General features: G+C 38.9%; 1 protein-coding gene across 1 annotated transcript; it reads left to right on the top strand.

The window, feature by feature from the left end:
* The first annotated feature begins 40,325 nt into the window (after positions 1-40,325).
* Positions 40,326-41,339, top strand: NEUROD6 (neuronal differentiation 6). The gene has a single exon (XM_037517477.2). The coding sequence runs from the start codon at positions 40,326-40,328 to the stop codon at positions 41,337-41,339; it is 1,014 nt and encodes a 337-aa protein (XP_037373374.1).
* The last annotated feature ends 30,750 nt before the right edge of the window (positions 41,340-72,089 follow it).

Here is a 72,089-nt window from a genome sequence, read left to right as displayed (position 1 = left end):
AAAAAGATAATGTGCCCTGAGGGAGCTCAGGAATGGAAGTGATAGATGTACAAAGAAAAACAAAATGACTCTAACCCCATGGAATAAACTCAATAGTAAAAATATCAGCAGAGTAATTGTTACGTCAATGGCAATGTCAGGGAAGATATCAAAGCACAAGAGACTTTGGTCTGGTTTTCAACAATCAGGTGTATAAATGCACAGGTGTGGTGGTGATGATGCAGGGGCTGGTGAGTGGACTGGTTGGAAAATTAGACTAACCAAGCAGCTAACATCAAAATAAACACTAGTCTATGGCTTCAGTGAGGACTGAAGAGAATAAAGACAAGAAGGTGGATTTAGGAAATATTTTCACCTAGTAGTGGAAACAGTGAAACCTCTGTTCTGTCCCTTCTAGAATCTGTCCTGCAAATCTTGCTGAGAGCTGAGATGAAAGAGAAGATCAAAGATGACCAACTTCCCCTGTGAGGTCCAGAGGACATGACTTACCTCCCTCTCTGAGGGTTTGGGGGACTCAGGATGAAGTGGCCAGCCCCCCTCCACATTACTCTTGGACTCCTTTCTGTTTACAGTATTGTATGAGGAAACACCGGTTGTGGCGTAAATGTTCATGCTCCAGGTACATATTTCTCTTCAATTATGAGAAGCTCATTACCAGATGTCACCTTGATCTTAAATTCCTTATATTCAACCCTCAAAATTTCCTTACTTTGCTCAGGAGTCTTATTTTGAAGTTGTTAAGTTTATAACTCACCTTTAAACTAACAACAAGTTTCCCAGTTTTATATCTGAAGCTCAAAAGCAGAGAGAATTCCCTTAGGGTAAGATGACAACAGCCACCTGTATACGGCATCTAGACAACAGTTCATAGACAAAATTATCTTTATTTGATGACTTACAAATGCAAGTATTTTATTGCTCTCTTCTATTCCCTAAAGTTGGCAAGATCATGCAACTTTTGGAAGGGGAGGAAGGCATTTAGGCAAAAGAGAAAACAATAAATATATCATTCATTATTTATTACTTTCTTCTCTTGGAGAAATAAAAATGTCATGTAAGAAAGCTGGCAGGTTTGTATTCCTTGAGTATTTCAAATATTTATGAAAGTAAAAATCCTATAATATAAAGATGTTGAGTGTGTATATATTCTCAATAAGAACTCCACATGACTTCAAAGTGAAGGGTAACATTAATGGAAAAATGTAGTTTAGAGCTGAAGAACTTGGAGAGGTGTCAATTATTTGGCAGGAAGGAAATTCATAGTAAGAGGAAGGCAGAGAAACACGAGTTGTTTTTTTTTTTTACTTAATCAACAATCACTTGGAATGGACATGATCCCCACTATACACAGGGTAAAAACTGAGGTTCAGAAAGTTAAATGCCTCACCCAGCATCTCTCAGTATATTACAGAGTCAAGAATTATACTCAAGTCTTCTATACTCCAAGTACAAACTCTCTTTTTTTTTATTTATTTTTTTATTTTTATATTCCCCATACAATTGCAACCCCCTGATTTTGACCCCTGTCCCTCCTTTCCCCCCCTCCCAAAGTGGGTCTCTGGTTCATAGTTTTTTGTTGATTTTTTTCTTTCTTACAGTTATTTTTTTTCCTGGTCCCATATTTAGGTTTTCTAGATTCCTGTAATGAGTGAGACCATCTAGTATTTTTCTTTTTCTTTCTGGCTTATTTCGCTGAGCATGATCCCTTCCAGCGCCATCCATGTTGCTGCAAATTGCATGTGTTTATCTTTTTTGAATGCTGAGTAATATTCCATGGTGTATATGTACCACATCTTCTTGATCCAGTCATCTATTTTTGGGCATTTGGGTTGTTTCCAAAGCTTAGCTATCGTAAATTGTGCTGCTATAAACATAGGGGTGCAGGTGCTCTTTGGAATTAATGTTTCTGTGTCCTTTGGGTAAATACCTAGGAGTGGAATTGCTGGATCATATGGAAGCTCTATCTTTAGTAGGTTGAGGAATCTCCACACAGCTTTCCATAGTGGTTGGACCAGTTTGCACTCCCACCAGCAGTGCAAACATTTGTTGCTAGTAGTTTTTTTAATATGCAAGCACAAACTCTTAACAGCTAGACAGGATGCCTTCCAAAAATAGCTTAGCTCATTTAGGGGTTCCTGTGCACATGAACAGGATGCAATGCCCTGCTCTGAGTTTAAAGCCTCCACATTTCTCTAAATGGAATACCTAAGGAGGGGGATATTATAAAATAATGTACTGTGCCTCAGAGCTACGGCATTCCTTCACAACTTTAGATTCCTACAACCAGTCTCAGTCACATTAGATGGGATAGGTGAAAAGGCTTCAGGCTAACAGAAACTTAGAATGAAGCAAAGAGAAATGCCATTTTTCAAGTTCCAAAGATCTGCATGAGCACACTGCATGCAGCGCTGCAATATGTATCTTCATAAATAGTGTACAATCCTGTCAGAAATGCTTTTTTTTTAAGATTTCAGTTTTAAAAGACAATTAGCTACAAAGAACATGGTCATAGGAAATTAGTTGTCATTGCTTGATGCTGCCTTATGGAGTGGAAACTTTGTAAATTTTAATTCAATGACCCCAGTGATTCTAAGAAAATAGAGAACAGTAATTCTACCTGATGTTGGGAAGCAACTAGACAAGTGTAGGAGTGTATCTGAGTTTGTAAGAAACAGAAAACGACAATCACAGCATGTGCAAATGTTTGTTTTATATGTATAAGGAAAAATAGCTGGCGATGAAGATTCTAGGACATGGCAAGGCTTGACACGGGGAAATCACAAAATAAATCTATTGTGTCCCCTTCCTGAGCTCATTCACTTCCCAGGCTCCCTACTCCACCCCCATGATGTTGTCACTCATGATTTTCTACTCAGGTGTCCATGAAGCCTGAGACAAAATTCTTTAAAGAACCTAACTCAACATAGGACATTTCAGACTGTTAGAGGCCACTTGGGATCCATTTTGTCTCCTCAGAAACAGCTGTCTTCTTTCATTTCATGATGGTGAAAACAACACACTCAATTGACCATAGCTTAATAAAGGGCGTATCTGTAAGTTGTGGTGGACAGTTCATGAGTCTATTTCACATATAACTTCTAAATTCATCTGCTTGTTATCTTAAAACTTTAAATCCAATTTCCCATTCCCAGTTTCCTTGTTATTCTGATCTTATAGCTTAGTTCCAGCTTGTTTTTAACTTCTCACCCCATTAATTACTATTATAATTTTGTATTTACAATCTTTTTTTAATTTTTATTACCTACATATTTCCCTCATAATTTCATTCTTCTCTGTTTTTTGAATCTATCTTTCTAAAGTTCAGCATTGGTATTCCTTTCCATACATATCTGTGAGTGGTAAACTGAGACACTAAAATTATTGTTATTGGCCTCACACTGATGATAACTACTTTTGTGTTGGAGTTTCTTAATGATGGTTGGAATGCTTAACTACACTAGTGATTTCTGGTTTGCTGCTTCACCAGGGCAGCTATAAAAAGATTTTTCTATATGGTGAGGACTTTGAAGACTTAAGTGTAAGGAGTATGTCTTGGGCATGACTGCCCAAGTTGGGGAGTGGCCCATCTCCTGCACTGTGTAGACATTCCTATTCTAGAGTCCCTCTTCAAGATTCTCTATTCATTCTAAAAATAAAGACCTATGAGCCATGCCAGGGTCCACTTCTTTTTACCATTTTCATTTCACTTTTCATTTTCATTACCTCCCTCTTTTCACTCAATAGCTTGCATGCTCATCAATATTGACTGCTATGTAGTATTTTATTACCACATTTTATTTTTTCTGCCCTTAATGAAAGTTTTGCTACTCCACAAAGTATGTCCATTTTTGCACGTCTTCTGTGTACATATATATCAGAGTTTTTCTAGAATATATTCCAAGAAGTGAAATTTCTGGTTCATAAAGTATATATACATTTGTTCTTGCTAGATTTTGCCATTTTGCTTTTCAAAGCAATTATATCGATCGACAAATCCGCCAGCAATTTGTAAATCTCACATTACCAATCATTTGTACTCTCAATCTTTCTGTCTTTCTGCCAATCTGACAAAAATGAAATCTGTGGTCTTATTTAAATTTTCCTGATTCCCAAATAGATAAAGCATCTTCTCATGTGCTTCTTTACTTGCTTTTCTATTTTTTCAATTTTCTTATAATTAATTTGTAAACACCATATATTCTTGATGCTAACCCTATATTGGTTATACAAGTCAGCAATATCTTCTTAAAATCTGTGGATTGTCTTTACACAAATCTTTTTTTCCTTTTGATGAAAATTTTAATTGTAATGCTGTTAAATTGCTTATCTTTTCCTTCAGATCTTTTCTGAGAAATGATTAAGAATTTTTTCCTACTCCATAAAACATTATCCAATATTTTCTTGCAAAAGCTTAATATTTTGCCTTTTAAATTTAATGTTAAATACATCTTTATGTTTGGCATGAAGAAAGAATCCATCTTTACATTTTATTCTATGGGTAATGAATTAACAGACTACTCATGGTAAGAATTGGGATCAACTTTTGTGAATGGCTCATTAAAGAAAAAGGGATGACACTGAGTAACACTTAGCAATTTGTTACAAATAGCAAGATGTGGAGTAAAATTATTTTACAGATTATTTTAAATCTATTCCAATCTCCCTCATATATCAATACTTTGTCTGAAATCCTTTTCCTAAGAGAAAAAGGTCCTACTCTCTGCAACCCAACAAATTTTTCTTTTAGTAATTCTTTCTTTTTCCAGGGAAAGCCTGTGTGTCCATCTATTTCCCTCAGTAAACAGTGGTTTTTGAAGTTTGGGGCAGTATCTTCTGGGCTTTGCATCCCTGGTATCTGATATGTAATAGACATTAAATGTTTGGTTGACTAATTGATGAGCATAACTGGAACATTCAGAGGTGAGTTTGGAAGGGTTCAGACTGCCTGTTTAAGGTAGATAGAATCTTGTAAATCCTTTACTCTTAGCGCTCCTGTGTACAAAATTTGGGGAGAGAAAGATATTCTAAACTATGCAATAATTAGTTCTAGAAGAGCCTTTTCCTAGGCTTTTGTGAATTAATTTAGAAAGCAGCACAATGCCCCATTTACTTTCATTTTTCTTCTAAAGAGAGGCAGAGAAACATCATGCATACAAAAAGCTGCATTAGGCTGAACCCAGCTCCAAGTGGATAAAGAGTTACAATCCAATCCTGTGCACATGACTCTAATCCTTTTTATTTGTTTTATCCCAATGATTAGTTATTTCATATCTCACATTTTTTACCTGCCTTAACACATTTGAACTCTGTAAAATTCTCCCTTGCACATGAATTAGTGTGAAATTTATTACCATATTCTTTCCACTTATTAAAAGGGATGTACTTTACAAATATGACTGCAGTGCAAATTTATTATTTACATCCTGAGCCCTAGCCTTCATAACTACTTAATATGGGTAAGGTGTTTAGTTTTCCGATGGAGTCCAGCTGCATCACTGGAATCAAACTTGTAATTGCCTCTTTGGGATTTAAAACCATTATAGTTGTGCTTTTATGTTCTCTTTTGTTTTGCTTGAATCACTTTTTCAGGTCTATGAAGTACAGCTGGCACAATAAAAGTTTGATCAATGCATAACCAATGTAGGGTATATTTCTTCCAGAAATATAAAACCCAGGTGAAAAATGTTAATCCATGAAAATTATCTTTGTCAGCTACTTATTCTTGGAATTTAAATAGGTTTCAATCTTTAGGTAAGGACTGAGCTTGGATTTCCCTACTAAAGTTTTCTGAGTTTATCACATTATACATTGATAAAAGCTTCAAGAAAAAGAGTTTCTATTACCAAAAAAGACCATTTTATTAACCATACATACACTATATTTACACTAGTCAAACAATATACACTTTGATTTTCTTACATTTCCTCTCCATCAAAAAATGAGAACAACAGAATTAAATAAATTTTTTAAAGTTTTAAGGGGACAGATAGCACAAACCAAATTCTGAAAAATATAAATATTATAAAGAAATAGCTTTCAAAAACCTGGTAATTTTAAACTGAGTCTTAGCATTTTTTTTTTTTTTTTGAGACAAAGAATAGAGACAGACCAATTTCACTTGAAGGTAATAGGATTTCAAAATGGTGTGATTGTCTCTAATTTCTAAGTGCAACTGAGGTTAATCATGGACAGATGTTCAACATTAACTCTAAATTTCTTTGTTCTTGTCCATAAAATTAGTTATATTTTGAAGGAAATGCAAAAGTATGTCAATGACTTCTCCAAGGGAAGAAAAAACTTTAAACTTATTGGAAAATATGGGTGTGCTAGCCATTGCTTTACTGAGCTGCTGGTCTACCACTTTTCCCTCCCGGAATCTACCTGCACTCAGATATGTCTGTCTAATTTATCCCTAGCCTTCCTGTCCTTTGAATTTTCTTCCTTTAAGAGTATACATATTTGCAAAGAGTCTTTGTACCTCATCTTTATCCTAAATTGGATTGGGTCCTTAGTAAGGATTGATATTAGTCATTACTCAATAGTATAAATTCAAATCACTCTTACATCTTTTCCTGGTATCCTAAATCTAGAATTTGCAATTTCTTGCAAACAAATTTCTTTATCTCTAGATAAAAATATTTATGTTGGAGCCCAGTAGGGCAAGGAGAAAGAATACATTCCTCAGTTTCCACAAAATTAGGCAGCCATAGAATATGCTTTATGGTAGGGTAGAAAGTAGAAAAAGGAGAGTGAGGCACTACTCAAAGTTGTACATACACTCACACAAATCTATAATGAAGAAAATATTTTAATGCAAAATTTAAAAATAAATTTTGGTTATTTTGTTCATCCCAAATGACAATGTATCCCTAAAGTGCTTGAGCTGAATACCTCACCCTAGTCCTCACCTTGCCTTGTGGACCTATTCTAAACAGTATTGGTAGTAGAAAGTATTCCTCCCTAGTGCCTGCCTAGTGACAATCATCTTATCATAGGGACCCTGAGAAAGTTGTCATTTGTCACAGCATTCCTGGCACATGCATACACACACACACACACACACACACACACATATATATATATATATATATATATATATATATATATGCTCAATATATCTTTTGAAGTTCATTGAATAAATGAATTCATAAATAAATAAGACAATATATGTTTGGTATTATTAGTGCCTTCATAAAGATAAGACTGTTTTAACGTGCTTCCTAAATGAATGTTGCTTGTGCATGGTTCTGTTACAACTCTGGAAAGAAACTTGAGTAACAACAAATCTTCATATAAGATCTCTGCTTAAGTCACCCTAATACAAATTAGTCCTAAAGCTGATAGCATAAAGACAATAAAAATTGTTTTCAGTTTCTTATGTAAGGCAAAAATAATAAGCAAGCTGTTTTTAATAACTATTGCTCTTTAATCTTGGAATGGACTAGGATAATTTTACTTCTTTGCAAGAAAAGGTGCTTCTTTAACAGCAAATTAAATTGTAGGCCTACTGACTTTTATACTTAAGAAATTATAAAAGCTTAGCTTGAGGATATCTTATGCAACCGAAAGCAGAGTCCATTTTTTTCTGTCAGAATCTTGAAAAAGATGTCAAATTTTATTATAGTGAATATTAAGGAGGCAATATCTGTGTTAATTAACTCATGAGTTAGAGTTAAGTTCTAATAATAAAGGATATGAGACAATTTAAAATGGTGGAAAACCAGGAATCATTTACACAGCATTTGCTTAAATTTCCAAGGTTTCATACATTTAAATGTGCTCTAGGTATTCAGTTTAAATAAAATAGCTAAAACACAGGGTGAAGCCCAGATTCAGGAAGAATTAGATCTTTATATCACCTCCTTTTCCTACCTGTGCCTTGTTCAGAACACCCACATCTCCATGCTATGAACAAATGACCTCTTAGACAGCAGCAGACTATTTCATTCATTTCATTTAACTTTATTTATTTATTTATTTTATTATTTATTTATTTTATTTTATTTATTTACTTTATTTTCATGGTTCAGGTGAGCATATTCAAATTCACTACGCGAGGCACATGATCCCAAGGACAGACATGCATGTCCAGGGAGGGAGAGGTGGAGGTAATGAAGCAGGTAAAGGCTGGGAGAGTGTTTCCAGCTGTAGAGTGTGGGGTTGGAATGCTTCAGGGCCTGGTTGGAGTCACAGAAATATGTGGGAACCAAAGTGGATGAAAAGGCAGGTGGCATGATCATGTGAGATCCCAAGTTTTCACTTTATTCTGAAAATACAGGGAGCCACTGAAAGATTTTAAACAGAGGGGTGATGCCTGCATTAGGATCTGCAGTGGGGGAAGAGAGACTACTCTCCAGGTAGGAGTTGGGACTGGAGCCGGCAAGATTGGAAGCCCAGGGCCTTAGAGCATGTAAATATTTTTACTAAAAATACCCCTGGCTGGTTGCAAGCTCCAAAAGAAGTAAGCCAAACAAGAAATGGCAATTGTTGAACAGATTTTGGTAAATACTGGAAAATATCACTAAGCATTTGAAGCAATTTGTGTCCAATGATTTGAACTGGATAAATCCTAAGTAGAAATAGAAATGTGTTATTTAGGTACAATCAGGTCCTAATCGGCAAACGCTTAGGAAATTTTTCACTGTATTGAAGCTGTCTGTGCTCTGGCCACCAACTCAAAACTCTGCTCTGCTGTTGGGCCCAGGACAGACTCTGCTAGATTAAAAAAAATCATTTCAAAAGGAAAAAAAAAAAGCTTAGTATTCAGAAGTTCCTTTTTGTTTAGCGTAAATTTATTTATTTAGGTCTTAAAAAGTATTCTTTCTCCCTTTCTCCACTATCTGAAAATATTAGGTACAACAAAATATTTTGAGAGAAAGAAGGAAACCAGATTCATATAACTTGTATTACTTATATACGATTTGTACACTAATTTACATGTAACTGTAACTTACATATATATAATTTATATGTAATTACATGTAACTGTATATGAGTTACTTATTATAATTTACTACTTAATATTATAATGGTAACTATATGATTATAGTTGTTCTATTTTACTATTAGTTATTGTTATTAATCTCTTACTATGCCTAACTTGCCAATTAAACGTTATCATAGGTATATATGTAGAGAAAAAGCATAATATTTAGTTCAGTACTATCCACAGATAAGGCATCCACTTGGGGCGTCTTGAAAAGTATAAGGGGGGGACCACTGTAATTACATCAAAGAGCTTTTGCACACACACACACACACACACAGTGCCAGTCACATTCTCATACTCTGTGGGTATTTTACTTATTGATGAAGATTTTCAGTCTGTTCGTATTTCAATGAAAGGTTTAAAAAAAAAGCTAGGATGTGGCACCTACACAAGTAAAATCCTATGACTACATTCATTTGCTCATTTCACAAGTATCCACTGAGGGGGGTTTTAGCTACTAGAGGAGTTGCTGAATCACTCCCCAAGGACTTTTGGTGGGTGACCTGTAGGATGAACAAGACAGCAGCCATTTTAGGGAAGACACAGCAGATATTTTAGGGAGGGCATAGCTGTGTATCGCTTCTGTGCAGAAAGCACAGAGACCACAGAAAAAGGGCAAAACTGAACTTAAAGAAACTCAGACCACCGATAACAGATCAGTCAATCAGAATAGACTCGGTGCTAAGAATGGAAAGTCCCGCTTCCCGACAATATGGTATAAAGAAAGCCTTGTACCCTGCAAGGGGACCCTTCTCTCAACCTGATGGGACTGCTGCATCAGTGTACCAGGCAGAGCTGGGTCCTAGCTTAAGCTAGCAGTAAAGCCTTTTTGCTTTTGCATCTCTGGCTCTTTGGGAACCCGGGACGGAGTTGAGGCGCCAACTCCTAACAACCCTTTCTTCCTCACACACTCTCCACCACCAAAGCACAGCCATCTGCAGTGCTTGAGCATCTTTGCTCAAGGAAACCATTCTTTGACAATAGGTACACCCTCCCTGTCCTAACTTACCACTCTTACATTAGTGTTTATTTCAACCCTGGGGGGAAGATATTAAATCCTTGCATGTGTGTCAAATGGATTGGCAGCCCAGATGATGAGAGAGAGAGAGAGAGAGAGAGAGAGAGAGGAGAGAAAGAGAGACGGGGGGTGGGGGGCACCTGCACAGATCCCTCAGCTCATGTCTGATTTCAGGGCAGCTTATCTGATTTCAGATTCACCCCTATCACGTGTTTCCACCCTCTGTCCCTGGAACTTTTCCAGTCTGTGGGAAAATGCACTGTCGGGCCAGTAGATAAATGACCCAGCCTCCTGTCCTTCCAGATAATTCTGCACCATCTGGGAGATGCTCTACCTTTCTGAGAAGGTCTTACTGGAACTGAGTCCATGTAACCCTTAGACCCTCCACATACATATTTATATTGGCTTTTCCCTGTTCACATTCACACTGGCCCTCCTCCTACTTTCTGTGATTCATGCTTCCCAAATAATAGATTCTCAACAAAGGTAAAACTCTCTTACCATCTTCTCACCATTGTGAAAATGAGGACTCTGAGGTTCAGGGGTACTGAGCAACTTGCCCAAAACCACACAGCCAGAAACCAACAGAGAATTCAAATCAAAGCTTCTTTCTGGAGGTTTCTATCTCAAGAGCTGGCATTTGCTCTATCCTGAACAAACCAACGAGGACCCCTAGTGGCAGGAACAGGATGGACATACAGGAGCCAAGGCACTGCCTTAAAATCCCACCAGATTCAAGAAAGACTTGTGATGTCCAAGTTTGCCCCCTGGGAGAAGTTCAGCCTAGAAAGTCACAAGAGGCTTCAACCAAGGTTCCATCACAGGTGGTTCCAAAGCCACAGGACTTGCCACTAATGGTGATATTCCTCTTTCTTGTAGAGCAAAGATGCTCAATATTATCTTAAATTTCCCCCTGGATCTTAAACCTCACCTACTGGTTTGGATAATCCCTGACCTTTTCTGTGTTTACTAATTGCTTTTGCTTTTGAAATGATGATACTTCTGTCCCCAGATGGAGCATCAATGAAGGAGCCAGAAGCAGGGGACAAGGTCTATAGCAACATGGGGGTCAGATGAGAGCTTTCAGCTGACGATGCACTCTTCTCTGTGCTGGCACATCCTTTCTCAGCTAGCTGGGCACTGACACCCACAGCCCTCCCATACCGAAACAATTCTGAGAAGCAAGTGTCATTCCTGCTCCATTCAGATGCCTTTGCAGCCCACGGGCATTCATTCCAGACACGATTGGTGGGTGTCTCTGTTTTTGATATGTTCACACCCTTCAGCCCCAAGAAGTCAGCCATTTTGCTCCTTATGTGTGACCTACATCCTCTCCTAACAAGGTCTCTTTATCTTGGGTCCCCTTGGCCAACGGTGTCATACTCTCCTTCTGGGAAGCTTGAGTAGTTATAGGGATATAGGGTGTATGTTGTTCTGGGCAGACTGGATCAAGAGCTACAGGAGGTAGCTCAGTGGCAAGGAAGCAGATGGAACAGATGGAGACAGGGAGGCAAACCCGAGTAGACATAATTGGTGCAGGACCAGCCTGGGACAGGGTGAGGGAGTAAGAAAGAGGTGGAATTTGACTTTAATAGCCTTCTTAGTACAGCTGGTGAAGCCACCCTCTTTTTTTTACCTGCCCCCTAAGTAAAGTACAGTCGAAGAGTCAGGAGCCCAGGATCACCCTAAATGCAGGGACCATAATTCCCCCTCCCCTAGAACTGCTTGCTTATAAGCAAGACTGCTTACAGACAGATAACTTGGGGGAAACATAAATCAAAATGAGCTAAGTGCAAAGGGTAGATATGAAACAGATTTTTTTCAGGGCTCCAACTGCGGTAGATATTATAAGCAGAACAGATTTCATATGGAGGCATTGACAAGGAATAAACATAGCTCACAAAGCTAGCGTTTTCAAGGATTTGCTTCTTTGAATGTAAGCGTTTAAAAAAAAAATCACACTCTTATCAAACAATAGGCAGCAAAATCTCTCCCCCAAAATGGCAAAAGCAGATCAAACCTAGGTGTGGGTTACCTGTATTTGCAAGAAGTGCTTCAAAAATCCCACTTCAATTTGCTATGAAAGCATGTGCTGCCCTAGCTTTCTAATCTATGTTGAAAGCTCAAAGGTTAAAGAGACTTGGCTGAATTTGTCTTAAGATATATCCTTTGTTCTGATTCAATCATTTATTTGAATTTAATATTTTAAAGGACACTTCAAACAGACTTCACAAAGCCCTGTTACCATCAGGTCCATATTTATTATTTAATATTTAACTGGGGAGATTTGTCAAAACCCTTAAGAATTAATGATTGCAAACTTGAGTTAAAAGGTTTGTGGTGGAAACTGTTTGCTAACAACAGGAGGCAAGGCCCCCATAGACTGCCCCATCCCCCAGCCTGGGCCACCGTGATAATGTGAATAAACATTTGGGGGTCCAGTGACAAGGTGAGCCCATCTTCCCAGAAAGAGCAGGAAGTACAATTGCCTTTAAATAAATATTCTAATGTGCTTTCCTTCTGAACTGTAAACTCATCTTGTGCCTTAAGAGGAAGGTGGGAGTGAATGAGAGCCAAACAGCAGAAGAAGAAGGCATAAACACACTCATCGCAGGTCTTCTGCAAACTCATGGAGAATCCCAGGGATCAATATCAATCCAATCACATTAAAATGCACAGTCTTGGGCCTCCCCTGGTGGCCCAGTTGAGCTCTGGGCTGCAAAGCTGCCCGCAGCCTCTGCAACGCCGGTTGGATCCCCGGCCTCAGGCGAGGGTCCCACATGGCGCACAGAGCTCTCCTGCCCACCCACTGCTCCGCTTGGCAGTGTATTTTGTCAGTCTGTCTGTTCTGTTCCCCGCTCTGGCTCTGGTGAATTCTCTCACCCTCCCGCGCTTCTGACTGTACCCAGTGCTTGTATAAATAAATAAATAAATCTTTAAAAAAAAAAAAAAGCTGCTAAAAAAATAAATAAATAAAATAAAATGCACGGTCTTCAAACTAAATAAGCCCCAGACTCTGACAACAAAATGGTGGCTACCAGAGGGAAGAAGGGGAGATTATCTTGGTGGTGAGGTGACTGCACATTGGGTGGTGGATGTGTGTGAAATACAGTTATTGAGGTGAGAAATTGTATACCTAAAACCCAATCTGTGTGGTAAGCTGTTACTTCAGTAAAATAAATATTAAAACATAAAAAAAATTAAATTTAAATATAAAAAAACAGAAAAAAAGTTGTACCTATTGAAGAATGTGAAAAGATCTTCTACTGAGCACCCTTGTTGCTAAGCTAACCATTCATTCATTCATTCATTAATAATTCATTTTTAATTCATTTTGTATCATGGAGAAAAGAAAACACACAGCTATTTCTTACCAAAGATAAATAAATAAAACATTCCTCTTAAAATATATATAAAAAATAATTAAAAATGCACCTCCAACCTGGGGGGAGATGTTTTCTGATCTTGTGCAGTCACAGATAGAGTCTACATTTACATGATGCCCAGTGTCAAGAAGACAATTGTAAGTCTAAATATCTATATGTAGGTGAATGCGTCATATCATAGACAGGACGGGTCACATTGACTACTGAATTGTTCGCTCAGGTATTTCTGTGTCCTATCGACCAACCAGGCTGTTGGGTGGAGTTTTTCATACCTTCTGATGTTCATAGAACAGTTCAATAATTTTGATTAACTACCGCCAACTATGCAAATTCCCTGAAAATAAAAAAAGATAAAGATCTGTCCTTTGCAGGCCAGGAATATGATAAAACATATGTCAGACATAACGCCAACCGAGTCCAGTCCGAGGGATAGAATACCCAAACTGAAATTTCTAGCAGTGAGAGGATGAATTTTCCTAAGAAGACAAGTCACAGCAAACTCCCCCAGACTGATACAAATAGGGGCTGCGGCCGAAGGTGGGTCCCAGAAACAAATCTCAGTTTTATGAATGACAGCATGAAATGGCAGCTTATGAGCCACATGCCTCCTGCTTAGCTTATACTTGAGTGGTTGGAGTGAAATACCAACCTGGAGTGGCTACAAATGATATCACTAGAGACCATGAAGCCAGGGGAACTGTCCCCACCTCTTGTCTGGAGCAGTAAGGGTCTTCAGGCAGAGTTAGTGAGAAGTCAACAGGTTGAAAAGAGAGAACCTGCCAGCAGCTTCAGAAAGTGTGACCGGGACTGACACTGGGTGTCTTTGCTCCTACCTGGGGCACATGACAGGCCAGGAGCTAGGTGACACAGAGAGAAGGCCATGGGCTCTAGATCACAAAGTTGCTCCTGGTGATAGTTGCCGCTCTCTCTTCTCAAACATCCGGAACTGGAATCTGCCAAAATAAAACTGCAGAAAATATAAACTGTTTTCCTTTTTTTATCTCTAGAACCAAATTAATGTGAATCAAACAAAATGTGAATAGAGAGCTATAAAACTGCCAACAAAACCATCATAATATTATAAAATAAACAGACATCCATCTCCATTCCTACCACCAAAGGTGAAAATATACCAGACATCCAAAAAGTTTCACTTGACCAAAAGAAACAACAGAGTCAAATTCCCAAATGATATTCAGTTATGACAAGGAACTTAAAAAAAGTTGTATATTCTAATTTCATAGTCAGTATATAGGACAATACAAGAGTTGTAAATTCAGCATATATGCAGGGTTACATCTCAGCAAAGGAAAAATGTGCTTCCAGGAGAGGATGCTTTCAAATGAAAAACAAAATTTTCAACTGTAAAAGTTCAAGCAAGGCGGTGACTAGCAGGATAGAGAGTGCAGAAAACTTAGTATGTGCTTTGGGAGACCAGTTTCAGAGCTTCTTCCAGAACTCAGTATAAGAGAATAAATGTGAAACAAACCACAAGCAGAAAAGTATGAGGCATGGATGGTAGATTCTTATGATGTAATATGAGTACTAGAAAGAATACAATAAAAATATGCAGGAGGTGTATTTCATAGGTCTAGTATACAAAGTAGTGAAGAAAGCTCAGACACACACACACACACACACACACTTCTAGATATGGTTTCCTATCTGAAAGGCAAAGAAAAACAGATAATCTATATTTAGGCGTAAGTATTTTTTAAAGGTAACCTGGTAAGGAAAAAAAATCAGATTAAAACTCAAAGCCAGAAAATAATTAGGAAGATCAAAAACATAAAGTAGGGTGGTGCATAAAAATATTGCTTAAATATTTTTTTAAAGATTTATTTATTTTTTTTTATTATTTATTTATACAAGCACTGGGTACAGTCAGAAGCGCGGGAGGGTGAGAGAATTCACCAGAGCCAGAGCAGGGAGCAGAGCAGGCAGAAGGACCGAAGCACACTGCTGAGGGGAGCAGCGGGCGGCAGGAGAGGTCTGCGCGCCATGTGGGACCCTCCTCCGGTGGCCGGGGAGCAGCTGGGGATCGAACTGATGCTGCAGAGGTTGCAGGCAGCTTCGCAACCCAGTGCTCAACCACTGTGCCACCGGGGAGGCCCCGCTTAAATATTTTTAAAAGACTGAATTGGGAAAATCCAAAAGGTCCCATCACATAGAACTGATTGAGTAAATGGTGGCATATCCATCTTCACAATTGAATTCTCTACAACCATAAAAAGATGTTGGGCATTTTGGAAAATCACATCAATAAGTGACAAATGTGCACATGCACCTACACACACAATTAAACAGTATGAAGAGATTTTGTTATACAGATACCAGGTGATACTCAAAGTATTTATCACCCTGTACAGTACTGACTGTGGCCAACCAGAGCCAGCCTTACACCACAGGTCTAGCTGCAGTGTCAATGCAAACCCCAGGGCCATCAGAGACACAGCCACAGAGAAGCATGAGTGTGTATTTACAGAGAGAAATCTGGCAGAGTATAACCGAAAATGCATTCAGTAGTCATCTTTAGATTATAGAATTAAGGGTGATTTTTATTTTTCGTGATGCTAAAACATGAATATAAAATAACATGTTTGAAAGGGCATGGGATCTTAAATTGCTTTTCCTGGAAACTTATTTCTTCTCATTAGGAGTGGCACTTGTTTTCAGAAGAGGTAGCTGCAGCTTGGGCACACAGAACAGAAAGTTTCTTATGATAAGCCAATTGGTCATTTGGGGACATGAAATACTCAGCCTTAACTCATCAGCACCATCCTTTAGCTATAGCTGGTTGCCAAAAAATATGATGCCAAAAGCAAAAACAAGACTCAATCATTTCTTATCTGAAACATGGGCTAAGAAAAACAATTGATTGAAAAAAGATTTTTTCTAGAAAAGGACTCAAATACTTAAATATACACACATGCAGTATATGGCAGAGATTTAATTTAATTAATTTTCTGAAGAAATCTTTTATATCTTTTTCCATTTCACTTTCATAAAGCATGTATTAATGACAATTCTTTTTCTTTCCTTTCAATGGAATGAAGATTCCTTTCTCCAAATTCTGAACCATTCCCTTTTGTAGTCTTAAAAAACGCATCACTATTCACTTTTATCCATCTAATTATGATCGAAGAGTTAGTGCTCTCAGGCTCTCACATTAAATAAATAATCAGCCAGCTCTCCCCTCTGGAGAACTGTGGAACACAACCATATGCCCTGCAGAGTGGAGGGTAGGAAGTCTCCCCCCACAGAAACCCACACCAGCGCCGCACAGGCCTTTCCCAAGGCTGTTCCAAGAGCAGCAGGTTGGAAGATTCTGCTTAGGAATTGATAATCATCCAGAACAAGCCATAGAATGTTCAAAAGTTGTTTATTTTGTTTCATCTTTGAGAAAATAATCTTCAAATCATGTTCCTATCAAAACAGAACATAAAAAAGAGCTGTGCTAGGGAAGATGAGGGGTGTCACAAGCAGTGGAAACACTTCTGAGCCCATGCATTTATTGTCCACGTATTATTACATTGTCTGTGCTAACAGTCTATACAAAGAAATAAGTTCATTATTGCTAAATAACATACACTGAAATATGAAAAGTAGGGACAGGCGTTTCAGCAAAGGGAGAGTTTGGTTGTGCTGGCAATGACACCAGTCACAGAACAGTGACTTCTAAAGGCTCTGCAGGTGACTTGTTACAGGGCACCAAGGTTCCCAGCCAGTCAGGCACTCCCAAGGGGTGGCTGAAGCCTCGGGGAGGGACTGCACTCAGGGAGGACACTTTAAGGGAAAGAGAGGAGGGATATGAGGTGGGAGTCCTACGTCAACTTCTGCAGGCTGTGGAAAGAAACAGGGAAGGAGGCTTACAGCTCTTCAAACAATGGCAATATAATCCAGAAAATCTATGCCCACCAGGCTGATCAAAAGCGTACATGGTTCATTCAGTCACCAATTTTGCAGACAGTTCTCCTGGTCCTGGGCATCAGTTATAGCTCCCACCTTGTGCCCCACAACTCCATGGCCAGGCCACCTGGCTCCTCCCCGCTCCCTTTTTTCTCCAGGACTCTCTTCTTCACTTGTTTCCCGCCCCCTCATTTAGCACCTTGGTTTGACATCTCATTTCCCATCACTCATGCTTCTTTCTTCACCCTTTACAGCCCAGGCCTAGCACTAATTTGGAGGAATGGAGTCAATATTGGTCTTACTTTTATTAAATGTGTCCTAGAGTGGAAAGGTTCCGAGCTTTAGAAAACCTTCAAAAGCACTTGCAAAATATTCCTGTGGACTGAAATTATCAGCAGGTTTAGACGAAAAGCCACTACAGTACAAAACTGCCTAAGAAAACGGGATAGGAAAAGTCAAATGGGTTCTTGTCAACAACCATTGGTATGGCCCTAGGAACAACAATTTCAAGAACATGCCGAGCAAGAACGTCAGGAAGCCACACTCATATCAGAGTGAGAATTGGTATTTCCTCTGTTGAGGAGCATTTAGTAATGTTTTCAAATTTAAAAGTATGTATTCTTTGTTTAAAAGTATGTATTTCTAGTATCATCCTATAGAACTACCTCCATGTGGACAAAATCTTAACTGTACAAAGATATTAACTGTAGCATCATTTGTAGTAGCAGAAAACTGGAAATGATTGAAGTGTCCACCAAGTGCTGGCTAGTACAAATAAATTATCATGCTCTCATACAATGGGAAGCAGGCAAACTTATTAAGTATGAGGTGAAATACATGTATCAATGTCTTAAAAGTAAAATGCGGAAGAATATTATGGTGTGCTATCATTCATTTGTATAAGGGAACACACACACACACACACACACACATACCCAGAAGGGCTTACCAGAATTAATTGTTGCCATGGGGAGGGGAGACAGAAGCTAGGGGTCAAAGAAGGAGATTCATTTTTGATTGGTTATCCTGTGTTCTTTCAGAATTTTGTGCTATATATGTGCATCACACAATGCAAATTTCTAAAAACTCAAAAGTAAAGAAATTTTATAAATAATAGCATTTACAAGCTAATGTCACATGAGAGCAGTCGGGGCAAAGCTTGGGTGGGCACTGAGCTGCCTGACCTCAAATCCTGACCCTGGAATCTGCCATATGCCCCCGATCAGCCTATCACTCCTGGTTTTACAGTTAAAGAAAATGATTCCATGAAGTTAAATGACTTGCCCATTATCACAAAACCAGTAAATGGGTGGGCCAGGGCATGAACACAAGTCGTCGCTCTATAATGATAGCATTTTCTTCTTTATTGCTCCAACATCAAATCCCACACAGAGAAGACACAATTGAGAGAAAAGTGTATGGGGAATTAAGAGACATTTCTTGTAAAGAAGATGGAAATGAAGAGACATTTAATGTATGAGGTGTTCATCTTAACCACCGTGCTCCCTCCTCTCAATCCCTGATCACTGATTATCACTTGATATTTACCCAACAATAAAGACAAGCCTGTTCAAGAGCACTATTGTTACCTTAAGTAGGTTTGAGGTCCTTAAAGGCTACAGCCATTCTTTCATTCATTCATTCAATCAGCAAACACTTAGTGGATATTCTAAAAGGTTGAAGAACTGGCAACAGCGGTACATCAGAAATAACCTCTTAACCTCCAAGAATTCCCAGTGTAATTGGGAGAGGCCATTTTCCATGTAATTATGTGTCACTCTATTCCCCACAATGGCTGATAGGGCACTAAGTCAGTATTTCATTAGTAAGATTTTGTAAAACAAATATATATATATATATATATATATATATATATATGTGTGTGTGTGTGTGTGTGTGTGTGTGTGTGTGTGCACAATCACTCCGAGATACTGTGGAAGAGTCTCCTCTCCTACCAGATCTTCCTCACCTCCCTTCTCTTGACCCCAGCCTCCCATAATCTTCAATGCATCTCTAAACCTGTTTGATAGAACTTTTCAATCAAGAGCATGGAAAACAAGATGATAACTTTGCTTAAAGCAAAAATAGCAACAAAAAACCCTGAAAACGTTAGATCCTAAGCAATAGTGTTTCAGCAAAGAAATGTGATTCCCTCACTATGTTCTCATTTTATTTATAAGTGGTTTGCTGCAAAGTGGGTGAACTGCCGAGCTCCATGTCACAGCCTGCAGCACAGCAAACTGGCTTTTTCTGAAGCTCATAATGTGATAATTAAATTGCTAACAGGCACCTTAGTGATGGCATTTGCTGAAGATGTGAAAGCCCTCTCACAATTGCACCTTTCTGGAGGGGACTCATCAGTAGAGGCATAGCGATCTGCTCAGGGTTTCTTTTATATATATATATATTTTTTTTTTTCTTCCATGAGTACATTAAATTTTTATGTGGAGTGAAATGGGACAGGACTTGTTTCCCTTCCACTGCACAATGATTTATTACCCAAAAAAGACCGCAGAACTAATTAGCAGAGTAATTAATTAATATAAATTTGCATATTTGCATTTGCAATTAGTGCAGCCGACTGATTAGTCTGAAAATGAGAAGTTTGACTCATTAGATGTTAGTGTCTGCTGGACCAGAAAGCGGCTGCCAGATGAGGCGGAAAAGGGTGGAATAAGCATGTGTGTTTCTTTTGTTAGAAGAATGGAGAATATGCTCAAATATCTGAGGCCAGACATCAGGGTTTGCAATTTAAAAAAAAAATAATAAATTATTTGCTTTCATTTCTGCTACTCAATGTTCCTTGCCCTTTTGCCTACAGCAAGTTATTCCAACCAACCCTGGAAGCCACTGCGCCCCTCAGACAGGACTCCTCCTATTCCCCAAAGGCAGAAGGGTCTCTGTTGTTTGTGGGTGAGCAGAAAATCTGTCCTGGTTTGATGTCCCAGGAATTTGACTCCTGCACCCAATTCAGTGGTTCTGTCAAAACAGTTCTCTAGTGCTGATGAGGACCCTCAGGGGACTGCGGAAAGCTACCTTCCCTTCAGGGGCTTCTCCTGATTGCAGTCTCTTTGTTCCTCCAGCTGATAGCTGAGCGCAAAGCTCTCACAGCTAGTAGACTGAGTGAAGCCATTTCTGCATAATGACATAGGGCAAATAAACTCTAAACAGACACACAGACACACAGACACACTGACATCAAATAACAGACAGCAAGCATCCTGACTCAAAATGAAGGATTTACTCAAATCTCTAGGGAGGTTGGGGAAACAAGGTGAAGGAGAAATAGTATCTTGATTTGACTTCAGTAAGCCCATATTCAAGGCAGAGATTCACCTCACAAAAGGAGAGAGCCTGACCTGGTCTAGATACTCTCTTCAATAATAAGGAATAATTTTAGTCTTGAGTTCAATCAGAAGAGAAATAAAATATTTCATTTGTTTTCTCAATAGTCTTTCTAAAATCAAAATAATTGTATATGCTTTCCTGCATGATGTTCATGTACCTTTATAGATGCCAAAAGAATGTTCTAAAATATGTCATGTTGGCTCAATCCTATAGATTCTTTGAAATAAAAAATTACCACTGAGGTGGTATCTTTCTAAATCATGCATTTAGTTATGTTGTGGGTCAAGTCCCGAACTCAGGATCTGCAGAGATGCTAGAAAGATAAAGCTGCATCTCATCTCCAGTTGTACTTTTATTCTCTGTCCCATGCTTTGCTTTGCATTTTATTTTCCAGATTCAAATAAGATCAGTTATGTCGCACCAACAACCACCCCTCAGCCAGAGCCTCTGCATGGCACATTCAGAAGTTAACAACACTTAATGGTCCTACCTGTCTTTCAGACCTCACTGGTACCTCACCTCCCCAAATTTGCCCACAGAGCAAGTTCCTTGTTCCACCTTTTCTCCTGGAAAGCATCTCGTTCTTGACCTGACCCACTGCTTGCCAAACCTTATTACAACTACTTTTTCTTATCTTCACTTTATTTCTTAGATGAAAACTTTTTTTAACATAGCCACTTTATATATTCAACTTTGTATATCAGAGCCTAGCACACTACCTGGTACATAGTAGATAATAAATGACTGCTTGTTAAATCACAGCATGGATGAATTAATGACAGCACTTATTTTTTGACTGTGCATTTAAGGATGTGGTACAAGGGGGGAAGGCAGCTACAAAATATATGCAAGGAAATAGTTAGCTCAAAAAGCAGTAGAATAAAATGGAAGAATATCAGAATTACCAGTGGATTAGTATAGTCTCCAGCTCAAATTTTTCCATGGGGTCAGCACCCATTTATCTTAGTTTTCCCTATCTGTATTTAAAGAAGACTCTCTATAACTTAATTATTTGACATATTTGTCGTAATGTCATATTTGCACCCATGATGAAAGGAAACAAGTCTGTTTTGATCACTTATCAAATATTATTTTGTTTGTTTCAATGTCACATACAATCTTCTCTAATAAATCCCAATTAGGTCTTTCCCAACAATGTATTATTCTCTGACTCCCAAGGCAGACATTCAGCATAATGGGGTAGCACTTGATAAAAGGACAATGAAATTTAACAATAAAATCATCTGGAACCCAACTTAGACATTACTTCCATGTAGTATATTTGATATTACTGTCACCATATATTCTAAGAAACACTTGAGCAAATTCTGGGTTATAAACTATGTTTCCCTACAAATGTTTACACACAAATATGACATGGTAGTCACACTATATTTATTTGTTGGTCTGCTTGCTAAAAATGTATTCTTCACTTACTCTAAGAAGATTTGAGGTAGCAATTAAGTTTAACATTTTTATATCTTTTATAAAACAATTTACCATCTAAAAAAAGATTCCTTGGTTCCTAACAGTGATGTGATACATATGATGAGATATATCGTTATATTTGTTTCCTATAAACTGCCTGGTGTATTTTCTGGAAATGTATCACTGATATATTGAGAGGATACCAGCGATGATAACTGGATGACAACACCTTCTGTCTTTATCACTGGAATAGAGGAAAACAAAGTATCTTAGGAAAAAAGACAGTAAGAATAGCTCTAACTGTCCATTCCATATTTGCTCGCTGAGGAAACAAGGAGTGATTTTTAAACTTGTCTGAAGACATGAATTAGGACTGGCTTATGCATTTAGCCATCTCTGAAGGAGATATGAAAATACAGACTGGTACACTACAGCCAAAACAGGCCACTTACTTGCACAAAGACTTCAGGTTTTTTGTTTCAGTGTTTTTAATTTCCTATTCAAACAGTGACCAGAGATAAAAGAGGTTTAATTGTGAGGGCTGCTCCTTATATTGAGGAAGTTACAACCCCAAAGGGATACACAGCTCTGGGAACAGCAGAAACTTTTTGTGTACCGGTAACTTAAACACAGATTTTTTTTTTTCTTTTTAAAGAATCATTCCAGATCATTAGTCCATTAGGTGAATTAAACACTTTGGCTATTTTAGTAAAACACATTGCAGGCTTTTAAGATTTTTTTGAAAAGAGAGGCACTTATGCCCCTGGTTGGCCCCAGTCTTTAGCGACTGCACTTCTCTGCGGTTTTTGCCTCCCTGGAATACTCACTGACAGGCGGGATCTTTCCCACCAAGAACCTTTAACATTTAGAATAGTATTTTGTGAATTCATCCTCTCTATCTTTCACAAACTATAAGGTTTAATAGCGATTAACACTAGAACACAGCACTTTCAAATTAACGATAGCCCTGCCAGTTCTAATTGGTATTCTAATTAGCCCAACCGATTCAACTAATTAAGAACATTAAACTTTTTAACAAAGGCTATCTTGCTTTGTGTGTTGTAAAAAGGAATGGAAGAGGGGTGGAGGGGCTGGGGGAGGGGGTAAAAACAAGCGTGGATTTCCACTGCAGATGCTAGACGCCGCAAATAGTTTGGAGAGCGAGGAATGGGCTGTCCTGCCTGCTTTGATGGGGTGACGGGTCAGAGCAAACTTTACGTTCAGGAAGGTTAAGAACAAGTTCCTGCTGCGATGCCACCCTGCGGTCCCTGTGCCTGCTGAGCCCTCCTGTAAAGTGGTATTAAGGACATGCTAGCCCAGTGCCGGCACACAGTCAAGTGGAACCATAAAACCATCCAGCTTTATACACAGTCTGACCTTTGTTAAAATCAGTGGAGACTGGAACTGCCCAACTGAATCTCTGCAATTTCAATAAACGTTCAATTGAAATTTCCTACTTTTAAGAGAACTCTGTGCTCCGGTAAACCTGGCAATGGAGCAGGAAGAACAGCACAAGCTGGAGTCCAGGTTGGCCGGATTTACAGTAAAATCACAATGGCAATGCCAACTTTGCCTCTCTGCTTTCTCTCACATTCCATATCCAACACTTCAGTAGATGCTGTGGGTTCCTCCTTCACAATAGATTCTAATCACACTTCATACAGGGAGCCCCTCTTATCCAAAGTACCAGCATCAGTGCTTAAGGAGGGGTTCACTCCCCAGCATTGTACATAACCCTAGGAGCAGGAACGAGGGCCTCCTGCAATTAGGGCCCTAGGTGCTCACTTGCTCCACCCCAGTAAAGCCCTGCACCTATTGCTATCTTTTACCAGGCCCTGCAACAGCCTGAAGACCGGCCTCCCCTTGACCTTTGCCCCTTCAATGCTGTTCCTGAAGAGCGACTCAGTGAAGTTACTTAGAGCCCTTCTGTGGCTGCCAATCACATGTAGGAGGAAATTTGAAAGACTCACCACTGCCCTCCTGGTCCTCCATGATCTGCAGCTAGATCCCTCTTTGGTGATCTCCTGTTTCCCTCCTCTTGATTACTACATTCAGGCATAAAGGTCTTCAGGGAGGGAAGCAAGGTAGGAGAGGGATTTTCCAAATTGGGTGCAGGCTATAATGGTCCATTGTCTGTAAAGAATTTAAAACACATCATTATTAAAAAAAAAAGTTTGATTAAATGGAGAAATGAATTTTATTATAGGTGATTACTGATTAAAATATCTTTTTATGGTTTTATCTTCATACATATTCTGAATCTTCAGGAGAATTTTCTACAGGCAGAAATTCTGGGTTCTGATATTTTCATTTCATAGAAAGCATGTAATGCCTATTATGAATTGACCTCCAAAAAAAGGAGCATCAATTTATATTCCATTGAACAGTTTTTGAAATGATCTCTTTCCTAGATTCATGCCAACAGTTATTTATAAATGTATACTCATAAAAATTAAATCTTGGTATATAAATCTTTCTATATTTTATAGGCAAAATCTTATCATTTCCATTTGCAATTCTTTGAATACCAATAAAATTGTCTATGAATGCATTTACTACACATTTTACTTATTCTTCTATTCATGGCCTTTACCCATTAAAAAATATGTATGTATATATATTTGCCATTTTCTTAGTGATTTATGAAAGCTTTTTACATATTAATTACATTAAGTTTGTCATATATGATTCAAATATTTTCTTAGTTTTTTACCTGCTTTTTATAGCGCTAGCAACTCTAAACCATGCCAGTGAAAATATTCCTCTTGCCAAAAAAATAAAAGTAAAATAAATCTTGTTTTAAAGCTGTGCTGTCCAATATAGTAGCTATAGAGCAATTAACATGTGACTAGAGTAACTGGGAAACTAGATTTTAATTTTAATTAACTTAAATGTAAAAACTAACACTTGATGCAACAGCTAGAAAACATTTAAGAATGTTTTATAACAACTTGTGTATGTGAATCTATTTTTGAACTATAAATTTTATAAAACTGACTTACAAATCAAATACTTAATGAAAATTTAGTATAGAAATAGAGATGTGCTGTGATATAAAATATGAACCAGCTTTCAAAAACTTTGTACAAAAAAATAAAGAATGCAAAACATCTCATTAGTGAATTTTTATATTGAGTAGTGTTGAAATGGTGATGTTCGGATATACTAGAAGTCAAATATATTATTAAAATTAAGCTCATCTGTTTCTTTTTAACTTATGGATACCAGAAAATTTTACAACTGTGGCTCATGTGGTATTTGCATTGAAAAATACTGTTCTAAATTCAAAATCAGGGTATGCAAATAACTGCCTATTCGCCCCACCACCTTTTTTGATCAGATCAAGAGTTAAGAACTGTTTTGCCTTTTTAAATAGTTGAAAAATATCAAATGGAAATAGTATTTCATGACATGTGAAAACTGTATGAAATTCAAGCTTCAATATCCATAAGTGAAGTTTTACTGAAATCCAGCCACTTTCTTTAGTCTATGTATTGTCTATGGCTGCTTTCACAATACAATCGTAAAAGCGGTTATGACCTATAAAACCTTTAAATATTCACTATCTGGACTTTTGGAGAAAAAGTTTATCTACCCATGTTCTAAAGAATTGATTCAATTGCTATTGAGTTTAAATGTAAGTTCTAAGTGGAATTACATTGAGAGAACTGACACACACAACACAGGGCTACAGGCACAGGTACTTTATAGGATTATTGTGACAAATGGAATATAGCACCCAATAGAGCCTAACAGCACCAAATAAATACCCTCTTACCCCAAAACCCTTTCCGAATGGCCCTATCACAGTCCAGAAGAGAAAAAAGACAGGCAAGGAGGCAGTTACAATTCCTCATGGCAAATGTAGCTGTCTAGGTACATAGAAGGGAATCTAGCATAGTCTGAGGAAAGGTATCAATTAATGGGCCTTCAGACTGATTTTGAGATAACTGAGAGGCCACTTTTGAAAAGCAATAATTGCTCGTCTTCCAGTTCTAAAACTTCTGTGCAGAGTGGTAGTCAGCACTCTAACTGTACTTAGTGTGGAAACCCAAACCACAGTTCTTTAAGTGAATGCATTATTCTGAAAGGCTGGGAACTTAAATGGCTTCAGGTATGGCTTGATCCAGGCCTTCAAAAAAAAAAAAAGAAACCACAATATCATCAGTAATCTGCTCCAGGCTATGTATTGACTCTTAGTCCTCTCTGTGTACATCTTCCTCAATTAGAATTCTGTTCAGAAGTGGTCAAGATGTCATCAGCATCTCCAGGCTTCCCCCAGCACAGTAGTCTCACTGTAAAAGAAATATCTTTTTCTAATAAGCCCAGCAAAAGCCTAGGACTTACTCTTCTTAGACTCACATGGGCCACATTCTGATTCCCAAACAATCATTCCACCTAAGGGATTTACTGATCACCAGGAGTAGGTCCTAGGTCTGGCATATCTCTGGGGGTGGAGTTAGTCCCACAGCAAATATGTGTGCTGAAAGTGGAAGAGCCCTCATCTGCCAAAGAAAAGAAGAGCATTTTTGCCAAAATATGAAGAAATGACTCTTGACAGAAACAGATGGTCACTACAAATAAGCAAAATTCAAGACAATAAGCCAGCAGTAGTCTAGAAACAATAACTCAAACTATGATTTATTAAATATGAACAGCCTATTTTGCATTATTTAGAAGTTATGATTAATCAGATAACTGTTTTAACATAAAGAAAGTAAAAAAATATACAACAGATAAAATGTAATCTGTCACTTTTTAAAAGAAGTTTGCTTTTTAGAAAACTGTAATTCTAATAACACAATGCAATAGGTTACTCTTATAATTTTTCGTTTTCGTTTGCGGTCTTCTTAAAGAATGATTCTGAATTTTGTGTTATTTATTTCAAGAAATCCTATTTATTTGTTGGGATGTGTATATGTGAATGTTTATGTTTATCTGTATGTATCTCTGTGTGATAGTTGCAAAACAAATGAAGAAAAGGTTTTCAAATATATTCTTAAAGTAAATAGTGATAAAGCATAATTCTTTCATCATCTTTTGCTAGGCCAGGGTGAGAGTGAAGCAAATGAGGCAGTCACCCCTGCATAAAATTTAGGTGGGAACCTGTTATGGACTGAACATTTTTGCTGCCCCATCCCCTGGCTCATATGTTGGAACCTCAAGCCCCATAGTAATGATTTGGGAAAGAGGCTTTAGGGAGATTATTGGGGTTAGATTTGGGTATAAAGGTGACCATCTTCGTTGTGGAATTGCTAAGAAGACGAAGAGATGCCAGCTCCCTCCTTCTTACCTCCCACATCTGGCATGTGCTCAGAGAAAAGCTCATAAGGCCACATGAGGCCAGTGAGAAGGTGGCTACCTGGAAGGCAGGAAGAGAGCCCTCTCTTACCAGAAGCTGACTCCAGCAGCACACCCATCTTTTGAGAAAAGTAAATTTCTTTCGTTCAAGCTAAACAGCCTAAACTACTTTGTTATAGTAGCCTGGGAAGACTTACACAGCACTAAAATCAAGGTAAATAGTATTTTAATGCAATGCTTGAAAAATTCAAAATCCACAATGAAAAAATTTTATGTCCTCTGGGGTCCAATGCAGTGACCTTGTTTCTGCTTATGACCTCTTATTATCCAAAATTTTTCCAGATTATTTTGTGTTTGAAACAACTCTGAGATTCTCAGTGTAAGATTCTCAGCATCTGGGCACTGAGGTGGCCGCTCCAACAGAGAGCCTGTCACCTGTGCCTTCAAACAGAGGCCTGCAATGTCCTCTTAGTGATCTTAAGTTTTGAACAAGGAGCCTCAAATCCTCTTTTTTTCCAAGCACCACAAAATATCTAGCTGGCCCTGCACACCTGTTCAGATGCCCTTCATTCAATGATAGAATAAAATCCACGGGTCCACAGACTCCATCTACACTGGAAACTCCAGCTCTATCTCAGCCTACCCTGGCCACAAAGCAAGGCTGTAAGACACTGTGAGTGAGACCCAGCTGTATATTACCCACCACGGGAGCCATGAAGGAGAAGGAGAAAGTAAAGTAGATCAGACACAGTTTCAAAATTTCCATCACAGTTATCATAAATAAAGACACATTGGACCTTGGCAGGGTGCTCGGTGTGTCTATCAGCAATTTCAGGGCTGGGAGAAACTCCAGAGAGACAGGAAACCACTCAGTGCTCTAATCGGTTTGGGACCCACTCCTACCATATCCTACTTTTAGAGACGTAATGTGCATTGGCATGTGGAAGAATCCAAAAGAATATGTATCAAAGAAAACAAACATCTTTGACCAGACAACTCCTTTTTAAAAATGATTCCTATTAATAGTCTACAGAGTATTCTTTGGGAAACACTTTGTTAGTGCATGGTATATTAATCAGAAAGTGTAGTTTATGAGGAAAAAGCAACTTGGGTTCCAAGAATAAAGGAAGCATATAGAGTTGCTAGGTAAAATACAGGACGCCAGAAATTTGAATTTCAGATAGAATACATTTGTCCCACATATAAATATGTATGAAATTCAAATTCTACTGGCCATCCTGCATTTTTATTTTCTAAGTTTGGCAATCTTCATAGTATACCCATTCTGCCATGTCCCCAAACCAGGTGTATTTCATATGGAGAGTGGGTGGCTTATGAAAATTGGAAGTTGGAGGAAGCAGAAGAGGCAGACACTTCTAAAAATAATTCCCAAGGTCCTTGTAGGTTAGTAGGTAACCCCCAAAGCATATGATTCCCCACCATGTGGAGGTTTAAAAATCATGCAGGCCAGACCCTGCCTCCAGCAATGGTGGCGCTTACCCATTTGGCACAGCACACAATAATAAAAAAGTAAGTGTAAGCAGGCTTGGATTATATTTTCTTTATACCAACACAGCCAGCAAATAAAATTTTTATTTTTTTTTTTTTAATGGAGGAAAGAGCCCAGCCCAAGGTGGCTGGGGCCCACCCACCAGAGTCATTTCTCCACTCTCTCTACCCATAGTGATTCTGAATTAAAGGACACCCCGACTCATCTTACAATTTTCAGTTTTCACTTAGTTCTGGTTAGAATTCTGTGGCAAAAAATCAAAATTTAAAAAAAGTTGTCCAGTCTCCTGAGGTTTAAACCAAACCCTCAAAGGCCTTGAGTTACATTTTAGAATTTCCTTTTGAATCATTCCTTTTTTATTATAGAATAATTCTAACTCTCCAGATGAGAATGTTAATTTCATGACAATGCTCACTGGGTTTTTGTTTTTATTTTTTATTTATTTTTTTAAAAGATTTATTTATTTATGCATACAAGAGCTGGGGTACAGGACAGAGGTGGGGGGCGTGGGTGAGAGGATTCACCAGAGAAAGAGTGGGAAGCAGAATAGGCTGATTGACTGAAATATACTGTTGAGGGGAGCAGCAGGCAAGACAGGAGAGGTCTGCTGTGCCATGTGGGCCACCTCCCTGGCTGGGGATCGAACTCATGCTGCAGATAGCTTCATAGTGCTGAACCTTAACCCCTTGCACCACCAGGGAGGCACCTTGTTTTAATGTTTTTATTACCAACACCACTCAAAATATCTAGGGCTATATCAGACCTAAAAGAAATAGATTTCTCCTATGGAGCCTCATGAAATGGGTTTAAACGCCCTTAATGAAGAGGAACCCTCGAAGGCAAGCACCGTGTTTATTCAGTTACTATGCTGGACAGTCAATGATTACACTTGGTAGGTATATGCCATCTTTATGTGTCATGTCTGGCCTTTCTATTTCATTTCCATCACTGCTTCTCTCTAGGTGCCCTCCTGACATGGACTGTTTGTAAGAAAGATGCAAATCTGGAAGGAGAAGACATGATTGTTCCTAATAACATGGATTTCCAATCTCTTTATCAGTCTACCAAACGTATGTGCTGCTTCAGTGGCCAAGTAACCAGCAGGCCCAGATGGAGCATGACGGAGGATGGTCTCTCCCATTCTTTTCTGTGTCAACCATCTCCAAAGAATAAAAAAATAAAAAATAATTAAGCATGGAAAATGTAGAGCTGATGTGCTGCAAGTTATCATCCCCACTAACAAGCCTAGCATCCTATAAATGGTAAGAAAATCCAGGCTAGGAATGCTTTACCTTTGAATTGAAAGGATAATGGTATATTTCCTCCTGAAACTGACACTGGCCAATAAGAGAATCCAAAGCCATGTGCCATTATCTTAGACTTGATCTGGTACCAGTATTGGGGGCCAAAATAAATTGTTTAGTGAAAAAGTTACTCTAGCTTTTGAAAGAATAATTATCGGGGAAGCAGCCTTTTTGGATTAAAAAGAAGTCAGTAACAATGATGACCCACAATTTTATACAATCTGCCACTGCATAGCCTCTTGCTTTGCAAAAGATTTTTGCTGCTTAAAGAATTAAATAATCTACCATCTAACTTATGGTAAGTGGGACATGCAGTTCTTTGTCACTGACTTATTACCTCATTGCTTAGCCGTGATGTTAATGAAGCAAAGATCACAGCTTTGATTGACAGATGAGCCTTATCCCTCTAAGGTGTCTGGAGCCAAATATGCTGTAACTGCAATTGATCAGTTCACTTCTACCAGAAGTATGAGTTCCTACTACATACAAATCCATGTGTCGTGTGACGTAGGTACTACAAAACAAAACGAAACAGACAGAAATCCAAGCGAGTTTCTGTCCTCACAATCTAGTAGGGGAGACAGATGCATTCACAAATAGCTACCCGCCAAAGCAAATTATGCTAAGTACAATAATAGAAGCACAAAGTGTAGTGGGAAATAAGAAGAGAAAGATTAATTCCAACCCAGGAGCATGTGAATGGATCGCCACAAATTTATCACCATCCCAGGAACAACAACTTACCACATATGTTATAATAACAGTGGGTTAGGATTGCTATTTTAAAACAAAAATGAAAAATATATTGTAATTAGATGAGATTTGCCAGCCAAACAGAGCAAACAAACCAGAAGTCTAAAATACAAAAAAAAAAAAAAAAAAAAAAAAGATAAATAATGATTTAGGTTATTTTATTTTGTGTAGGATTAGTTAGCTGCTTATTTTATTGCTGTAAGTGTGAGCCATGATTTTTTAAAAATGTGATTTAGAGGTCATAAGGCCTATCTACATATGGCAGATCCCAGGACAAATACTTGCCTTCCCAGGGAGTGACTGGATCACGCCTGTGTGCACTGGGATCTATGGCTTTGGTAAGGTTAGTCTTTCAGTCTAATGCTTTAGTTTCCAAAGTCATTTTGTGGACTTATGCTTGCAAACATATCAACATTAGGACTCAAAATGCTTTCTGTCTGTTCATCTTCTGGGAGTGTAGCATATTCTTTTTATCAACACCATTAAGAGATTCAAAAGTAGATAGAGACAAAGAGCAAAGCTTCAGGGTTTCTTTAAGAAAAAAATAGAGTATACACAAAATAGAAGTTCAAATCCTAAAAGAGATGCAGTTTGGCTCAACCTTCACTGAGAAGTCATTTGTCCTGAAGATTTTCCCACATTTCCTAGTCCAAGAGGTTGAAATTGCAAGCAGAAATCTATAATATTTTCAGAATGAATGTTTTCATTGACATCCATCCTGAATGCTTGTATGAACAGACAATACTGTTACAGGAGGCTTTCCTTCACAGGGAAATAGTATCCATCAAATAATAATAATAATACAGTATTTATTATATGTTCTACCCCTTTACATCCAGAAACCTATGGGGTAAGAAGATAATTATCCCTATTTGATGGAGAGAAAAAATAAAGATTAGGACCTTGTCGAGAATCATTCAGCTAGAAGGTAACAGAACCAGGGGTCTTGGCTCCAGAAGCCATGTCCTTTTTCTTTTTTTAAAGATTTATTTATTTATGCATACAAGAGCTGGGGTACAGGCCAGAGATGCGAGGGGTGAGAAGATCCACTAGAGACAGAGTAGGGAACAGAACAGGCAGACTGACTGAAATACACTGTTTAGGGGAGCAGCAGGCGAGACAGGAGAGGCCTGCCTCGCCATGTGGGTTTCTCCCTGGCTGGCCGGGGGATCGAACTCATGCTGCAGATGCTATGGATTGCTTCATAGTGCGGTGCTTAACCCCTTGCACCACCAGGGAGGCCCATAGATGCCATGTCCTAACCACTCTACCAGTCTGCTTATTCTGTAATCCTCAAAGAACTGTTGTAGGAGTTCTATGACATCTGCAGAAAATCTGGCACAGAGTATTAAAAATATTCATTTTAGTATTAACATTGATTAAATATTAGTCTGAATACTTTAGCTGGTATTTTAAAACTTAAAATGCAACTACAATGCGTTTTAAGTGCAGGAATTCCGAAATACATTCTTGGTAAAACAACTGCATACTCCTAAGTATGTACTATCTTCCTAAAGGATGGGAGATAAACAAAGCAGATGTTAATTTGTTTATTCTCTTTACCATAGTCTGCCCCTGAGGTATCTCAAAGTTTTAAGTTTGTTAGTTTTATTCAACAGGACTCTAGATTTCTTGAAGCAAAGAACTATGTCCTCTCTTTCTCCAACAAAAAACACAATGGCTTACTTGCACAGGAATCATTCAATTAGTATTTGTAGATTGGAAATCAGCACTGTCCTTGATTAGACTCCATGAGTCCATAATTTGGGGATGTTATTGATCTTGTATAATTATTTTAGAAAGCTGTAGTTGTTAGTCAAGATTGACTCTAATCGTCTCATTCGATGTTTCTCTTGAAAATATACACACAAAATACACGTATGCATTTCTGCTGGTATATGGCTTAGAGTTGGGTATATGCTTAGGAATGGAATACATATACACTTATCCACACCTGAATATATGTGGTGAGTGGTGTTATTCTAGTACATGTATAACTTAATATATATTGATGATGTTTAATATCATATGTATATTCCTTCAATAATATATATACATTAGAATAACAACACTTTCATAGCGCTAAACTGTAAACTATCCAAACCACATTAAGAATAGAATGGAAAACAACTGAACATTATATAGCAATGAGAGTGAACAATCTACAATTATGGGCAACTACATGGATAAACTGCACAAATAAAATATTGAGATAAAAAAGCCAGACCCCCCCCCAATAGCATAAAATATAGGGTTCGATTTAAAAAATAGACAAAATTAACCAATGTCTTTAGAAGTCAGGATAGTGGTTTATCTTGGGGAGAGATGGATGGTACCTGGAAGGTGCAGAAAAAAGGCTTTTGGACAGCTGGAAATGTTCTCATTCTTGATCAAGATTCTATTACATAAATGTGTTTCGCTTGTCCAAGTGAATTGAGCTGCGTATTTACTGTCATGTATACTTCAAATAATATTTCAAAGAAAATTCTCTACATATTACCAGCTCTACTTCATTGTTTTCTTCACTCACTAACAATAGCTTCTCTTATCACCATGAGCTCACCCAGTTTTTAGTTTTTAATACTTTTTTATTGAGTTAACATTGGTCCATGCTGCTGTATATGCTTTAAGTAAATAAGGTCCCATCTCTTCAAACATACATTGCCATATCACACCCCTCTCTAAAACCCTCCACTATAGACTATTGTGGATCTATTTTAGGTGCCCAATTCAACTCTAACTTCCTTGAGAGATGGGACTCTCTGTTATTTACCTTATTTCCCCTTACGATATGTAAAGCAGCAATAAACACAAAGTAAGTGTGTTGTTGAATGAATGTAAGTAGGAAAAAAACAAATGAACAACTCAATCCTCAATCTTCTAGGCAACTAGAAACTCATTGTTGTGATGACTGGTTACATCACAGATGGCAGCCTATTGATCTACCTATGATGCCCAATTATGCAAGGAAAAGCTGAGGGCCAGTGTGGCTGCAGCTGAGCAGGTGGAGAGGGGGAGGAGTAGAAGATGAGATCAGAAGGACGAGAAGAAGACTTAAGGGCTCTATAAGGACTTGACTTTCCCTTTTAGGGAGATGGGAAACACCTGAAAGGTTTTGAGCATAGAGCCAAACAAACTGATGACCATGTATTAAATGTAAGGAGCCAAGAATGAAAACTTAGATGCTATCTAGGTCAGGTGGGAGTTGAAATTGGCTTGGATCAGGGTTAAGCATAATAGAATTGACAAAAGTGGTCAGATTCTGGATATAATTTTAAGATTGAACAGAGATTTGCTGGTTTTTAAGAGAAAAAGAGGAATCAAGATTTACTTCAAAGAAATATTCAATAAACCTTTGTTGAATGGCTGAATGAGTGAATGACATAGTTATCGATATTAAATAGCAAGGCTGAGGTTTAAAACAAGGTTATTAAGATATCAAAATATTCCTTGTGATTCTTAACCTTTTAGATTCTGGTAGAGAGACAGCTGTTCCTTAAAAAAATGCACATATGTTCATAGATGCCAACTTTGTACACAATTTTAGGCATCTCTGAGAACTCTTGAGCTCTGTCCAGGAACCCCTTGCATTAAGAGATCCCACATGTCATCACATAAGTCTCTAATGCAAGATTTGATTTTCAAAAATGCAACTTGCACGAAACTTTTACAAAAACATCTTTTGCACAAAGTGCCACTCCAATCTCACAAAACGGATTAATATTTTGGGAAAAGACAAGTTGTGCTTCTCTTTTCTATTTTTTAAAATAGCCATCATAACATAAATACATATAACATAACAATACTTTCTAATTCAATGTCATAAATCTAAATCTAATAAATCTAATTCAATATCATTCAATAATCAAAGTCAATAAGTCTTTTTTTAATAAGTCATTTTTGATATTTGTAAAAGTCTAAAGGAAATTATAGCTTTTCTTACAGGTAGGTATGAAAGTTAATAAGGAACCATTTCTTTATTAGTGGCTAGAATTATAACAACTCAGGTAGTTTTCTCATACAGGGAAGAATTTTAACTGGCAGATTTATATGCTTTTATTTAATAACAAATTAGAAAATAAATTTAATAAAAGCAGCTTAGTGAGTAAAATAAAAAAGTTTGCTCCCTGGAAGAAAAATTAAAAAAAAAAAAGTATTTCTGGAAAGGACTGAAATACTGTTTGTGCAGAGGCTAAAATAGAAGACTGAATATTGCAGTGTTTTGTGACTCACATAAACAATAATATAATTCCTTGCATAATGGTAGTTCATTTCAATTTAGTCTTCACCCTGAAATAAATCTCAAAAGCAAAAAAGCAATACAAATGTTGCCCTCCAATTATTTCCAGATTATCTGTTTACATCTGAGGAATCCCATATATTTATATACATATGTCTATATACACAAGACAACAACCATATATGTTTCAATTATATAGTTCTGCCCTCTTAAACTTCAAGGGGAATAAGGTTGTTTGTGTTTTTGCCTTATAATTTAAATATCTTTATTTAAATCCCAAGGGCTGTTTTCCAAAATGGGATATTCTGCCACAGCCATAAAACTATTTCAAGCCAATGGGGATCACAGAGATAAAACTCTGGAGATTAACACCAGGCTCACTGATAGGCTTCTCAGTTGCCCTGAAGCATTTGTCTAAGAGCTTAAAAAAAAAAAAAAAAAAAAAAAAAGGAAAGAGAAAATTGCCCCAAATCTATCTCAGGAAGCACTTTACATCTAGAGGGGAAACTTAGGTCCTAAGATTTTACTGCCTGATCCTCCCTTGGTCTACATTCTGTTGCCTTATACTCTTGGGAAGCTGAGAAAAATACCTGTCATATCCAAGCTGATCTCTTAAATTATGAAAGGACTGTGAAAAGGGGGTCAATTGAATTCCCATTTGTTCAGATACAGCTGATCTAAAAATAATAACCTTTGAGCCTTCCTGTGGACTTTAGCCTTCTGTTGCCTTGTAACTGAGTCAAATTGTATGCAAATTTTCTTTGGGTCATTTTTATAAGTGAAATGTGAACATTTATCCAGTGAAAGCTAGATACCCACTGGGTACTTTTTAAATATATTCTAAAATTTCATGGCACCAGAAGCAAAAATCCTACCAGTAAAATTAATAACATACATGTAAACTTTGGTGTATGCAGTGCTTGGTATAACATGAGAAAATATATAATAGAAAATGGTAATAATACAGTCCCCATATTCTGAATATTTGTCTATAATTTGGTATGTATTTCTGTTTGGAGTATTGGTGTTAACATGCTTTCTTAGCAGAGAGTGAACAGCCGTTATGGTGTATGTTATGAATGCATATTAACAGCACAGGCATTTGCATATTTGGAACTACAGTAGAAAATGCATCACAAAATTTCTTTTGAAAGATTATTGTGCAAACACACTGAATCCTTGTTAAATCTTGACATAACAACTTTTCGTTTCCCCCTTTTTATGAAAAAAAAAAAAAAAAAAAAAACTAAGACATTCAAACAATAGATTAACACTATCTCAGAAAACCTGACACAGTTTCCCTGCTCCCCACTAACCCCCATCCTGCCACATCCCCACCACATCATCACCAACACCAAAGGTTTTAATTTCATGTTCAAAGGCAGGAACAGAACAGCCCCAAATGTTTTTATCAAAAAACTGTTTCTCATTTGTCTGCATACGCAAAGATAAAAAATAAAATCTATCCATGTGATGAACTACATGGATGATAATTTTCTACTAATCTGTCATGTTAGCTTCTCATTGGATTTTGATTTTCATGTTAGTGATGCCTGTAAAACAATGCAGCTTCTAGATACTTTGCAAGTTTAGAATATGGTACAATATGCAAAATTCATGACAGGGCTGGCTGCTCTGGTTCGTGACCGAGACTTATATTCCTTTACATTTTAAAAATTAAACCATATTGAGAACAATCAGAACTCTGTATCTGGCCATCTATAGAATTTCTCCGTGCTGATTAAAAAAAAAAAAAAAGTGTACGTAGTTTTGGAACCAAAAGCTAAATGAAATCTATTTAGTGCATCCATTACCAACCATATGTCCTTTAAGCGATATAGTTTATAATGGGTTTGGTATGTCTGATATTTCAAAACGTGAGCTAGGCCTACTTACTGACTTTAAGTTATGAATTTATTGCCTCCTTGTTCTTATTTTAAATTTGCAATTTTTTTACTAGGCTATTGAGAGAAAAGTTATCCTTTTTTACTTAGCTCCATCCTCCATTTTTGCCAACTGTTCCCCTCTTCTCTAGAACCGTCCAGGCAATGTCGAGTAACTTTTTGAGGGGATGGCAATGACTGAGGTTATCACAATAGCAAAACTGAATTTAGTTTAAGGACCCTAATGCCAATTTGGAACCAAAGTGCAATAAAGCAGCAGAATTCTAAACCTTTCAAAACTGGGATTTATAAGGGGAATGCTAACACAGATTCAACAGTTACAACTCTGCCAGGGATTACTTTAATACCAAAAGCATACTGTCTCACTTTAGAGAAGGAGATTACTCAGTTATCAAACAACAAAGGTTGTGTTTGTGTATTTTTAAACTTTTTTTAAAGTGCACTTTTTACTTTACTCTCAGGCAATCCTGACGCAAAATGTCCCTTTGTTGGGGGCAGGGGGTGACAGGGGAATAAAGAAAAGGAGAAGGTGGAATTTGCCTCTGGCTTCAGTTTGTTTTATCTATAAGGCTTTGCCAGCTTTGCTTAATTATTTCTACTCTGCTTTTGTTAAGAAACTAAAAAAAGGGAATAGGGGGGTGGGGGTTGGGGGGTAGACGATGTGAAATAAATCTGACAGAGAAAAATAATTGGACACTGATATAAAAATGAGAAGATATTTAGGTTGATGTTGGTCTGGAGGAAAAAAAAAATGTGGAGGTTTTTAAGGGAAAGAAAAAAAAAGATCTGAAAGAGCCGAAAAAGGGGCAAGCTTATCTTGATTAAAATAAAATACACAGCAAAATGCCAGGGAGAGAAAGACAAAAATTGAAGAGATTTTTATGCTTATTGTGTCTGAAAAGAAATGAGAAGGAACCAGCAAGTGAACTCTGGAAAGAGATAGGGGACAATAAAAGAAAAGTTTGTGACTTTTGGTAAAAGATACGAGTGCAGTTTGAAATCTTTCACAGTGGACTCGCAGTTGTCTCTGTATTTTATATATAAAGAATCTCTCCGAAAAGTTGTTGAAAGATACCAGCAAGTGTAGAAAGGGGGACATCTGAGGATGTCCAAACCCAGATGGAGAAACTGTTCTTTTATTCCAAATTCCTAAGAAGCGCAGAAGTCTTACATGTTAATAAGAGAACACACAGACACACACCCATAAGTTACATGCCATGAAACAAAACAAGGAAATAAGGAGACCTTTGTTGATCCCTGTTAGCTTACACAAATCTTAGTTTGGTTAAGCATCTCAAGATCATTTTCCTGATTTTAGCTCCTCTTCACGGCTTTCTGTCCCTGGGTATCCAGGTGCACAGACGGGATGGTGATCTTTACAAAACATCAACAACAACAAAACAAAAACCTTTCTCACTCACACAAAAGCCCACCTTGTAAATGAATAGAATATTAACGACTCCCTAATAGTTGCAACGTTGGCAGGGCGAAACTGAACACTAACACAGCTATTTCTACAGATTGCCTGTGAAGCCGAAGCAGCTCAAGGAGAAACGCACCTACTGTATGTGAAATGCTGGTGCAGATTTTTTTCCTATCAGTCTAACCTTCTGTGTTGATGCATGAATGCTGGTACCCACTTACAGGGATGCCAGATGATCAGTGCAGAATGAAGGTCCCAAGAGAGAGGATCACATGGTTCTTTCTGCCCTGTGACGTCACTAGCAGATGGCATGGGTACCAGCTCTGGCAGTTGGCATCAATGTCACTTTTTAGAGATCAATGAGATAGTGCAGATATACACAGATCTAGAGACTCCAGGAGACGATGCGACACTCAGCCTGAAAAGATTTGGAAGATCCAAAATGAAAACTGATTATTGAATGAAATTAAAACCTAAGGTAATATAAATAAAGATATACTTCAATTGATGCTGGCTTTGCATGCAAGTATTTAAAGATACAGTGTCACTGTCTTATAGTAGTTATATGCTCTTTGCCATCTATAACTTCTTATCATATTTCATTCTTATGATGTAATTATCGCATACTTTCACTGCTATTATGTAACACTGCAAGTATGTGGACATTACTAAGAGTTTGTGTGTGTATGTGTGTGTGTGTGTACGTGTGTGTGTTGAGGGGGCTGGAGATTGTTAAATTGAAAAGTCTCTGTTTTAACGTGCCTATTTGTTTGAAGACTTTAAATGAAAATACTTGCAGCTTCACCAAATGAAAGCCAAAATTGCATTTGAAACACAAATTATTTTCCCCTTCATTCGGGATTCTGAACACACGTGCACAATTGCAGTCAGAATCCTTGGACCGTTCCTGTCAGATATTAGCTAGAGGGAGACTTCTGTGGCTTGTAGAACAAAAAACACTACGAGAGTGGTTTTTGTCCAGGATGATTTGAACAACAGTAAACAGACAATTACATTTGGAAAAATGTTAAATATAAAAGCTGTCTCACATTTTGTTTGATTAAAAAGAACTGTCAATAATCTTTATTATCTTTTACTTGTAGATCTTATTCTAAATTAGCCTAATTCTCGCCCCCCCCCCTTTTTTTGGTGAAAGCTGGGGAAAACAGTGCTCTTTTACATAATTCTTTACTGATCAAAAATAACTCAGCTTTAAAATTGGCTCTGATTAATCTTTCTTTGAATTTGTATATTCCAACAGTCACTTGCAAAAATCAACAGTCATATAATACAGCAAATAAAGTTAAGGCTTTTTTTCCTGAGAAACAAAACCACACGAATTTGTCAGCTAGTGGAGAGATAGCAATTTTCATTTTAAAAATCTGGTTTCTCTTCTCCTTTTGTACTCAGGGGAATTGAAATTAATGAAATTCTGCATTGCTATATCATGTTTTGCATTTGCTTGAATTCCACAGTCATTTTTTGTGTATTGAAAACCAGTTTAAAATCAAAGAGAAAGAGAGACGGTGATGGTATTTACAAAAAGTGCTCCATGTTTTATTTTCTTTTGGTAATTTTATGTACAAATTAATCCTCCTGCATGTGTTAATGTGCTTTTATAATTACTGCTCTGCACAAACTCAAAAATTATATTTAATGTAAAAAATTTAGTCCCAGAGTCAGTTTTTTTTATGTGTGTTTGTGTTCTTATGACTAAGTCATTAAATATGTTTTAAGTATATGAACGTTAAAAATAAAAACACTTTAAATATTGTGCTGGCATTTTTTCAGGTAATTTAAGATTAAAGAACCATGTTAACACTACCGTTTGATGAGTCTGTTGTAATGCCAGAAACCCAGATGTGCAGAAAGTTTTCTAGAGAATGCGAGGACCAGAAGCAAATTAAGAAACCCGAAAGCTTTTCCAAACAGATTGTCCTTCGAGGAAAGAGCATTAAACGGGCCCCTGGAGAAGAAACTGAGAAAGAAGAAGAGGAGGAAGACAGGGAAGAGGAAGATGAAAATGGACTGCCCAGAAGGAGGGGTCTTAGGAAAAAAAAGACAACCAAGCTCCGACTGGAGAGGGTCAAGTTCAGGAGACAGGAAGCGAATGCGAGAGAGAGGAACAGGATGCACGGCCTCAACGATGCTCTGGACAATTTAAGAAAAGTGGTCCCCTGTTATTCTAAAACCCAAAAACTGTCCAAAATAGAAACTTTACGACTGGCCAAAAACTACATCTGGGCACTTTCTGAAATTCTGAGAATTGGCAAGAGACCTGACCTGCTCACATTCGTCCAAAACTTATGCAAAGGTCTTTCCCAGCCAACGACAAACTTGGTGGCAGGCTGCTTGCAGCTCAACGCCAGGAGTTTCCTGATGGGTCAGGGTGGGGAGGCTGCACACCACACAAGGTCACCCTACTCTACTTTCTACCCGCCCTACCACAGTCCTGAGCTCACCACTCCCCCAGGGCATGGAACTCTTGATAATTCTAAGTCCATGAAACCCTACAATTATTGCAGTGCATATGAATCCTTCTATGAAAGCACTTCCCCAGAGTGTGCCAGCCCTCAGTTTGAAGGTCCCTTAAGTCCTCCCCCAATTAACTATAATGGGATATTTTCCCTGAAGCAAGAAGAAACCTTGGACTATGGCAAAAATTACAATTACGGCATGCATTACTGTGCAGTGCCACCCAGGGGTCCCCTTGGGCAGGGTGCCATGTTCAGGTTGCCCACCGACAGCCACTTCCCTTACGACTTACATCTGCGCAGCCAATCTCTCACCATGCAAGATGAATTAAATGCAGTTTTTCATAATTAATGAGGAAAATGAAAATAAACAGTGGTCATTCACCTCCCCCGTCTAATTAAGACAAAGCAGATGCTTGTGGGCTGAGTAATTGGCACAACTCTATCTAAGGTGTTTACTAGTTTCTGAAGTGTGTTTCAACTATTGTGAGAATTTTCTATGTAATAATAAATCTTTTCCTATGAGAACTTCTTTTCCTTTCCTTTTGTCTGTAAAGCAGTGTGATTCTGTTTCTACTGGAAGGATTTTTCCCCCTTGTTTTATTTTCTTTAAAATCCACTTAATTTGTTTGAGCAAGGTGTCTAAGAATATACTGTTGAATAAAGACATGCACACGGCATAACCAATGTCTATTTCAGTTGTACAGTAATGATAAAATTGCATGTTATTAAAATCAGATGAATAAAATGATGTGTTTATAATTATTAGGGACTATATATAATGTATCTCTGAAAATTTGAAAATTTAAAATATCGAAAATGACACTAAGCTGACAATATTGGAAGATGTATTTGAGGATGTGCAACAATATAAAAAGCTATGCAATTTTCTTTTCGACAAGGATGACTCCAATTGCATTCAATTGGTAACTATTCCTCTTCAAATATATGAGGTGGGGCAACATGATATTTGGGGAGGCGGTGTCATAATTTTGGAACAATTACTTCCACCCTAAAGAAAAATTTCAGCACTTGTTTTGTATTGTTCAGAAATTATCTGTACAGGTTTGTTAACATAATGTATAATTGTGTTTTTCCACCTCACATTTTTAAAGCAATTAAACATGGATATTTCCACTCGTAAAGGACATCTATTAACTGTGATATTTTTGCATGATACTTATTAGTTCCTGGTACACAGCTGCTTTCTGTGTCCAATACTCCCTCCTCCCCATTTCAGAAATATGTCTGGCTTTCAAAACTGTACGAGATAAAAACAAAATTTCTTAAACAAAATGGCCAAAGCACTTACAAGAATTTTTTGTTAAGTATCTTAAAATAAAAGAAGAGGAGCCTATGAGGGTTAAACATACTGGGGAAACAATGATAAATCCTGGTAACCTTCAGCTCGAGCCGAAATTCGGTGGCAAATTTCCAGCAAACACCAGAGTGGATGTTAAAAATGGAAGATTTAACTCTGCGCCGTTTAAATAAGTCTGGCCGATTAGAGGCTAAATTCTGTGTGATTAAAAGTTTCCTGACAAAAGGCCACCAAAAACCTACTTGAATAACACCCCGGGGAGCTCACCTTCTTAAACAGAACCGAGCCCCCTCTAGCATAAAAACCAAGGTGGCCGTGACCTCACTCCAGATACCCTCCTGCGCAGGTTGGGCTCCCCGAGCAGCTGAGACAGCTGGTGAGGGCAGCAGACTTGGGTCCAGTGGTGGCGGGACGATGGTGTTAGGGCGTCCTGGGCACAGGTCCGCGCACCACGCTGGGTCAACGCTGCCCACTGGTGCGCCCCGCGGGCACCGCCCGAGGCCGCGCAGGTCCGACAGAGCCTTGCAGACCGGCGGAGAGGGGACGGAGAGGGCTTCACGCCCGCACCCCACCACCGCAGTTGTCACCCCGTTTAAGGGACACAGGCTGCACCGCCCGGGTCCCACCCGCAGTGGGCGCCCTAGGGCCTACGGGCCGCGCCCTGCGAGCTCTGGCTGCGGCTCCAGTGCCCGGATCCCCCAGCCCAGGCACCAGGCTGCGCGGCCTGAGCAGAGGACTGGGCTCGGAGATCCTGCCCCAAACTCTGGAGGAAGTGATCTCTTGGGGATCAGGCTCCGAGAGGCCGGCAAGGCGGCGCCAGCGCCAGTCTGCCCAAGTTCCGCTAAGAGCTGCCTCTGCCCAGCCCCCCTCCAAGGCTTGCGGACTTCTTGGACGGAGGCGGAGAAGCCTGTGCTCCGTTCCCCCGAAGGCGGCGTCATGCATTAGCGGGGCTCCCCCAGCTTTCACCGCCCGGCCTTTGCGGGGGCCCACAGAGGGGCTGCTCCGAGGCGCAAAGGTGCGGAGCAGCTACCAGCCCCCGCAGCGCGGGTGATGAATGCGCCCTTCTAAGCGGGGGTGTTGGCACCTGTTCATTCAAATCTTCTTTGCAGGGGCAAAGAAGTTGGGGGAAAGAGGAGGAAATGTGTTCTCCAGGGGCAGAGAGAAGTTTGCCCAAGGAAGAGTCGTCTGTCCCATATCTGTCTTGAACGCAGGATTGACTCACGTTTGCTTCTCCCCAAGTGGACACAAAACTTGTCCCTCCTTGAGAACGCAGTCCAGGATTGTGGGGTCACTTTAAGGCCCCCCTTCTTTACCTTCCCCCCAGAGAGTAAGAGTCAGATCACCTCTTATTCCCATCTGATCAAAGAGCAAGTAAGTGAAGAAACATCTGGAAATAGAATCTGGATTAAAAAAAAAATCAAAAAACTAAAGGGCAGTCTGTTTGGTCTCTAGCAGAAAGAAGTCTCCGCAGACCCTTGCTCCAAGGTGACCCTCGACCTGAGAACAGCATCGCGCCTGCTCAGTGTCTTGCTGGACCAGGCAGGGATTCGTAACCTGCACAGTCTTTCCAGGGTCACAAATTCATGTTGGAACTGGAGATTGTAACAGGAGCATTCTCTCTCCCTGCTGGCAATATGGGAGAGCGAAGAAGAAAAGCAGCTGGCGGACTGTCTGGGGAAGAAGCACACTTCGAGAAGAAGCGTCTCTTCTCAGAGCTTTGTTCGAGAGGAATTCAAGCAAAAGAATGGGGTTTCCGGGTTCAGACCCCAGGGATTATTTACTTCTTCCATAATTTTGATGCATGCTCCCTCCTTCAGTGGACGGATGAAATCTGTGACAGTACGTTAAGTGTGAGTAGGGTATGTGGGGCTGATCCCAGTGGCTTAAGCCTTCTGTAGATCCCACTGATGACCCCTGGTATGCTAATCCTGAACTAGCCCCTTTCCCCTCACTAACTGCAATGTGTCAGATTTCACCCTCAGCAGGGCCCTCCCTGACCCCTGTTGTCTGCAATCCTAAGAAACCATAGGACTTGCTCATTCATATACCAATGTCACAGATGCCATACACTGCAAAATCTTACTTTCTGAGGTCGTGCTCCGATGGCAGGGGAAATAGTACAATATGGGATTTTAGGATCAGGAAGGTTTGGAGTCACAGAGATTTGGGTGAAAATCCCTTTCTCATCTCTAACCTCTTATTGCAGTCTCAATGAGAGTACAAAGCCCGCAAAAGGCGCAGGTCAGGATACCTGAGTACCTTCCTCTGGTTCTGACCTCATGCTTCCCTTACTCCCAATATAAAAGGATGAAAGGTCTCTCTCTTGTGAACCCTTTTAATACTTATTGTCTGTTAAAATGATTAGGCATCTCTTCTTTTGAGCTGAATATTGTATCTTACATTAATTTCCCATGTTTGTCCTTCCTCCTTTATCAGAAATATTTATATGTGTGTATGTGTTCATGTGTGTGTATTCCCCAACAAAATAAAGTTGTATATATTTCTCTCTCCTGTAAAAGAAGAGGTAGGTGGTGCAGGATGCACTTGGCTGTCCAGGAGTATCAAAGGCCCAGGCTTCTACTTGCCACCCCACTAACCTTAGTGGGGATCCAAGAGAGCTGTCCTCAACCCAATCAAGAAGTCAAGGGAATGGTCAAAGTGGATCCCATCTACCAGATCAGACCTTTTAGAAAATATTTTTGCAAACCCCACCCAATGTCTTCTACTTACTCTTCACTGACCTCTCTAGATTTAAGAGAAGCTGGCATACATATCCTTTTCATGACAATATTGGCATCTAGGATAAAAATCTCGCTTAAATAAAAAAGGAGAAAATAGATGTTGGTTAGACACTAACAGTCTCTGCCATGCCAAATTAGAACAAGGTTCAGATCTTCCTTTGAGAAAGTTCTCACTTTCTCACCGTATGCCTGGGGCTTAGGGGTGGGTCATGGGGTCTATATTCTCTCCTCTCATTCTAAAGTACATAACATGATGCTCTAACCTAGGTGGAAACCCAGTAGGGTATACAAGACTCCCATATCAAATTGGGAAACCCAAACAAAACATCATGAAAAAACACCTTCACTGTAAAATGCCACCTCACTTCTTGCTTACTTTCCTTCTTAGCAAACACTTGTCACTAACATATCATGTAAAAAAAAAAAATACTGATTTTTTGAATGTTTGTGAAAACCTCTGGCACAAAGCATTGGGATATCAGGCTGGAAAAGTTGAGTAGAGGTACCATTATATAAAGCTGTGGATGCCAACTACAAGGAGCTGTGGAAGGTCACCCAAGGATATAAGTCCAAGAAGTCAGCTTTTTGAGCAATGTAAATTAACTTGGTGCCCAAGGGCAAGTGATTTGACTGCAAATTCTCTGTTTCTGGGTAAATAAGGATCATAAAAAGCAACAAGGTCAGTCAAGTCCAGTGACTGTTCTTCAGTCCTTACTCCCTTGGTCTTCTCCCTGACTGGCCCTGCCCTCCCATGCTAGTGTGGGTCTCCTTGCCCTGTGTTAGCTTTTCTTCTGTCTCCTTTAGTAGTTCTTCTTCCTCCTCTCACCTTTCTTCAGCAGTCTCTTCATTGCCTCCAAGATTCCACTTCTGTTCCTTTTCCCTCTACACCAGGACTGCCAGATCTCTACTTCAGTCCACCAATATCTTCACTTGACTATCCCATTGTCCCCTAAACTGTCTATAATGAGTCCCTCTCCAAAGACTAACCCCACCTCCCAGCCCTACCTAGAACATTCCTGCAACTGACTGTGAATAAAATCTCCAAGCTTTCTTTCATTAAATTAGATCATGACTATAAAAAAAGATTTTTGTAGAAAAGAATGTCATTAATTATTCCTTTATATTCTCTTCTCTTTCTGGATATCTCCCTTTCAAGTTAGTCTCCAAGTTCTGTTGAGTTCCACTTATCCCCTCATGGCTAGACCAGTACAGTGGCCTCCAAGCTAGATACTCCTGCTCTACCCTTCCTACTTCAACCCACTTCCAAAGTCAAATTAATCTTTCTAAATTATTCTAACATACCAATCTTTAAGTAACATCTTTCATGGTTCTCACTTTCTAACTGATAAATTGCAAATGCATTTTAATCCTCTATATTAAAACTAACAGCAATTACTGACATCATATAACACTTTAGAATTTACGAAACACTTTTCACATATTTACCTTATCTTGTCCTAAGAGCTTTATCATGAGGTAACAGGTAATATGATCTTTATTTTACCAGAAACAGAATCAGCACTTGTGCAAGGACACAGAACTAATGGACATAGACCTTCACTCATGGCTGATATAATATTCTATAGCCCCTGTATCCATGACTTTCTGCTGGGGTTCTCAGGCCCACTATTCCAACCCGATATCCCATTTCATTGTATCAATGGTTTTCTCCTACTTTTTAAAAGAAGCAGAACACCTTGATCAAATGATATCTTAGGAATTAGTCTGAGCATAAAAATGTCTCTGATCTTGGTAAAGACAGATGTGGAAAGCCAGGAACCAAGACATCTCATCCCCACCCCAGTACCTGAGATATCTTTTAGGAACAATCTTAGACAATCTCTGTCCCATAGGAATACGTCCCTGGGTTGAACCCAGTTTACTGCAAGGCTTTATATCTCACACTTCTCCACATGTTAGAGATGTCTTTATTTCTAATCTCCACCACCTCAAATTCACATGTGCTCCACGGCCACCTCCCATATCCTTCCAGTATGCAGTGGCATCATACTGCTCTGAAACTACAGCCCTGCTATTTCAATCACATTGTTGTCAATTAAATTTTCACTTTATAACTATTATGATATATTTAAAATCATCTTTAGGTCATGGACTGATACCTCACTTACAGATTTGACTTGAAGCAATGTCAGTAGGGGTAATGTTTAATCCTCTTTGCAGCTCTACGGTTTCTTGACTTCTTGGTTGTAATCAAGGGTATGAGCTCTGGTTTTATTTCAGAATAACCCCAGTTCAAAGTCAAAGCAGTATGGACCTTACACATCCAATAACAACTGACACCATGCGACTACTCTAAGGTTTAGATTTTCACCTCAAAAGTGAGAGTGTAACACATATGTCATAGGGTTGTGAAGATAAAATGCAATCATTTATGAAAAGTACTTAGCTCACTTCCTGATTCAAAGTAAGCCAGCAGCTGATGAAACCAACCATTATTTCTATTATTAATGTGGCATAAACATATTAATTCCTGTTAAATATGTGCAATATTAACCACAATAGTTTTCAAAGTACAAGTTAGATCCAGGTAGCACAAGGTGACACAAATTTAGTACTAGTTCATCTGGAACTTTGCTCCAGATATACACAAACTTATGGTAAGATATATTTTGAAATGTGAAATGTCAAAAAAAGGTTGAAAAACCAGTAATCAGGAAAATATATGTAATAGAATAAATGTATGAAAAGGCCAGATAGACCAGCATCTGCAGACATGTGCACCAACTGGTTGTTCTTTCAGGCACTGTCACACCAGAAAGATGCAAATTGGGGGGCCAACCCCCTGAGAGATCACCTGCCAGTTTTCAGGGATGACTTCTATAATGTAGCAAGAATCAGCAAGGTGATTCTTAAGGCCAGGGGTCTTACTTCTATCCAGAGTTTGAAAAAGGCAGCACTGCAGTGAGAACTCTCAAGGGGAAGAAGGTAAAGAACTGGGATCACTGGGATCCCTTTAACACTGAAGGGAGGCAGGAACCCAGGAAATTTGGAATTTATATATATATATGAGATCTATATATGCATATGTATGTATAAAGTAAGAAACAAAAAATGTCTTGAAAGGATTATAAAACTGTAACAGGAACCAAATCAAGCCATGGATTCATGGGTTAGAATTTCCAAGTGTGCCTGGACATCAGAACTTCTACTGACTGAACCACTTGGCTACTTCATTGCTTAGTTCACATACATACTTGGAATGCATTTCACCTCACAAAACAATGAATATGGGCTTGGGGGTGACAGATAAAGGCTGGAAAAAGAAAAGCTGCAACACCTTAAGCCAAGTCATTCAGTTCTTAGCAAGATAATTGGATACATGCAATGCACTAGAACAGGGAAGGGGAGGAATTCTAGGTGCCCATGAGTGTTTTCAATAAGGAGAAAAAAGGTGAATTGTAACATGTGTCACACTAGCCTTTGTGAAGCATCAGACATAGGCAATTTCCCAGGTGTGTGATCTTCTGAGACACAATGGCTGTTTTTCTTTCCAACCTTTGAGCTTAGCAGTCTTGTCAAGAAGTTAGTTACATGTGCAGAAGACCCTGGGATTCATCATTGGAGAGCAATGATCCCCAGACATTTTGGCATTCTTCCTGGTTCAACTTTGAAATACACCCAATTTCAAATCCCTCTTGCTGAACATTCCATATCTATTTCCTCTCAAAATATAAGTAAAGTGAAATTAGTCATGAGGGATTTTTGTGTGTAAGTTGAACTCTAAATAATAGGTCCTGGTGGCCTGTGACTGGGAATGTCACCCTTCTTTTGTGGTGAAGGAATCCAGACTTGCATACTGTTGGGTGCAGTAAATGTAGTGCTGTATAGCAGTGTCTTAAAGGCAGTGCCATAGAGTAAAAATTAGGATGGTGGACTTGTCATAATGGCAAACTTGGTTTTTGTGTATGTCCTCCAAGATCCTCTGCCTGGCTGGGAAAATAACAGGGTGATCTCCCAGCCAATTGTTTTTATCTGTTCTCTACTAAATCTGGAGACTTGCAAATGGAGACACTTCAGTCTCTACTGGTAACTACACAAAATGATCCTAGGTGACATCAAAGACAATCTAGACAGGAATGTAGCCTGCCCAGTACCCTAAGAACTGGAACTGCCAACAAAAAGGAAAGGCAGAATTTGCCAACAGAAAGGGGAGTTTCAGCAGAGTGGTTCACCTACAGAAGGGAAGGTGAAAATCACTTTCAGAATTGTAGGTTCAATTTGAGCAGAGTGTTTGGAGTAAGGAGGAATTTTCTTGAGGTGAGTGTGATTAACTGGTCAAGTCCACGCCATGGAAAACCACCTAAGTTTTCAGGGACTATTAAGACGGAAAAGACATCAGCATATGTTCATTTTAGAAGTATCACTGTCATGACAGAGTGAGAGATGCAATTAGAACAGAGGGAACCAATCATGAAAATAGCGCCAGTGAAAGATGACAGTTGGGACAGAAAGGAACAGACAGACTTAAGGGGGGACAGACAGAGATAAACTGCAAATTGTACTGCCTGGATCTGGAAACCATGGGAGTGAGGAGAGGTTGAGGAAATTGATACATTGTGTCTTAGATCAGGCAGGCTGGGCATGGGCAAATTATGAGGCGGGTTTGTGAACTGGCGGAGATCACACACCCTATGGACAGTCAGAGTGGAGTTATGCAGCAGGCAGATGGAGGCAGCACTCATAGTCTGGAGTTCCAAAGAGTAGTCTGAGCTGCAGACAAGGGGCATGGGTGGGCTCAAGCTCAAAGTGTAGGGCCTGATAAGAAAAGAGGAGCAAGACCAGACCTGGTCGTATTTTTCTGAATCTAGTTCCTTCTGGGTGTTAAATGTTCTCTGGGGCAAGTTCTTTGTTTGCAATGAGAGTTATTCCAGATCTTCCCAGAATGACTGCAGGATCTGTACCATTACTCACAACTCCAGGCCTTTGCAACCTGGATGTGATTATTAAGGCTCATATTGACAAATTAAATCATGGTTCCCAATTACCAGGTTTGGGGACAATATTGTTGCAACATTTTGAAAAACCGTTGTCAAGTATTGTATCATGAAATCATCTGAATATAAAAAGAAAAGGCCAAACCTGACCACTCTACCCTGTTCCATCACTTAAGCTGAACAATCAATTTAGGAAGTGACAAAGTGATGCTTTTAGCCTCTCTAACCCTTAGTATTCTTATTTGCAAGTGCAAGATCCATACAGTTAATTGATAGCATTTAGGGGGAAATTAAATTAGATATTGTTTATAAATCACTCAGCATGCCTGCCACATAGTGAATGCTCAGTAAGTAATGATTATTGCTATTATTTGGAAGGAGTTGAACGCTTTTGGTGATACCATTCCAATGACTCCCAGGCAGATTACCCATAGTAACATTTCTAAAGCACAAATTATCTCCTTCTTTCTTTGCCAGACTGTGTTTATTCAGGGAAGGCCAACTATTTTTAATACTATCCTAAATCAAGTATAATTATGAAGGAATATATGTAGCCAAAAATGTTACAAAATATTTTTTAAATCATATAAACATACTGTTTGTGAGTGTAGATCTTTTATACCACTATTCTCTATTGGCAGAGGTCCCCTTAAATACGGAACTTAAGAACTCAGGGGGCAACAGGTTGTCTGACTTAGCTAATACTGCCCCCATGCACACACCCATCCCAAGCAATAAGGGTGAGGTTACTTCCCTTGGAAGTGAAAGGGAATGATATCCATGAATATTTATTGAAACGTACAGGACAACACAATATTATACTTCTTCACATTTCATCTCATGTATTCCAGCAGTGAAGGGACCTGGGTTTGGTGTGGAAATTCTATTTTATAGATAAAGATTGAATTTCAGAACAGTGAAGCAACTAGTCCAAGTTCTTTTGTTGTCCAAGAGCCAGTAAATGGTGAATCTGGGATTCAACCCAGGCAGACTACAGCACCAGACTGAATCCAGCCTCCCCAGAAACTTTGTTGTCCCCAGAGAATAACAGTCGCTCACATTTAATGAGGCCCAGCTATGTGCTTCATGTGTACCTTTCATTGAATCTTCTGCCCTAGATGTTGATTTTGTTACAATCCTGACTGACCGAGAAGATGTTTATATTGACATTATCAGGCCTTCCTTGTGGTGCAAGTGGTTAAGATGCAACCTACGAAGCTATCCACAGCTGCTGCAGCATGAGTTCAATTCCTGGCCAGGGAGCTACCACATGGTGCAGCAGACCACTCCTGTCTCGCCTGCTGCTCCCCTCAGCTGTGTATTTCAGTCATTCCTCCTGTTCTGTTCCCCACTCTGTCTCTGGTGAATCCTCTCACCCTGCCCCCCATGTCTCTGGACTGTACCCCAGTTCTTGTATGTATAAATAAATAAATCTTAAAAAAATATGGACATTATCATGATTTGACTGATAGAAAGGTAGCTAGAACAATGCAAGTTATCAATTTAAAAGCATCTATTTGTTTAGGCAGACACTGATAAGCAGACCTGTAAAAGTCAGGGACAGATCAAAACCTGACTGTGTGGAACGAGGCCACCTGAATCAAAATTAATAGGTCTGTGCCTCCCCGGTGGCGCAGCGGTTGAGTGCTGGGTTGCAAAGCTGCCCGCAGCCTCTGCAGTGCTGGTTTGATCCCCGGCAGCTCCCCGGCCACCAGAGGAGGGTCCCTCATGGCGCACAGACCTCTCCTGCCACCCACTGCGCCCCTCAGCTGTGTACTTCAGTCCTGCTGCCTGCTCTGCTCCCCGCTCTGGCTCTGGTGAATTCTCTCACCCTCCCGTGCTTCTGACTGTACCCAGTGCTTGTATATATAAATTAAAAAATAATTAATAGGTGGTCTTGATAGCATGCCCCTGAGAAGTGGTATAAAGGCATGCAATTTGAGTCCATTTGTGATGCATATGGACTCCACACCTGTAGTCCTAAAGTCTTCTCCAAGTTTGATGAGAACTGTTGGGGATTCTCACCCTGAAAAGTAGTAAGTCCTCTCCATGCACATGGACAGATTCCAGTAACTCTTTGAACCAGGCACAGCCCATTCTCCCTGACTGTCTCCCAAACTGCCAAAAAGTTCATTGCCTCCCCCCTTTTGTTTGCAGTTGAATAACAGGCTTATAGTACTACAGTGTGGATTCCCCCTAATGAATTCATACTGTGGTTATATGCATCTGGGCTTGGATCATAAGTGATCCTCCTGCTTTGTGGAAGTTAGCACTTTAGCTATCCCTTACCCGATAAAACAACCTCCCAACAACCTGTGGGACAGATACTCTTCTTAGCCTCTTTAGGAAAATGAGGCACAAAAACTAGCTCAGAGTGGAATCAAACTTAGGGAATGAAAATTTGATCCACGAGAGTCTGCCGCCAAAACCCACACTCTTTAACACCAAACTAAACAGCCTCACTTAAGAGAACCAAGTGTCATCTGCAAAGTTTTGCGCTGACATTAAAGCCTGATTAGTTTTGCTGCAGCAGGGGAGAGAAAATGATAAGTTATATGATAAAGACAAATCACCTATAAAATAGAGAAAAAATACTTGCAGCAATTCAGTTCCCACCTGGCTGTAGTAGGAGGGTGCCTGCCACTGGGTAAAACACACCCATCATTTATCAGGAAGTTATCCAATTTGAGCGAAATCAGTTTCTCTATAAAAATTTGGTGTTAGGGGAAATAGTAAATGAACTCTTAGACTTTCAAAATGATAATCTAGCATTACTTAAAAGTCTACAAATTTGCTTCTAAATGTATTTAAATCTTACCAGTGAACATGATGCTGGTTATTAAAAAGTAATTCTGGAGAAATTAGCTTGCAGCTACAAAATTAATACAATTCATTTATTACTTGCAGCCACAAATCAAGATGCTGTTAACATTGCTACACACAATTTAATATGCACAGTAAGTTTCCATATGGCTTCAATTTTCAGTTTTTGGTCACTCTACTGAATCATTTATGGAATAGCCCAGCGTGTCTAGTAAGAGGTACTTGACCGAAGCAAAGTGTGAAGCATCGGTTTCAAACTGTGAAAATAAAGGTTTGGTTTACTTATTATTTTTATCATATTACCAAAGATATTTATTAAGTCTATTATGCTTAGTATTACATAGAGATTTAGTGATGGAGAAATATGAAAAGCATCCAATCTGTAATACCAACCAAAACTCTTCTATTTTCTCTGGTCCCTAATGGCCTTCTTCTTTTCATTGTTTTTCCTTAGAAGATGAACAGGGAGAAAAATACACACATATACACACACCTATGTGATCTAGTTACAAAAGTTGAGATAAAAGAATTGTTCAGAGTTTAAGCTTTCTTCACCATGATCCTGCCAGATTGATGTGTAGTTAGATTGATGTGTAGCTAGACTTCATGCCTCCTGTAGGGAGCTCAAGATCCCCAGCGAATGAGATACACAACTGGCATTGCTCTAGATGGGGAATAAATAATAATTGCACATGTTATCTCAGGTCTACCAGAGAACAATAAGCTTAAAGAATAGGGACTATATCTCTCTCCTGAGTTTTCCTTTAGAGTTCCATTTTCTCGGGAACTTGTGTCCATAAACAGCACCTTGGTAATGATCCATGTTTTGAGGTGGGGACCTTAGCCATCCCCGTTATGAGAACTGATTCTATAGATAACTCCAGCCATTTCAACCAGTTTTCTATAATTTGTCCTAGAAAGCATCTTTTCATTAATCATGATAAAGTCTGGGATGGCCTCACTCTATTATTTCATCTAGCTTAACTTGCCAGATTCTTTTTTTACTATCACTTTCAAAAGCTAACCTGATAAGGGAGACCTGTGATTGAGGAAAAAAAAAATAGTGACACAGATTTAGATTCTCAACTTTATATTTAGCAATTGCACCTTTTCACTTATGTTATATTTAGGATGAGACTAAAGAAAGGCAATAAGACTTTGCTCTGATATGTACCAGTCACATTCCCACCTGACATGGGAACAAGGTTGTATGGGAGAAGCAACCCCAAATGGGTTCTATTCTCAAACTGACATAAGTGTGCATCCCTCCACAGAAGTCTTCTGTGCTGTTATCCTAAGTTAGAAAAAGTGGAGCAAATGGGAAGGAAATATCCTATAAAGACTAGTGAAGATAATTAGAAAGACAACATTGATAACTCTTGAGGACTACTGGGGAAGGAGACAAACTATACCAAAGTTTCACGGCAAAGCTTTTTGTAATAATAATGGCTCTTTCCATCTGAACAGCACCTTTAAGAGTTATTATATATGGATCATCACAACAATACTTTAGACATATTATGGAAAATAAGTGTAATTTCTTGTCTCAGATATGGAGAAGCAGAGAAATTAGGTGACTTGCCCAAACTCACACTGCTAGCAAGTATCAGAATCTAAATTAGATTCAAGTTGTTCAAAAAACACCCCACAGTCCTACAGAATTGCTATTGAAATCTAGTGATGTCTATGTTGAGACATCATTTGGTCTAATGTCCTGGTAATGTCTAAATATGTCTAAACTTAGTTATTTTGATAAATTCATGATAAAACCTTGCATTAAGGATGAAGCAAGTATGATTTGTGTTTTTTTCTGGAAACAGTAGACCATAACATAATTTGTGTTTTGCTGCTTTTAAGGATTGATTACATTTCTTTGGAAGTTTTATGACAAATACAAACATAGAATATTTATAAGCATTATAAACGTGTCTTTCAATTTGAACATAGACTCCAGACCTGAGGAGATACTGATGTATTTGGGAGACTTATTACTAGAGCTAGGAAAAGATAGTGCTTAAGAAAACCCTAGAAGAAAAGAAGATCTTTATCATGGATGCCTTTTCTTCCTCCACAATCTATATATGCATTGCCCATCTCTCTTTTGACTGCCTGGGATATTTTCTTCATCAACAGCTCATATTGTATTTATTCACTTTATGAAACTTTAATATATACATCCATGTAGAGCCAAATGCTTTATCAAACTGTCAATCTATAAATCCTGGCCATCTTGTTGACTCACCTATTCCTAAATACAGTGTCCTGCATACAGCAGGTGCTTACTTAACTGAATCCACTTTTAGTGTATCCATAAAGTACTCTGTGTCTACCAAGTGCTCTTCCTATCCTAGAAGATTGGGATGAGTCAAATTTATGTTTACTTATCAGTCTGAAATGTTAATTTCTTGCCTGGTTTCTAAATACAAAGTGTCCAGGCCACAATCTGGAACCTGACTTAGAGACAATGCAAAATGTCACCCCCACCTCCTAAATAAAAGATAACTGTATTTTGTATGTATTATTTTCTTCAGATAACCTCAAAAGGAAGTAGATGCTCACTTAGTGGCATTTAATTGTTTGAAAAAAGCTGCCATTGCCCCTTTAAGAAACCACTTTATGTCAAAAGGTTGCTCAAAGTCAGGCTATAAAACTACAAGGGGATTAGTCAGAAGTCGTTCTGCGTATATGTTCCTAGATGTTTGTTAATGGAAGGAAAAACTCAGCTTCAAAGGCAGAAACCTAGCAGGAAAATAATGAGGTGAAGGAAAATTACTCCCTTCTGATTGGAAAAGGCTCATTAGGAGGGAGTCACACTGAGGAGCCCCAGTGAGGTCTGATTTCTCCCTTCCAGCTTCTCTGAAGTAATGTGGGGCAGAAAGGCACATGGACGGGAACACGTGAACACAACACCGAGTCAGTCTCCTGTCTTAGCGGAGAGACACCGGGCCACGCAGTTGAATGTAGCGTACAAACTGAGTAGCAAATAAGGTAGAAGTTGCCACCAGCTGCAAAGATAGCTGGCCTAATCCAGAAGTGCAGGACAAGCTCCTAGAATGTCAAACCCCTCTTTCTGCCCAAGCCTACCCAGGACACAGAATCAGGGTTATATTTGAGAGTGTGGGAGGCGCTCACTTGACAATAGCTGAAGAATAGTGGGAAGGTATCTGATAGTGTCATGATTATAGTCTCAATAATGTGTCTTAATTATATCACTCTCTAAGTGTAACAGAATACAGACAATAGGGCTGAGAGTTTGAAATCGCTGTATCATCAAAACCCACCCTCCTGCTTAGTGTTCCTGTTCTTCCCTTCCCAAATTCTCTTCCAAGGGTGATATCTTTTCACTAATATTACAGATTCTGGCTACGGGATCATAGCCTCACCTTGCCAGCCAAAGATGACCTTTCTCTTGAGATCTCTATGTTATGCTCCATTCTGCAAGAGTGGTATAAGGCCCAACTTACTTATAAGTCTCCACCATGGCAACTCAGCCCCTAGCCTTGTGACCCATGAGTGGTGTTTCTGCATGCATGAGTCCAATAGTATGCAAACTGCTGTGTTGGGGAGATTCTCCAGATTCTGGGACAAAAGCTGTTGTGCCTTCTCTGTCCCACAGGCTATGAGACTCTGGGAATGTTAAGAATGCTGACCCATTAGTTCCACAGCACCTTATCAGATAGATATTGTAGGCACTGTTTCAACACAGTGACATTCCTTAATTGGATGTCCAGATTAGGCTTTTAAATTTTTTCTTTAATGTTTGACATATTTCTCATTATTAGTTCTGGTAAGAGTGTTGCATACATACAAAATAGAGCATAAAATTGTAAATTAAATACCTCCTCTCCCCATGTCTTGACAAATGTGCCTTCATAATGAATGGGAAGATCTAGTTTAAATTGAGAATAATCTGGCTCCTTGGAGTTTCTCCCTGGAACTCAGCAGTATGGGGAAAGCAGCCCCAAGGTGTTAGCCTGTCCCCTTTTCTTTCCACTGCTGGCATGGCCCATGCTGTGAGGACTGACCCAGGAAGCAGACTCAGAGCCATTCAGGAAGGAAATTCTGGGCCCTGATCATCTGGAGCTCAGAGCCCAGGGTATGCACTAAGACTCAAGGTGGACCTCAGTCCTTGACCCTCTGCCCTCTTCCTTCCTCTCTCTGTCATCCCTTCTAAAGGAACATTTGGGGATCTGGCTAAGGAAAGCTGATTGGGACTACATTTAATTGGGTGTTACTTAGAAATATTCATGTGGTTCTTAGTCATTTCAGATCATTGCTGGTTCTCTAAGTGAATGGCTTCCCGAAATAGTCTTACCTCCCGCTGTGCCAATTTAACCCTAAACCGAAACATGAAGATTCAGCAGCGGAAGTCATGTTCCCAGAGTGTGTCCTCTCACACCCAATACTGTACTAATGGGGGGGAAAATAAAAAGCTAGAAGACAGTCAGTGGGCGATGTCCTAATTACTAACTACGTACAATTGCAAGTGGAACTTTGTTCTCATTCAGGTTTAGCCAAATGGAAGTTCTCTCCTCTCAGGAATGCACCTGATAAGGCAGCATATCCAAGTATAAATGCACCATACATGCCCCCCCCTTTAAGGCAATGACACATTTCATAAAACTAAAGACATACCATTTTAATGCCATTTTAAAGACATTTTGGAACGTTCAATAAAGCAAGTGTGAAAATGCCAGATCTTGATTTAAACATATGTATAGAATTTCTTTGCTAATCATTAAATAGAGAATCAACATGAAATAAGAAAATATTTCAGTTACAGATACTTCTTAATAAAATCTGTTGATTTTCTTTCAAGTCCATAAATGAACTGAATTAGTTCAATAATGTAGTTGGGTATTTGGAAGGGAAGCAGGTTGGGGTTGCACGAAATGGGTAAAGTTGTCAATTCTCTGGTGGTAGATGGAAACTAGACTTTTGATGATCATGATAAAGTATATGCTAATGGCAAATTATAATGCTGTACTGAAACGTACATGATGTTACAAATCAATATTACCGAAAAATATGTTTTTAATATTTGAGTATACATATCTTTCAATTAATAATTAAGATATAGTATGTTTTTTTATTTAGGGCCATTTATTATATTTCTATATGAATAGTTAATATGTAATCCCACAATTCTAGGCAAAAACTCTGGCCTTTATTTTTTCTTAAGGAGCTATACAAGTATGGACCATAGATCCACTCTACATAGATGTGAATCCTGACTCCCTTGTTACCATCTGTGTAAACTTGAGCAGGTGACTTCCTTTCTCTGGCCCTCAGTTTTCTCATTTGTATATTTCACCTGACAGTAGCATCTGCCTCAGTGTTGATGTGAGGTTAAATGAAATACTACCTGTAAAATGCTTAAAACATTTCCTAACCAGAACAAGTGCTGAATTTGTGTTACCTTGAACTAATCAAACACCTTCCTTATAAAGCATAATAAAATGAACTTCAAGCAAGTCAGGATGAGTTATTACAAAATCTGCATCAGATGGTGGCCAAATAGGTTTGGCTGAACAAATTGTTTTGTCTCTAGCCCTGTCACACTGTGGTAGAGACTCTGACAGGTCATGCAGTGTTCGGCTGATGGGAGAACATGGCAAGAAGGAGATTAAATTAGTCATGAGTATATCAAGTGATTGATATCATCTGTAACCCTCTAGGATTTCTCTGCATTGCTGCACTGACCAATTTAAAGCACGGTGTTTATTCTCTCCATCAGATGTTTGAATTCTAGATTTACACTGAGCAACTTCCATCCACCTGACAAAATATGGAGAAGAATTATAAAAACAAAATAAATCACTCTAAGTGGTTAATTGTCATGGCAATAAAACTGAAATAGATTTGTCATGTGATCAAAGTACAAGATTCCAAGCACTATAACTGATATTGCAAAAACATATATTTAAGAATTTTCAGGTTTAAAGTGATTCTATTGCAAATTAGCAAGTTGTAGTGAGAAAATATTAGCATTTCTCCTCTTTAGCTTTATAACATATTCCTTCACTTGAAAAATTAGCTCTGGGCCTATGATAATGATGTTTTAGAATAAGAAACGATAAATGTCAGCATTAAGCAAAAAGTTTAGCAATTTTTAGCCATAGACCCAGTGACTACCTAGAGAAAATGTGTGATGTTCATTGCACAGAGACTTCTTTAAAAGGCTAGCAGCATAAGTTTTCATGATTTTTTTATGACAATTTCCAACTGAAATACAAAATACTAATAGATGTAATTTAAACCACATTCAACAATAAAGAATGGAGAGGAATTGGATAGTCCTTTTAAATGTGACTCATATCCCCATAATACACTTTCACAAAAATAAGCATTTTCTTTAATACTGAGTCAGGAAATATGGAATGTATGGTGAGGTCCACTGTTATATATATTAATTAAAGGAAAGACTCCTAGTAATTTATGTAGAGAATACCAATTCATTAAGCATATATTTATAGGTCACTGGGTGCAAATGTGGACAATACTCTAGTTAAATACTGTCCTGTTAATTTACAGGTATCAAAATAGTTACAATTGAACCAGAAAAAGTACTATAAAAAAGAATAGAGGATTTCTGATTCAAGATGCCATGTCTCCCTCCCAAAATCCCACTAATTTTCAGGAGAAGATGAAAAAATGAATATGTAACAGTACTAAAAAGCTGGAAGTACAGTACCAGCAAACCAGAACAAAGAAAATTCCTCATATAAATAACAGAGAGAAAATACAGTTGAAAAATCTATAACTACGTCAAGTAAAAGAGGATCCTTCTTGCATCCTTATGAGTTTTCTCAACAGAACTCTAATAACTCAGAAACAGCAGAGTCTAGGAGGAAGAAAACAAGAGAGATGGGCTAGTTCACAAATTTGTTGACCATAAAACAAGGCAGTTCTAATAATCTCTGTGCTTTTGGACTTGGCATTTGGTTGTGGATTAAATTCTGGAGTATGCTTTGATTTTAGAACTCTGAAGAAGAGACTGAACAATTGATTCAGGGTGGCAAAAGTAAGCCGCATCTAAGAAATGTGCAATCACATTTGAAATTGATTGAAACCGCTCTTCACATCACAAAGGAAACTACCTGTACTCTTGAAAAGAGAGCCTGTGCTGTCCCGTCACTTGCCCTCTTCCTCTCCCCAGCTATCAGAACACGAATTCATGGGCAGACAGGAGGTTTCACTTGAGCTGAGGAAATAATGCCTGCTGACAATATTATATAAATTAGATCCTCACCGATAATATGAACAGACCATGAGGAATCACCTAACATTCACAAAAAAAACTTTAGCATTCAAGAGACATACATGGAAGTAACACCAAAACAAAAGAAAACTTGAAATACGTTATCTCAAAGCTAACACTTTCATTAATTTAAAAGGAAATAGGAAGCCACTATGAAAAAAAAAAGCAGTTGGGCCTCACTGGTGGTGCAAGGGGTTAAGTACTGCACTATGAAGCAATCCACAGCCCCTGCAGCACGAGTTCGATCCCCGGCCGGCCAGGGAGAAACCACATGGTAAAGCAGACCTCTCTTGTCTTGCCCGCTGCTCCCCTCAGCGGTGTATTTCAGTCAGTCTGCCTGTTCTGTTTCCCACTCTGTCTCTGGTGGGTCCTCTCACCCCCCACATCTCTGGCCTGTACCCCAGCTCTAGTATGCATAAATAAATAAATCTTAAAAAAAAAGAGTAGAAGTTCCTACCAGTTAAAGACAGATTGCCAAAAAAATAATCAATAGATAGTTTGATATGCAAAAGGTACAGCACTGAATATCTAAACAGAACTCTAGAACAATGCTCAAGCAATGTAAGTCAACTTCTTATCTGTTAGAAGGCAAAGATAGCAGGTCAAAACCACTACGAGATACCATCTCACACCTGTGAGAATGACCTATATCAAAAAGAGCAGAAACACGTACTGGTAAGGGTGTGGAGAAAGGGAAATTTTGTACCTAGTTGTTAGGAATGTAGACTGGCCTAGCCCCTATGGAAAACAGTACAGCAATTTCTAAAAATATTAATAATCCATCTACCATATGATGCAGAATTCTGGATCTACCAGAAGAATATAAAATGAAAAAATACATATGCACCCCTGCATTCATTTCAGCACTATTTACAATAGTAAAGCCAAGGTATGAAAACAACTCAGGTTTCCCTCAATCAATGAGTGGATAAAGATGTAATACACATACACAATGGAATCCTACCCAGCTATAAAAAAGATGAAATCTTGCCACTTGCAACAACATGGGTGGAACTTGAGAGGATTATGCTAAGTGAAATAAGTCACAAGGAGAAAGACAAATACCAGACGATTTCACTCATATGTAGAGTGAAATATAAAGAAACAAAACAGAAGGAACATACAAAACATAACCAAAGCAAATCCTAGAAATCTGACTGCAAAATTGAGGCTATCCCTTTAACCCTACACTCTGGTGAGATCAAAGGGGATAAATGGTACTTTGACAGTGAGTGTAGTGTGGGAACTTGTATTTGAAAAGATGTGAACCTGTACTCTTAAAATATATAGACTATTGTGAACCAATAGTAAACTAATAAAAAACGAAAACTGAATAAAGCAAGCATGAAGAGCTTGGGGTGTGTTCAGGACAAGGACTCATTTTGTTTGACTGCATGGTAGTTATGAGCAACAAGAAAGGTGGGAGATCCTACCAGAAGAGAGGATTAGGAGGTCACCAGGGAGAAGCAGAAGTTGTCCCAGGACTAGTGAAGAGCCAGGGCTGAGAAATGCAGCAAACGAGGGGAAAGGTCCAAGGCAGCTGACTGGTTAAGCCTCAGCTGCCTTTATCTTCCTCTCACTCTGATAAGAGTTAATCCAGGGAGAGCCTACAAATACAACAGAAAACATCTGGCTTGATATTCTGAATGCAAGAACAAGAGCAAACTGTTTTCTGGCAGCTGCAGCTCTCAGCAGGTAAGAGGCACAGGACCTAGGGAGGGTGCCTGACCCACATTGGAAGGAACGCCTCCATCTTGAGCTCAGTAACACTTCAGGGTAAGAAACTCACCAACCACAGGCAAGGGATTCATCCATGTTCTAAAGCAATCCTACTCCACATTATCCCTGTTTCCAGAAACAAATTATCTACCCAAGCCTGACTTTAAATAAACTGATTTTTGTTAAAGTTCAAAGTGCTTCATTGAGGGAAATTTATCCTAAGATTCCTGCTAGAGCTGTGGAGATGATCAAAATGGCATTTACACTTGTGTCATTGGTGTATATGGTCACAGAGCTGTAAATGTTTAACAACCAGCTCTGCAGGGAAAACGGCCTTGATTGTAGTGTTTGCCAATTCCTGTAGTGTAAATACTGTCACCACGGCCAATTTCAAACTATCAATGCAATGCCACTGTCGGTGGAGTTGGGAAGAGATGCCCAGCCAGGTACAGTGTACCAGCGTGGGGATCTCTCCCAGGCTGACACTGAACCTCCCAACAAAATTCCCACCATTTGCTGTGATTTTTTCTGACCCTACCGTAACCTTCAAAAAAAGAGAAATCACAGAAACTTAAAAATGATTTATCTTTCACTCTTTTGAAAACCAGCCAGCTCCTTGTCAGGCTACTTTGAAATTTACTTGCTTAATACCCTTAACCACTGGAATGGAACTCAATCATTTAAACAGGTATTTAGGCAAGAATATAGATGTCCAAGAGAATGATCCATAGAAAAGCAATTCAGAAACCTATTAAAATGACAAAAAACAGGGGGGGAAACCCCTCTCTGTTTCTAAAAAGCCAGAGACAAATCTGGACTCTATTCCACTATTTTCCCAGAGCTAGAAAGAAAGTAACTAGTTCATAAATTCCATCAGGAGCTTGGGGATTTTTGATGTAATGAGTTTTACAGTTTCAGAGGAGAATGCTTTGCTAATAATTATGTAACAGTAATTAAATCTGAAAAAGGCTGTACTCTAACTATGTTGATTTATTGCAGCTCCTACAAAGTACTCCTCGAGCGTGCATTGGAGTGTGCGCTGCCTCCCTCCAGTTTTCTTTAAATTCTCACAGAGCACTGGGTCACAGATGGTCTGAGCTGCTATATTTTCCCTATTAAATTCCTAATAATCTTTTTCTGAGGCTGAGTCATGGAAGCCTGGGGATTTCTCATTTTAATTAGAAGGTTTAAGGAGCTAACTCTGTTTGAAATTTTCTCCTAGGAGAGATGGGTGCAGGTGATCCCATTCAGAAGAATGACACAGTACCGTGGCCAGGACACATTTCCATATTAGATTGCAGCTTGCTTGGCTCAGTTTCTGTTTCTGGGGTTGATGATGCATTGTCTGAATCTGAAGAATAAACTTTGGGAAATAGGGTTATTGGGGGATTATTCATTTAGGGGACATGCTTTGGCATTTGGTTCCCATTCCTACTTTGCATACAGAACAATGATTTGGGGATGTGAATTATTTGTGTTTCCAAACGAAGTTTTAAAAGCATATCAATCTGAGCCACAGTCACCAGGGAACAGATTGGGGGCCATTTGTCCATCTTTATCTGTATAGTTTTCTCCCTTTGCCCCCTCAGAATTAAACTTTAAATCTATTAACTTTTGGGACAACCTAGTATTAAATAAGATCTTTCATATTCAGTTTTTTACTAGCAAAATAGTGTAAAAAATGTATATGACTAGAACAGGACAAGTTATTTAGAATAATGCTTATCAATTTGTTGAGTAACCAGAGACTAGCATTCAGAGAGCGCCATAGCTGAAATATGATTCACTTTGGGGGTTAACCAATGAATTTGATCATTTGTAGAAAGCCTGTTATGTAAGACAGCATGTGTGGCGCTAGGTACCGTTCCCTTAATATTATAACATACAAAAAAGAAAATGTTTCTTATAAGACAGCTGTTCAGGTTTTATTTTCCCCAATCAAAAAGTTGATTTCTCTGTGTTTGTAAAATAATGAGCACCTCATGCTTTGAATGTGGCATGAGCCACATTGTAGCCCCTGTAGTTCACATACCCGAGTGTTTCAGAGCTGGCAGCAACTGTATCTTACAAAACTAAAAAGTATAAACAGAACAAGTGCATCAGCAAAAAATGCATTTTATGAATGCACAATAATGGCTTTCAGTGTTTGAGACCACAAGAAAGATTTTTCTCTTTCACATCAAAATGGTGCTCCGCTCTCCTCTGTCTTATTTCTCTGGCCACCTTCAGATCGAGCCACTTGAGTCATTTCACAAACCTGGAAGTATTTTCACTCAGTTGTAACTAGTCTGAAATGATTATTTTTGTGGCTTCATATTTTTATAGCAATTCATTCAGTTCCTCAGAAAAGTCCCTAGTCTTTATAGTCATAATTTAAATGCAAATACATTTATATTATGTATTTTATACCTATGTGTAGGGGGCCGGACTGGGCACAGTGCAGGTTTTCTGATCCCATGCAGACCGGGTAAAGGAGGAGTCAGAGTCCTCAGTAGTTTTGCAGGTTTTTTATTTGGGGTTCACCAGGCATATGGCAGGCAGGGGTGCTGGCTGGGGGGCTGGGAGGCTGGCAGGCCTCCCAGCCCCCAGCAAGTCCTCACTCTATCTGGGCTCTCTAGCGTTCGTTCTGCTGCTTCTCGGCTTCGGCTGAGGCTGCGGCTGCTGCTGGTGCTGCTCGCGTCCCCCGCCGTGACGCCGCCCTTAAAAGCACAGTCTTAGCTCAGCTGAATCCCATCTACCTATGCCCACACCCTACTCCAGGTGCCCGCCATCAGGCATGCATTCAGGACAAGGATCCATCATCTATCCTGATGGCGGAAGGGCAGAAAAGCCTGATATTTTCTTTACCCTACACTATGAAAGTAAAATATAAAGTAGTATAGAAATATATTTATTTATATTTTCTCTTATTAGAATAGATTCATTTTCCACGTGTTTTAGTCGAAATTAAATTGAAAAAGGAAAAATAGTTTCCTCGCTAAATTCTGGATTATATCAGAAGGTTATAAAAGTAAAGATGTGTGCAGCCTGAGAAAGTTAGACTTAAAAAAATTTTTTTTTTTTTTAAATATAGACGCATGTTTATTTATTTATTTATTTATTTATTTTTTTGTTTATACAAGCACTGGGTACAGTCAGAAGCGCAGGAGGGTGAGAGAATTCACCAGAGCCAGAGCAGGGAGCAGAGCAGGCAGAAGGACCGAAGCACACTGCTGAGGGGAGCAGCGGGTGGCAGGGAGGTCTGCGCGCCATGTGGGACCCTCCTCCGGTGGCCGGGGAGCAGCCGGGGATCGAACCGGCGCCGCAGAGGCCGCGGGTAGCTTCGCAACCCAGCGCTCAACCGCTGCGCCACCAGGGAGGCCCTTAAAAAAATTTTTTTAAGGCATATAAGGGTTTTTATCTGTTAAAATAATTTTTTTCTCAGATACCTCTTGGACCAAGCTGATGTTTCTAGAAAATGCTGGCCTTAGTCATATGTTTGGTCATTCCATTGGTGAAACATGTGGATGGGGTGACTGAGGCCTGCCAGACTGCTGCTGTGGGAGCAGGCCTGCCTGCAGGATGGGTGTGGAGAATGCTGTCATCACAAGGAAGAGGATACCCGGTACACATCTGTGGGAAATCCAACCACGTTCGCTTCTACAGATCGAATTTGGGAAATAGGAGCCATCTTTTCATTCCTTAAGTGCAAAACGGCTGAATACGAAAGTAAATTCTGAATGAAATGCTCAAATGTAAATGTAAACGAACCTAAGTAGCAGGAAAGAACCCCAAGTTGTATGTGTTTATTTAAGTTCTTAAAGACCTGATGCTTTCTCTGAAACTGCCTGATTTCTTTGCACCTCTTCACTTGGGGGGATACATCATCTTAGCGTTTGCTCAGCTGAAGAGTTAAGGATGCTTTACCTGCAACCAGGTTCTTGAAGGAGTTAAACAAGAAAAGGTTTCAGACTTCTGATTAATGGCCAGGGACATTCCAAGCTGCTTTGCCTACCTCAGCAGTACATGACTGGTACAGCAGGGTACTACCAAATAACTAATCTTTGACACAAGAATTGAGTCATTTTGCAAGAAAGCAGATCATTAGAAGCCAAATTGAATTATAAGTAATACTATCTCTGTAGAGGATTGTAAATTAATTGGTTTTTAACAATAACATTTCTGGATTTTATTAAAGCGGTGTAAGAATTCGGTGAAGAAACGAATGTAGCAGATAAACAGGCCAGGTGCTGGTGATGCAAATGAAATAGATGACAGATGGTGAGTAGCACGCTCACTCACTGTGTGTGTATAATGGATAGAGGTAATCAAATTCCTTTGTGAATTGGCGACTTTCTTTACATCAAGAACTTTAACACGGGCTTGCTTACACATCTCTCTACCCTGCTTTTAGTCTTCACATATGCACACGCGCAGGCACATACATCCACCCCTATCACTATACACACCCATCCTAATTATAAAAGATGGGCTATAACTCTATTTACATAACATCACACACAAATATCATTCCACCAAATCAACCTGTATACACTAAACAACAGATTTCTCTGATGTGAACACTGCACTAAGGAAACAAAGCAACCTGTTTCCATTAAAAAATTTCCATTCACGTAAGAAAAGTGCTACTTAGACCAAGCAATTGGACCTCAGTCCAAAATCCTGCCTGGTTACATTGAGTTTCTGCTGGTATCTTTTATAGTGAGAAATGCTCACTATAAATGGGTTTCCTTTTATTCTTCAAATAACGGTTAAGGAGTCTCAATAGTCAAAGAAAATGCCGTTTCTAGTCAACCATTAGATTTAGAATGTTTACTATTGGAATTGTCTCCTCCCCACTTGGGTACGATAATTTCATTTTACTCATTCTTCTGAGAGAAGGAAACTACTCAGCTAATTCAAGGACACAGATTCATATCCCATGTGAATTTCCAGAAAGTTATTCCTCTCATGGGCATAGTATGGGAACATGCAATTCACTGAGAATTACTTTGTATATGCTCAAGTCCACGTTTCCAACCCTGCATTGTTAGCTTTCTTTTTATCTTTATAACTGCTCACTGGACAACTCCAAATGGATACTAAATGTTACTTTACCTTCTGTTTACTCAATATTTCATGGATAGTATTTTTTTTTTCCAAAACCAAATTTATATAGAAATCTTTCTCTGACCTCCCTTTTCACTCAGACTTGAAATTCTGGAGTTTTCCTCAACTCCTCTTTACTTCATATGTGGTTAGAATACAAAAGATTTTCTTCTATAGTGTCCTAACATTTATCATCTCCTTCCTCATCCCAATTTTGCATTCTAAACTGGGCATCATGACTGGGCACCACTTCATTGGTCTCCTGGGTGATTTCCTCAAACTGTTTCCTAATCTCTAATTTTCCTTGTTTCCCCCCTTAAGCAGTCTCCTCTTCCTCTTGTTTTTAGGGCTCTCTCTTTCCTGTCTCACCCAATCGATCCAATTCTATTGGCTCTCACAGAGCACCAAGCACTGAGTGCAGCACCATATTTGTTGTGAATCAATATCCACGATCAAGGCAGCCTTCACAGTCCTTCAACCTCAGGGTCTTTGCATAGGCTGTCCCTTTGCCTGGATGCCCCCAGTCCCTCTCCCTTCCCCTAACCTCATCAAGACCTGCTCAAGCTTCCTTCTTAGTGAAGATTTCCCTACTTCTCTGAAATACACACAATCAGGAAACCAGTTTTTAGAACTTCATCATTTAATATTTTGAATTGTTTTCTGGTTGCTTCACATTTGATAATAGAGCCTCCCCTGGGAATCTTTTGAGATGAAGACTTGTGTGTTGTACATGTCTGTGCCCATCCCCGTTGGCACACACTGTGCGGTCCTTGGAGTCATTCTACTGACCTTTCTAGTGCACAGCACTCTCACTTGTCACTAATATTTTATCACCTGGATTCAGATCACTGCCCCTTCTTCCTATGTCCTTGATATTATGATCTTCTCTGACAGCTGCCTAGCCTTTTTGGCCAGGTCTCTGGCTGGGTGCCGTACCTTAGGTCAGCGCCTTATGGAGTCACTGTCCCTGGGCCCCCTACTCTTTCTCCTTTAAGGAATCTTCTCAGTTGATAAACCCTTATGGGTGTTGAACAATAGTAAGTGCCTTATTAATATGTGATCATTGGTTGTTTTTCATGAGAAAAATACATTTATTTTTCTATGCCTTTTAGGGTATGGCACAAAGCTACCAGATCATTCTAAAGTACACTTTATTTGCCCTTACTTTATTTATATGTATGTGCCTACCAGAACACCTCCTTACACCAGACCTTAAATTTGATTCCAAGAAGTTAAAATGACATTTGCATTGCAGGATTCTGTGCTTAATGCAGCAGAAAGCGCTAGAGTTTGGCCTGGTGGTACTAATTTTGTGTTGCCTCCTCCTAAGGGAATAGTATGCTTTTGGACTGTTTCTGATTTCCTATTAGATGGCATTAAAGGAAGTATATTATATCCTGAACCTAAAAGGATCAGCTCTTTAATAAACCAAATTGACCTTTCTGCTTTTTTCCCAAGGGGTTTGGGGTCCTCCTGCATGCCTTGAAGCCCCCTTTCTTCCCTGGCAACAAATTGGTTTTGTGACTGTTTTGTTTGTCTTTTTTACATGACAACCACATATATGGTGAGGAGTAATGACCAAAAGTCATACTCCTGGGCAACCGGGATGAGACAATAAATATAATTTGTTGAATTACAGAGGTAGCTCCCTCCTGTTCTGCTGGGTATGTGTTCAGCTTCAGCATCTTGGCAAAGAGGTGATGACATCAGAGTTGTCCACCTGCAAAGTGTCAGTCACAGGCCAAAACCAAGACCCCTGAGTTTTTAAGTGTTTCTCCTTTAAATCTCATGATTCCAAAATGAAGTTGCACCATTTTTAAGAAAATCTTTTGATTATCAAAACTCTCGTGGGGGTAATCAAATATAGGAAGACTTGATGTTTAAGTACCAAATATCGCTGAATTTATCAAGGCACATACTTCTCAAAATGGACACCTTATAACCCGATGATTCAAACATTCACAACTCTGTAGCAAAAAATGAACTGCATAAATATTCTAAATATATGATTGGTACATGTGCATGCTTTAGTGGGGTTATTTAAGAACTGCTGATATATTGGGAAATAAATGTTCTGGGCTTGAATCACCTTTCATGTGACCAGTCAAAACTTAGATTCTGATTTATTATAACTGTAATGCTCAGTATTAGCACCTTGAGCTCTTGCTGAAAATTAAATTTACTTATATCCCTTAGATATCGTCCCTCTCCGACAATTTTGGCTTTTCTTTTCCACAGGAGAAATTCTGCAACTGAGTTCTAAAGCCTCTCCTTCCTAATGCATCTGTAAACAGCTGCAGCTCCCTGTTCAATATTGGCTGCAGCTGCCATAATGCCCCAGAAGGACAACCAAGTGGAGAGAGTTCCCCTTAATTGCCTCACCACCCCCGATTGAATTTATGTTTTGTTTTTAAGTAACATTTTGTAGCATTTGCATTACTGAAATTACCAGGTTCCAGTAAACTATATTCCCAAGTCAATGTCCCCCCAAAGAAAGCAGACGTGAACTTTATCACCAACAACAAATTCAATTTTCACATTACCTACTGACAAAGAAACTTGTGCCAACAACACTTGCGGATTCCTGAAAAATCCACCAAACAAGAGGAAAACCACAAATATTAGATTTTATTGTTTCCAGTTTTGCCCCAAGTCCTGGGACCCTCTGGGTTTAGTGGCCCTCTGAACAACTTTCATTTTATCCTCCTGGAAATAAAGTAAGGCACCTCTTCTGAAACCATCTTGCTGTAATTTCTAAATGCTTGCAATTTCCAGTAAAAAGAAAATGAGATAAAATTTTAGGTATTAAGTAACAAGGGAAAATACTGTGCTAAGCAACCTCTGAGTTAGCCGCAAAGACCCCCACCTCTTTGTTGCCCTCAGAGCAATCCTTTCCCCTTGACCGTGAGCTGCACCCTGTGACTCATTTCCAGTGACCAGAAAATGACAAAAGCAGTGGCCTATACTTCTGAGAGTAGATAACAGAAAGACTCTGACTTCTATCTCACCATCTCTTGTTTGTCCACCTCCCCCAGACTCTCTTTCTTCTCACACCTCTCCTTTTGAGGGAAGCCTGGCGCCATGTTCTGAGCTAACCTATACAGGCCCAGTGACAGAAACGGATGCCTTTAGCTAACAGTTAAGGAGGACCTGAAGTTAGTTTTGAGATATCACAGTCTTGAAAGAGACCCCGTGCCGGAGGGCCCACTGATCCATGCCAGCTTCCTGACCTACAGAAACTGTGATGGAACAAGTGTGTTGTTTTAACCTTCTAGGTTTTGGAGTAATTTGGTATGCAGCAACAGATAATTAGCACATATATTATTAAGGGGGAGGGGAACCTAACCATTGCTAGAGACCTGTTGAGACATTATAATTTCAATTATTGTTTTCAACAAGGATTAGCTCTTCCTATGTCAGGAGTTAATCATTTGGTAGGAAAGGGAGGTCCATTTGGCACTAAGAAATTATTGCTAAAAATTAAGAAACCCTAAGCTACCTTTCTGCAGGAAAACACATCCATTAGCTTATAATTAAATCAATATGCATTTACAAGACACCTATAATTTGTGCAGCAAGGTTTTAGATGACAGTATGAAAACAACATAATTAAAAGATAGCCCCTGCCATTTATTGAACTAGAGTCTATCGATGCATAAACTGCTCACTGAGATTATGCAGGGCAGGTTTTGAAAACATTTTCATTCTTCCAGGCCATCTGGATACCTCACATGGAAACTCCAAATGGACAGCACAGCTTCTAAGATTTGGTTAGCTTACTTCTGGAAATTAGTTTATATAATAGAAGGAAGTGCAATTAAACACCCACATCTGGCAATGTCGGTGTAAGTTGGTAGAATAAACATAGATTCATAGGAATCCATTTTCAAATTTCTCTTTAAAATAACCATGAAAACACAGCAATAGGAAAACACTGGCAACAATCATTAATTAACAAGTACTGATCAAGCATCTACAATGCGTAGGGACTTGGTCATATGCAGCATAACAGAAATAAATAAACTTGCTCTTACCAAGCTCATCCTCTAGTGGAAAACGAACAAAATATTTTAACTATATATGTCACAGACTTTGCGGGAGAAGGAAAACTGCAGAGGGCTGCTTCCCAATGTTTAATTTAAACTATGGCCTTAAGGGCAAATGTGAGATTTGAATATCTCCATGGAGGCAACAGCACTCCCAAAAGCTTGAGATGAGAAAGAACTTGATCCTAAAGGCACAGAAACACCAGAGTAGTGGGGAAGATAGGATAGAGGTGCCTTGAGAGGAAAGTGGGCAGAATTCTGCAGCCAGCAGAAACTTTTGTATTTTTTTTTTATTTTTACTTTTAATTTATTAAAAGTTATTTTGTCCTCCCTAATTGTTAGCTGAAGGCATCCGTTCCTCCTCATTGGAACTCTTTACGCCTCTGGAGCAATCTGAAAGGGACAGGGTGTACTGGGCTGTTTTATAGTACTAATTGATTACTCCAGCTGATACCTGAAGAAACAGCAACTGGGCTTGCCCCTGGTTATGTAAGAAACTGTCTCTTGAATCTGTGCTTTACACATCTAATCTTTACTCTCGTCATGTTCCACTCTTTATTCTTTTCTTCGACATTATGAAAGAGTTTACCAAACTCATCTTCTAATGTGCTAATTCAATTTTCTGAAGTACCCAATTCTCTGTCTGGATTGTAGTTTAAAATTTTGCAATTGCACTTTTCATCTTAACATAGACTTTTCAAACCTCAATATTGCATTTTCCTCATGTCTGTTTTATCTAGTTCGGTGGGTGTAAGATATCGTTTATATTTTGAAAACAATTTTATTGTCCTTTTCCTTATTTACAAAATGCAAGACATCTTCACACTAAGGAAAACAAGAAAACAGAGAGGAGCAAAATGAGGAAAATAAAAAATACAGTTTTAATTGCATACTTCAAACATAGTCAATATCTCTCTATGTGATTGCTAGTTTTTACCCTTTTCTTATCTGTCCTTTTTCACTTAAAATACATCACAAATTTTTTTCCATGTGAAAGTTCATCTCCAACATATTTTAAAGCTGAATAAAATTTAATTTTGCCTACATGCTGTCATTCCTAGCAGTATTTCCATTTCTTTTTTTATAGAATTTCCACATTTACTTATATTTTTTTCATCAAGAACATAGTTACAAGATGACAGTTAGAT

The sequence above is a fragment of the Talpa occidentalis genome, unplaced genomic scaffold, assembly GCF_014898055.3.
Source record: "Talpa occidentalis isolate TD23 unplaced genomic scaffold, MPIMG_talOcc4v2.1, whole genome shotgun sequence".
NCBI lineage: Eukaryota > Metazoa > Chordata > Mammalia > Eulipotyphla > Talpidae > Talpa > Talpa occidentalis.
The sequence above is the reverse complement of the archived record's forward strand: the minus strand, read 5'-3'. Positions and strand labels throughout refer to the sequence as shown.

Excerpts from the sequence above, each read along its gene's own strand:
- NEUROD6 (XM_037517477.2), top strand. The coding sequence starts at position 40,326 with ATGTTAACACTACCGTTTGATGAGTCTGTTGTAATGCCAGAAACCCAG.